Source organism: Bactrocera oleae, chromosome 3 (genome assembly GCF_042242935.1).
Source record: "Bactrocera oleae isolate idBacOlea1 chromosome 3, idBacOlea1, whole genome shotgun sequence".
Classification (NCBI taxonomy): domain Eukaryota; kingdom Metazoa; phylum Arthropoda; class Insecta; order Diptera; family Tephritidae; genus Bactrocera; species Bactrocera oleae.
The window spans coordinates 63449616-63510563 of record NC_091537.1 but is presented as its reverse complement, the minus strand read 5'-3'; the positions used below and the strand labels follow the sequence as shown (position 1 = coordinate 63510563).

The 60948-nt window shown below is 34.8% G+C and overlaps 1 protein-coding gene and 1 long non-coding RNA gene across 3 annotated transcripts; one reads left to right on the top strand and one right to left on the bottom strand.

Annotated features, from left to right (window-relative positions):
• Positions 1–7353: 7353 nt before the first annotated feature.
• LOC106622554 (serine protease easter) lies at positions 7354–58803 on the bottom strand. Of its 2 annotated transcripts, XM_014241771.3 has the most exons (6): positions 58599–58803; positions 21591–21757; positions 21080–21113; positions 18015–18160; positions 16323–16473; positions 7357–8588 (listed from the first exon to the last, which is right to left on the bottom strand). In XM_014241771.3, exons 1-6 carry the CDS (start codon positions 58666–58668, stop codon positions 7861–7863), a joined length of 1296 nt encoding a protein of 431 aa, XP_014097246.1. In that variant the 5' UTR covers positions 58669–58803; the 3' UTR covers positions 7357–7860. The 2 variants fall into 2 exon arrangements, with proteins under 2 accessions (XP_036229846.1, XP_014097246.1); XM_036373953.2 differs by lacking the exons at positions 21080–21113; positions 21591–21757 and having other exon boundaries at positions 7354–8588.
• On the top strand, positions 8544–16289 carry LOC118683035 (uncharacterized). The gene is made up of 2 exons (XR_011395417.1): positions 8544–8626; positions 15751–16289. It is a non-coding gene; the product is annotated as an uncharacterized lncRNA (long non-coding RNA).
• Positions 58804–60948: the final 2145 nt, after the last annotated feature.

Sequence of the window (60948 nt, the reverse complement as noted above, 5' to 3'; positions counted from 1 at the left end):
CTTAGGCGTCAGCAGAAACTCAGAAAAGCAGCGTCAATGGCAGTAGTGGCGATAGTAATAGTAGGTTATAAATAAGAGAAATGTAGTTTTAATAAAAACGTTTAAGAACGGAACTCAACTTGTGTTTATTTAAAATAACATAATTCCGTGGTCGACAACACCGTCGCTATCGCATAATCGGAATATTATTTAAATAGTTAGTGGGTAGTCGACAACACCGTCGCTACCAATCACAACGCACATAAATATTCAAACTATTGTACTTATAGTAAAAGTAGTGATAATAAATTAATAACTATTATTTAAATAGTTCGTGGTAGTCGACAACACCGTCGCTACCGAATAAAGGAACAGTAAAACTGATAATAAAAATATAACTTATATGCGTACGTGGATACTAATTTGGCAAAACCACATGGCTCATGATTTTTGCATCATTATTGGCGAAAGCCATCCTGCGGGGTCGAAAGGTTATATATGTATGTGTTTTTAATATTGGGAATGTCAAAGGAAATTCTGACTTTATTTTATTTTATTTTTCTGCCAATTCGTGGAGAGTTAGAAAATTGTAACTTTAGCGGTAGTCGTACGACGTGCCGACCATTATTTGATCGAGTAGTTGTGGCTTTGTAAAAGTCTTCACAATAATGATCTTCTGGGGTTGTAATTGAAATGGGGGAAGTTCTTCTAACTCCCAAAATATTTTCAATTGTAAATTGAGGTATTCATTTGAGATTTCCTCAACTTGAGTTGTCATAGCGGTAGCTGATTCCGTAACTAGTCCACTTAGGATCCAACCGAAAATGGTATTTTGTGCCAATAGTGTATTTGAAATTTTCTCAATACCTTCGAGTATTATCTGTGGTATGAGATCGCTGCCTATTATAATATCTATTTGAGCGGGGGCGTTGCAGTTGGGATCTGTTAGCTTTAGGTGTGAAACCTTTTGCCAATGCTTGCTATTTATGTGATAGCTTGGAAGCATGTTAGTAAGTTGCGGTAGGACTATAGCTTCTGCTACAATTCGCTTATCCTCTTGGGGGGAAGATTTTGTTTGAGTTTTGGACTACTCCTGCGCCCATTCCCGTAATTTCAAAATTCGATTGTTTTGATGGCAGTTTTAGCCTATTTTGTGCCCTAGACACTATGAAGGATCGTTGTGCTCCTTGGTCTATTAAGGCTCTAAGTTTGTAGAGTTCTCCTCGATGTTCGATGGAGATGACTGCTGTGGGTAGTAATGCCCAATTTGTATTTCGCTGTGTAGCGTTTAAGTGTTTTGTGCCTTTGAGCAACATGGTGCTATTTGGCAATTTTCGGTATTGTGGTTTTTGGGATTTCTAGTTGAAACTAAACCCGTGATTCTTTTTATACTAATATATGCACCCCTTTGGGGTGAGCTGGGAAATGTGCTGTAGTGAAGCATTGTGTGATGTCTTTTTCGACAGTAGATGCAATTGAATTTGCTTTAACAATTTTTATGAGTATGCGTATGTGACAAGCAATTTGTACATAATCTTTTTGATTTTATGACATTTTTCTTTTGTGAATTTTTAATTTTTTAAATATCTCGCAAGATTGTAGTTTATGCCCTCTTGTGCATAGTTCGCATGGCGCAAGGTTATTCTGTTCGGATGTGAACGATTGCGTTTTGTAAAAGCTTCTGTTTAATTTGTTTTTGCTACTAGCTTGGGATCTATTGAAGCTTCTTTTTAGGTCGTGTTGACCAATTTTTGTTTTAATTAGATTTTTATCTACCCTTTCAGCGATTTCGTACTGGGTAGTTAGAAAGTTTTTCATTTGTTGCCACGTGGGGCATTTCTTTCGTGATGAGAGTGATTGCTCCCACAAAAGTAATGATTTTTCTGGTAATGCGGCGGTGCATATGTTTACCAGTATAGGGTCCCAGCTGTTTGTGGGAATATTTTGAGTCGATAAAACCGACAAACAATTAGAAACAGTGGATTGTAGTCTAATAAATTCTTCACTTGTTTCTTATTGAGTTTTAGGCAAGTTTATTAGTGTCGTTACTTGTTTATCGACCAATATTTTTTCATTTTCATATCTTGCTTTTAGAGCTTCCCAAGCCAAATTGAAATTGTCGTCATTTAGTGCGAACTGTTTGACTATGACGCCTGCTTGACCTTTTGTTTTGTATCGAAGGTGATACAATTTTTGTGCTTTGATAATTTTGGATGGTTGATGAATACGGCAGTGAACATGTCCCGGAAGGACGGCCATTCTTCATAACCTCCATAAAATATTATGTATAATATTAAATATTTCTGTGTCACATGCGGGCACCTCGAGATGGATGCCAGAACTTGCCTCTTGACTTTGAATTTGTGGCAGCTCTACTCTCGGATGTGGAGTAGGTGCAATCGCTTCTATTAGCTTTAATTGATCAGAAATTATAGCTTTTGTTTTTTCGTACTGGTCTTAGCAGTTTTTGTATAGTGCGTAAGCCGATGATTTAAAATCGTGTGGTAGATCTGAATTGTCATAATCTACTATGGCGTCATGAGCCGTTTGGAGACCAGTCCAAAAATTGTCAATATTTTGTTTTTTTATTTCTAATAACGATTCAGAGATGTCTTGAATCGGTGTAGTGCAGTATATACGAGTTTTTTTCGGACTAGATAAATATAATATTTACTTGCGAACTAAATTTTTTAATTTGTATTTTATTTTAAATATTTTGTTGTGAGTGTAATTTAAATTTTCTTAATTTAATTAAGAATCGCACTTTTAATTTAACAATACTTTTATGTCCTTATGTTGGGATATTTAGGTACACCCTGATACACGGACTTGTGTGTACATATATATTTATGTGCTCGTGAAATTGAGAGCTCGTTGAAGATATCAATACCAGAGATAAAAAGGATGCCCAACTCGTCTCACACACCACAGAAAGCTTAATGGGGAAAATTCAAGAAATATACCCACTTCACTTTGCAAATATAAAAATTCGATTTACACAATCTCTACTACAGGATATCGTGTCACACACAGAACAGGAAGAAATAATTATTACGGAACATCAAAGAGCACATAGAAATAGTCGTGAAAATAAAACACAAATATTACGGAAATTTTACTTTGTGACAGACATCCTCCAAAACCACAGATACAAAACACTCCCATTCCGAAGTTTCCAGGAGAAATTGTACATATCGACATTTACTCGACAGAAAAAAGGCTAATACTCACGGCCATTGATAAATTTTCCAAATACGCGCAGGTGAAAATTATACAGTCTAAAGCAATAGAACATATTAAAAACCCAATAGGAGAATTAATGATCGCTTTCGGTATACCAAAACAAGTTATAGTAGATAATGAAAAATCTCTTAATTCTGCCACAATATCAACCTTACTCAAAGACCAAATGTCTATAAATGTTTATACCACACCACCCTACAGTAGCACCAGCAACGAACAAGTTGAAAGATTCCATAGCATCCTTTCCGAAATTATGAGATGCTTAAAAGCTAACAATATAGGAATCACATTCGAAGAACTATTATTCAAATCGGTGCAAGAATACAATGCATCAATACACTCAACAACCAAAAATAAACCTTTAGCCACATTCTTTGGAAATAGAATTTTTACAGACCCCCAACACTTAGAAGAGCAAAGGAACGAAATTACTAGATTACTCAGGAAAAAACAGGAACAAGATCTTGCTTATCACAACAGTAAAAGAACAGAACCTAAAGATTACTCTCCAGGTGATATAATATACGCGAAAATAAATAAAAGAATTGGTTCAAAATTAACAAAAAAATTTAGAAAAGAAATAGTATCCGAAAACAATAGAACAACTGTGAAAACAATATCAGGACGTGTAATACATAAATCCCTAATAAAAACTTGAACTATCTTTTTTAGGAGAAATGGATTCATTAAAACTTATAATTATTTCCACTGCAATTACATCTTTACAAGCAGATGTAAAAATTTTGGATTACAGTAAGGCTCAACTTGTTACAATAGACAACGGAAATGCAAAAATACAAGACGGTACCCTAAGACTGATACACCTCATTGACCTAGACCGTTACGAACATTTCTTAAGACAAACTTATGATGAAATAACGACACAAGTCCCTAAAGATCATTTCCTTTATCCTATCCTCCAACACGAAACCACCCAAACATTCGAAATCCTTAACACCCTTAAACCCATAGAAAACAGCAAAAGAAGAAGATCAATTGACATCCTAGGAACGGCATAAAAATATATAGCCGGATCTCCTGATCACAATGATCTTAATATCATAAATAATAATTTGAATAATCTAAACCAAAATAATAATAATCAAATAATTATTAACAATTTATTCGAAAAACGCATAAATAATATAACAAATATTGTCAATAAAATGCTAAATACTATAAAAAAAGACGAAGACATTATAACAGAAATAATGATAAATCCACAGAATAGAATCAGATTGATAAAAGAGGAATTAATTAATATAAAATATGCCATTTAATGGGCAAAGAAGAATATAGTAAACTCAATAATTTTAAGCAATGACGAAATTAAACTTTCCATAAAGAAGTTAAAAGAAGAAAAAATGCCTTTTAAAAATGCCGAAGAAGCATTAAAATTTTCAAAAATAAATGTATTAAGTAAAGAAATGACTATCTTGTACATGATAAAAATTCCATTAACATTATACGAAACATTTAAAAGAATAATTATAAGACCGGTTAAAAAAGAAAATAATGTTATAATTAAAACCGATTATAAAGAAATTCTAAAAGGAAGAAATAAAATATACGGAATTAAAAGTGATTGTGAAAATATTAATGAACTAGCAATTTGTAAAGAAACAAATTTAATAGATTTAAGTAATGATGAATGTTTAAGTAGAATAGTAAATAGTCTAAATTCAACATGTATATTTACAAACGGGAATCACGTGCCAACAGTTGAAGAAATCAAAACAGTAATAATACTACTAAATCAATTCAATGGAAAGATAGAAGCAAATGGGACAACTCAAGAAGTAAATGGAACCCATGTTGTAATATTCTACAACACAACAATCAAAATTAACAATCAAATATTTGGCAATATTGAAGTAAAATCAATTGAAGCAATTACCGCAATTTTGCAACCAGCCCCACGGGAAAAAGAAAGAATCGAATTACTATCATTGGGAGCTCTAAAAGAGTTACACCTAACTAACATCAAACGAATAAATTTCCTCAAGAAAGCTGCGTTATCTATTGGCAGTCTAACATCGGTAGCTTTAATTACAACCATTATACTACTAACCTTGGTACGAAGAAGAAATATTAAAATAAACTATATCGAAAAAGACACAAAAAGGCCAAATATTAGTCAAGGAGTTTTCCCGCCGGTAGCAAATAACAATTTTCCAAATCATATAAAATTTACCGATTTACCTTTCTATTGATGATCGAGGACAATCATATAATATTTAAGAGGGGAGGAGTTAATACAGCAGTTCACACGGTCAGCCAATTCTCACCATCGGCAGAGAATGTAAATGAATAGAGAAGGAGCAAATGTTAAATGAAATCTTTTTGAGTACTAATTTGTAGTTCCAGATGAGGGAACATCGAAAAATATAACTTCGAAAAAGAAAAATACACCACACAATATGCGAATCCTATATGAAAAATCGTTGCGCATACCTATTTAGATTTATGTTTTCAATTTTTATGATATGACAAATTTATAATTATGAAAAGCCTTCTGAATTAAAAATCTGTATTATCGGTAAAAACCCCAGAATTCATAATAAAATAAACATTTAATAGGCTATTTTTCCAACTTATGTATGGGCGTTGCGTGAGTAATTGCTTATTGAACAAAGCATAACAATAAAACGGTGGCTAAGCGGCCGCGTTTCCACTTTTGAGGTGGCTGAGGTCGTAAGCGGGAAGGGGTTAAGCACGATCCGAATACGAACCTATCCGTTCGAGCCCTAAAACTCATGAAACTGAAATTTTATTTAATTTTTTTATTTTATTAATTGGAGTCTAAGCATATCATAATTCAATTTCTTTAATAGCATATTTTACCCCCTGATATAATTGAAATATATCAGGAAATATAGTACTATACTACTATATAAGTACTATATGCAGTGTGCAGAAGTAGTTAAAGATTTCTTATGAATGGCAATTTTATATACATTTTTTACTTTAATGCCATATAAAGTGCATAATATGCAAATATATAAATATTATTTTAACTCGCTAAGAGGTCATGTTGCCAATTCTCCTTTCTGAAGGGAACATCAGACAAATTCTTCAATTTCTGATTTTTAGCAAATGTTGTGAGGAAGCAGCTTGTGGGCAACATACAAATGCGAGGGACATGGTAGGATTTTCAGTGATACAAATTGAAATATGAAAACCAAATGTGGTTTACCAGGCGCACAGAAAAAATAGCGCGGCGCAGAGTTATGAACGAACGCACTTTGCTTTGAAGCAGACGCACGTTCCTTATGAATGAATTGTTGTCGTTGTAATATAAAATACTTAGAAAATAAGCCGCGAGTTTGCTTGAATATTATTGGCCGATGATGGTGCGTCTACGTTTTTTTGTCACTTGCGCGAATGTTTGATTTTTTGCGAAAGACATATTTAAGTACATACATATGTACATATGTGTTCATATATGCAAATATATTTGGACATGCGAATGAAGGAAGGCAATTTCAAGAATATTCACATATAGACATATGAATATTGAAGCAAGTAAACAACAATAGCTGTTTCAGTTTACAGATTAGACAGAATTACTCGAGTATCGTCTGTGGTGCTGCTTGTATAGCACACTTCTTTATGGCAATGTAAAATATTTTGCCTAAGTTCATATCCTATCACATATTTTTATATACTCTTTTTTTATGTTTATAACTCTTTTTTATTAAATGATATTTTAGTTCTATTTTCATATTATTTCCCTCATTACTTATATTTTCTCTTCATAAGTCAATTATTTTCCTTTTTATTATTTTAAGTTTTGTTTATGCGCATATCAAAGAACATCTGTGCATATGTATGTATATACATTTTGCTTATAGAGTGGTGTAGTTCGTTTCGTACCCTGATAGTTGTGGTGAAATTTTATTTTCCAATTTGCGCGTTTTCGATGTTCCTCCATCGTAATTAACATTTTAGTACTGCTAACATTTGCTCCTTCTTTATTCATTTACGTTCTCTGCTGTTAGTACTCAAAAAGATTTCATTTAACATTTGCTCCTTCTCTATTCATTTACATTCTCTGATAGTACTGACTGTTAAACGAGCAATAAAATTACTGTCAATATATATCGATGTAAAAAAAAACACATATTTTTTTGTTTTTCAGACACATATGTATTAAGAAGAGTTAAAAAGGAAGATCATAACAGCTATGTGTAAATGGGGAATAAATCCAGTTTAATAATTATTGTTCAATTTATATTTTTTCCTGACAAAATAATCGTTATATTTTTATATTTTGCTAAATAAGAGTTATTTCATAGCTTTTATTTATTGCTCATAGAATAATGAATGAGTTTTATTTAACTCTTTTGCTATAAGAGTTGAAGAGTAAGTTTGTTTTTGTTTTGCCCTATCAAATAATAACTTAGCTTAGTATTATTTGTTAAGGAAAAACAAAAAACTCACCGCATATCTATTCATCTGTGAGAAATAAATAGAAGTTATGAAATAATTCTTATTTTGTAAGTGAAAAAAAAATCAAAACATAAATTTTTTTATTTTTACGTCATATATATCCGACCTTTCTTTCATAATAATTTTTTTAATAAAAAATAAAGCAATAACTGTTATTTTCTGTCTGGTTAAAAGCAAGGAAACTCTCTACGTTCTAATAGTGTTTTGTATCCAACTAATGAAAGCATCTACACGGGTGTAAACACCGGGGAAGCCCTCTTGTCCACACGGTGAGGGACCAAACGAAACTACACCAACCAAAAAGTATGCTTCTCTTCCATTAACAGATTGAGCAAACATTAGTGGTCCTCCAGAGTCACCGCGACACGTGTCAATACTTTTCTCACCGCCCGCACACATTTGACTGTTGCCTAACTCGATTCTAGTGTAAGTACGGTATTTTGCTTTGCACTTTTCCAGATTTTCACCTCTCACCAACGCTTTTAATTTCTTTTGGCTACTATTGGATGTTTCTGTTGCACCCCAACCAGCAATATCCATAGTAACGCCTTCATAATTACTTGCCGAAGAGTTTGTGGTTATCGGCAAACAAATAGGACTGGTGAAAGCATTGAAATTGACTCTTTCTTGAAGACGCAGTAAGGCTATATCATATGTTTGGGTTCTAACATCGTATAGTGGATGGCATATTTCTTCCTCAATATTTAAATTGATATGTGGACTCGAACAGAGTTTATTGCCCTTGCTATCAAATTTGCAATCGTTTTGTGTCTCTAAGTCCCATTCACCCAAACGAACTCCAGTTAAGCGCCAATGTGCAGGGAGTACACGCTTGCTAACACAATGTCCTGCCGTTAAAACGTAGCGGTCGTTAATGAGACTAGCACCGCAGTGAAGACCTTCGCCACCGCTCCCTGCAAAAAGAAAGCAACGAAAGGATATATGAAAATGGGTATGAATAAAAGTAGGTATAGTGGTTAATAGCTATTTCGTGTGCCCACTCACTGAAAAGAAAATACATATGTTTTAAAAAAAAAAAGTATAAGGTGCAATCAAAGAAAATCCATTTTCAATTCCAGACACAAACAAAAGCACTCGATATTATTTAAGTGTTTTCATAGTTCAATATATGGTACATATTATGTAATGAATAAAATGTAGTAGAGTGGTCGAGAAAAGTCTTGTGACTACAAATAGAATATTACTATTTAGAAGCTGATGAAAGTACGATATTAAGGAAATTTAAAAGTAGTAAGCAAGTTATATTTAATACTTTCATAATTCTCAAAGCCGGGAAATACTTTCAGGTTTTGAAAAAATTTTATATTAAACAAGAGAAAACGTTAACTTCGACTGCACCGAAGCTACAAGTATAATATCCTTCACACAATTTGATTCGGATCGTTCAATTTGTTTGGTAGCTTTATGATTTTGCATTATTGCCTTAGACAATAACCCACGCCAAATATCGTGAAGATATCACGTAAAATAAAAAAGTTTCCCATACAAGTACTTGATTCCGATTGTTCAGTTTGTATGGCAACTATATGCTATAGTGATCCGATCTATACAATTTTTTCGGAAATTCCATTCTTGTCTTAAATAATAATTCATGCCAAATTTCGTGAAGATACCTCGTCAAATGAAAAAGTTTCCCATACAAGCACTTGATTAAGATCGCTCAGTTTGTATGGCAGCTATATGCTATAGTGCTCCGATATTGGCCGTTCCGACAAATCAGCAGCATCTTTGGGAGAAAAGGATGTGTGCAAAACTTCAGATCGATAGCTTAAAAACTGAGGGACTAGTTCGCGTATATACAAACGGACGGACAAACAGACGGACTTGGCTTAATCAACTCAGCTCATCATGCTGATCTTTTATGTATTATATATATTTTTTAGGGTCACGTTTCCTTATGGGTGTTACAAGTTTCGTGGCAAACTTAATATACCCTGTACAGGGTATAAAGATATTTATCTTGATTTTAATAGGTCAGTTTGAATGCCAGCCACATTCTATAAATGTCCGATCTGAACAATTTCTACTTAGCTTTTAGCATTGCCTTCGGTCAATCCCATTTTCGTGAATATATTTTCACACATAAAAAAGTTTTCCATAAAAAAACTTGATTTTCATCCATTAGTTTATATGGCAGCTATAACATATGCTGTATTGTTTCAATATTAGCTCGTCAAGTTGATTAGTTACATATGTATGTACAATATTTATATGGTACTATTAGGGTCTCCGAAGTTTCATTCTGGGTGTTACAAGCATCGTGGCAAACTTTATTTACCCTGTTTAGGGTATAAAAAAGTTGCGTAAGAACTTATCATTCATTATTTCACGAAATCGTGAATGGATTACACTCATGTTTGATTTCTTATTACATTTTGCTTCATGTCCGAAATATTTATATTAAAATAAACTTAATTAACTCATGTGTGACATAAACTTAACCAAAGAGGATAAATTTATTATACAACAAGTAAGGAAGGGCTAAGTTCGGATGTAACCGAACATTTTATACTCTCGCAAAGTCAAATGGTATACTCGTTTGGGATTTCTTTGTGGATTGACTGATATTTTCGGTAGAAGGTCAACTATAGGCACTGGGGTCCACATATACAGTACCTAGCGGCTTGAACAGTTTTGGTTCGATTTAGACAATTTTTGGTCAAAAGGTTACTTTAAACGCATTATTCACGCAAAGTTTTACCCCGATATAATCATTGTTACCTGATTTGCATAGTGGAAAGTGAAAGAATCAGATGGAATTGAAAATGGTGTTACATGGGAAGTAAGCATGGTTGTAGTCCGATTTCGCCCATTTTCGCACTATGACATAGAAACATGAAAAGAACGTTATACACCGAATTTGGTTGAAATCGGTTGAGGAGATCTCAAGATATGGGTTTTCACCTAAAAGTGGGCTGAGCCACGCCCACTGACTAATTTTGAACGCGGTTCCTATAAAGCCAATTTATACCATCTCAGAGATAAAATTTAATGTCTCTGGCGTGTTTAGTGCTTGATTTATCGCGCTTTTAGTAGTTTTTAACAGTACCGTTATATTGGGAGTGGGCGGAGTTGCCACCCGATTTCAACTATTTTCACACCGTCAATAGAAGTGCTAAAAAAATTTGCTTCTAGTGAATTTTGTTATTATAGTATTAGCGGTTTAGGAGATATGCACATTAAACCTATTAGAGGCGGGACCACGCCCACTTTTTAAAAAAAAGTTTTAACTGCAGATGCCCCTCCCTAATGTGATCCTGTGTACCAAATAACAGTCTTGTATCTTATTGCGGAGCTTAGTTATGGTAAGCTATTTGTTTTTGATTAATGGCGTTTTGTGGGCGTGGCAGTGGTCCGATTACGCCCATCTGCAATACCAACCGTCTCACGGTACCAAGAAACATGTCTACCAAGTTTCATAAAGATATCTCAATTTTTACTCAAGTTAGAGCTTGCACGGACGGACGGACGGACAGACAGTCACCCGGATTTCAACTCGTCTCTTCATCCTGATCATTTATATATATATAACCCTATATCTAACTCGATTAGTTTTAGGTGATACAAACAACCGTTAGGTGAACAAAACTATTATACTCTGTAGCAACAGGTTGCGAATAAATTGCCATAACTAAGCTCCAAAACAAGATAAAAGACTGTTATTTGGTACACAGGATCACATTAGGGAGGGGCATCTGCAGTTAAAATTTGTTTTTTAAGTGGGCGTGGTCCCGCCCCTAATAGGTTTAATGTGTATATCTCCTGAACCGAAAATGGGTGAAATCGGGGTACAAATCCGCCCACTCCCCATATAACGGTACTGTTAAAAACTACTAAAAGCGCGATAAATCAAGCACTAAACACGCCAGAGACATTAAATTTTATCTCTGGGATGGTATGAGATGACTTTATAAGAACCGCGTTCAATATTAGTCACTGGGCGTGGAACCGTCCACTTTTAGGTGAAAACCCATATCTTGGGATCTGCTTCGGCACATGACATTATTTTCATATCTCTATTTTATAGTGTGAAAATGAGCGAAATCGGATTACAACCACGCCTACTTCCCATATAACACCATTTTAAATTCCATCTGATTCTTTCACTTTGCACTATGCATATCAAGCAACAATGACTGTATCGGGATGAAACTTTGCGTGAAGAATGCGATTAAAGTATGGCACCTTGTGGCCAAAAATTGTCTAAATCGAACCAAAACTGTTCAAGCCCCTAGGTACTGAATATGGGGACCCCAGTGCCTATAGTTGTCCTTCTACCGAAAATATCAGTCAATCCACAAAGAAATCTCAAACGAGTATACCATTTGACTTTGCGAGAGTATTCATCCCAACTTAAATTTATTTTAAAGTTTTACCTTTTTGATGTTATATAATACATACTCAGAACGCTTGTTGTTAACCGTAACTTAAAATATTCATCTCGGCCAAAAAATGGAATTAAATCGCGATCATTTTCGCTATAATTTGGTTTAGGATCAGGTGGATTAACGCATCAATAGAGCATTGATGAACTTAATTCAATTTTCGCTTTTGAAGCTCCATCAAGGATGGATGATTAATCGATGGTATGGTGAATGCAATGGAGGTCGTAGATCATTCCAAAATGAATTTCGTGAAGGTCGTCCAAAATCAGTTGTTGTTCCGGAAACTATTGATGCTGTGCGCAAACTGAAATTGCGAGATCATCATGGGACCTATCGTGAGATAGAGACAACTATAGGGATTAGTGGGACCAGCATACATTCAATATTGCATGAACATATTATTGAAAAAAAAATTTGTTTATTTTGGCTCCCACACAATTTGTCAATCGCTCAACAAAAGGATCGTGACCATTTGTCGAGAGAAATGTTAAAAAAATACGATAATGGGGCTTCAAAACACGTCTATGACATAGTGACAGGTGATGAATCGTGGATTTGCGCGAGTGAAGCCGAAAGTAAATAGAAGTCGACTTAAGTATAGAAGTCGACTTAAGTACAAGTGTTTCAAGATTAGCCGAATCTAACAAAAGTTGTTCGCCCACGAAGCCCTTCTAAGCAAATGGTTGCCTGTATTTTTGGAAAAACGGGACATATCCACTAGAACAACGAAGAACAGTAAATTCTGAGTGGTACACAACCATTTGCTTGCCTGATGTCTTTCAAGAAATCAGGAAAACCAACCGCCGAAGACGGATCACCACGACAATGCGAGCTCCCACACATCGACTAAAACAACTTCATTTTTGAGCACTCAAAACATTGATTTGATGAATCATTCGCCGCGTAGGTCTAACTTGGGACCGAATGACTTCTTTTTATTCCTGTACGTAAAAAACAAGCCAAGAGGTCAATGTTTTTCGATACCTCAAGAAGCGGTTGATGTGTTTTAAGAACGCATGTTTTGGACCTCAATCAGAGAAGCAAAAGTTCTTCGAAAATTGGTTCAAACGCATGCAAAAGTGTATAGATCTTAATGGAGAATATTTTGAAAAACAAACGGATTTACGATGATTAATTTTTTTTTGTTGTTCTCTAATCCGGAAATATAAAAGGCAACCTACGTAGCTTCTAAAGGGCGCGGTTTTTATACTCTCGCAACATGTTGTACAGAGTATAACAGTTTTGTTCACCTAACGGTTGTTTGTATCACCTAAAACTAATCGAGTTGGATATAGGGTTATATATATATAAATGATCAGGATGAAGGGACGAGTTGAAATCCTGGTGAATGTCTGCCCGTCCGTCCGTCTGTCCGCCCGTCTATACAAGCTGTAACTTGAGTAAAAATTGCGATATCTTTATGAAACTTGATACACATGTTTCTTGGTTCCGTAAGACGGTTGGTATTGCAGATGGGCATTATCGGACCACTGCCACGCCATTAATCAAAAACAAATAAATAGCCGTAACTAAGCTCCACAATAAAATACAAGATTGTTATTTGGTGTACACGATCCCATTAGAAAGGGGCATCTGCAGTTTAAAATTTAAAAAAATTGGGCGTGGTCCGCCCAAATATGTTTAATGTGCATATCTTCAAAACCGCTAAAGCTATAATAACAAAATTCACTGAGAACAAATGCTTTTAGAACCTCTATCGACAGTGTGAAAATGGGTGAAATAGGGTGACGACCCCGCCCACTCCCCATATAACGGTACTGTTAAAAACTACTAAAAGCGCGATAAATCAAGCACTAAACACGCCAGAGGCATTAAATTTTATATCTGAGATGGTATAAGAAGACTTTATAGGAACAGTGTTCAAAAGTATATGATGGGCGATTTAAACCAAATTTGGTACATAACATTATTCTTATATTTATATATTATAGTGTGAAAATGGGCGAAATCGAATCACAAGCACGTCTATTTCCCATATAACACCATTTTAAATTCCATCTGATTCCTTCACTTTCCACTATGCGAATTAAGCATCAGTGATTGTATCGGGGTAAAATTTTGCGTGAATAATGCGTTTAAGGTATGCTACCTTGTGATTAAAAATTGTCTAAATCGAACCATAACAGTTCAAGCCCCTAGGTACTGAATTTGTGGACCCCAGTGCTTATAGATAACTTTTTACCGAAAATATCGGTCAATGTGTAAGATATATAATTTAATTCCATATAATAAAATAAATAAATGAAACTCTCGATAATTGTATGTCTTTCTATCAAAAATGGGTTGAATCGGATCAATACTTCCTTTAATATAACATTTTGCCAACACCTGAAGTAATTTCTCGGGCTTTGATCCTTGCAAGTTGCGAGAGTACGAAATGTTTGGTTACACCCGAACTTCCTTACTTGTTCTAAACTGAAATTTAGTGTCTAAAAAGTGGCACAAACTCTTAACAATAAAACAGTTTTGTCTGATTTTTCCTGATAATTTTCAAAAGTTATAAATTTTGTTAAGGCAAAATAGGAAATAGAAGGGACGGAAAATTTGGCGTTTGCCTAGGGCGGTAAATTGTTTCGGGCCAGCCCTGATTATATGGGTTTCACGGTATTTCTATAACATAATTGCGTCAAGATTTCTCGCGAATTAGTCAACCGATCTTAATGAAATTTGACACAGGTCTTCGAGATATAATTTCCAAGGTCTTGAAGAAGGTTGTAGATGAACGGAATCGGACCATTGCCCGCGCACGAAATTCCGTAATCAAAAACTTATATGGTAAAGTACTAACTAATAAAAAACTATATTTTGGCACAGGGAACCGTAATAGGAAGGGTCATTTGTAGTTTAAATTTTTTTTAAAAACTGACACCACTTTTCTTTAGGTGAAATCGTACATACATATCAGAAACTAAGTCACCAATTTTAAACATATTTGGTGCATTACATTATTACCGTGTTTTTATGTTATATTGTGAAAATGGTCGATATCGGACTATGACCACGCTTCCGAAATTCGTAATCGGACCGTAACTTCTTGAGCCTTCAGATACAGAATATGGACCTCAGTGCCTATATGCCTGTGTCAAAAATCGATCAAATCGAGCCAATATTTCCCTTAGCCGTCATATGCCTAATATAAAGATTTTCAAGCATCCAGCTGACTATAACGTCAAATGTGAGTCATCTTAATCAAATTCATAGAGCTTCTCTTTCTAATAACAGTGTGGCCTTTTAAACACAAGGATCTAATCGGGTGAATGCTTCCCCTAGCTCCCATATGTGTGATATTTTAATGAAATTAAGTGGATAAGTTATCTTAAAAATATTGGAACTAAGTGCTGCAAATAAATGAATTGAACCTTGTGCTAAGATTCATATCCCAAATATAATGATTTCTGATCCTCTGGCTGATGTTGTCTTTATATACCCAATATATATAATTTAGCCTCTTTGAGTTTATATCACAAATAACCTATTTGAGTTGTGAGTTGATTGTGTTTAATTGTAATCTATATACAGTTTCGCCGAACAATGAATTTCGAACTTCATCGCAAGTTTGCCAACACATTTATCATGACTACTTTGTTGAATGTTGGATGCATTTTCTATCCATATGATAACGATAAGTGGATTTTTCTTTTTTTCTCAGACTATATCTCTTTTTTAATCCGCTGGTGAAATCTTGTGAAAAAAGGGCATGCTACATAAAGCCCAGATCTTGAGCGCAATCTTACATTAAGACCAGAAAGTCTCCGGAAATTTTTGGCCCACAATTCCGGCTGTTTACGACGGATGTTTTCGCGCAAACGCCTCAAAACGCTCAAATAATAATCTTTATTGATGATGAACCCAATCGCGAAGATCGAAAATAAACAATTTTCAGAAACTTTCTGTAGAATCTGAGCAATTTATCCAAGCATCAAAAAAAGGTAAAAATACGAATACTTTCTACAAATGATGAAATTGTTCCTTTAGATTAAAAAAAATAGCAAAAATATAACCTGTTCTAAAAGGTACTGATTTCGGTGCTGAAAGTTTGGAATCAGAATAAAAGTGACGACATTTGCTGAACGGAAAGCTGAAATTAAAAACCTTATGAATACAGGATTCCATTCTAATGAAGTTATCTTTATTTATACTTCAAATAAAGTACTATATACAAAACTCAATTTTAAATATCCATGCAAATGTTCGTGTTTGGTTGTTTGCTATTTTTCTTACCTTTAGCGTATATAAGCAAAGCTGTCCATGGGAATTCATCAATATCTGTCGCAGATCCACCAAAAATTCGTTCTTTTAGTGGAATATTTCCACAGCTCGGTGGCAAAGGTAAATCTCCACGAGTATTGGTGGGTGGATCGGGGCAGCACACCTAAACGTAGGATTACATTCATATATACATACATATATTAGCAATATTAAACTATTATAAAAATTAGAGGTGAAAAGTAGACCTTGTGTCCCACACCACGAATCTGATTAATGTAGAAGATTTGATTTACAGTGTAACCTTGATATAGCGAATCTGAAAGGACTAGAAAATATTCATTATATCGAGTTATTCGTTACAGTGAGGTTTGTTATATTGAGGTTAACTAAAGGATTTTTGTCTACAAACTTGATTATTTTTCGATTCCCTGCAACACTTAACGAGCACCTTTTACGTTTTTCAGCCATTGCTGAATTTACTGGATCAAAGGACGAAGTTTACAATTAGTTTTTAAAAAAATTGTTTTACGGAAGATTGTAGGTAGTGATCGTAGTTGCAGCGAAAGAGGAATTAAAAATTTGAGCTTTGCATCCTCAGCTTCTTGGAAAAGTCGCAAGTAGCTGCGAGCCAATCAAATAATCAGCTTTTGCCAGCTAGTGGAGGGAGTGAGCAAACTATAGTCAAAAAGAGATTAACTAAGGGGGGGATGTTTTTGACTACAGTCTGACGAGAAAAATAGTCATTCATTATATGAAGGTTGTGGATCCAAAAATTCGTTAAGTAAAGGTCAAAAATAGTTTCGATCTCTATTTTGCTGAGTCGAAAAATTCGTTATAGTAAGGTTGAAAAACAAAAATATATTCGTAATACAAAGGTATATTTTACATGAGCTCTTATGGGCAGTGCTAGGGGATTTTGAAAAATTCGTTATATTGAGGCTCGTAATATCAAGGTTTCACTGCAGTTAGATTGACTTTTTCAGTGCATAACCTGTAATATATATTAATATGGTGCCAAATATGATTTTAATTGAATGATTAATTGTTACGTAATATGTTTATACCCTGAGCAGGGTATATTAGCACCAAAATGAAATATCGAAGAGCTTATAATGTATATATGTACGTTACTTATCGAAATCGTTGATATCGGACCACAATAGCATATAGATACTATACAAATTGACCGATCGAAATCAATTTCTTGTATGTAAAACTTTTTAATTTTATAACATACTAATTTCCGAAAATATTAAACAGATCGTATCACTATCACTAATAGCTACCATACAAACTGACCGATCAAAGTAAAGTTATTGTATATTGGAATTTTTTATTTGACAATATACAAATATATTGTTCAGATCGGACCACTATAGCATATACTTTTTCGGATTTAGTTAATTATGTAGTTGCTAGCCGACGTTAACAACTTTTCTTGTTTAACATAAAGTTTTTCCACACCTGAAAGTATTTCCCGGGCCCTGATCGTTGCGAAATCCGAGAGTATAAAATGTGCGGTTACATCTGGAATTAGACCCTCCTTACTGAAAGGTTCTACCATAGAAATAAGGTTGAGTTTCTATTTATTTAATTAAAACTAGTTTGTCTGCACTCGAATTTTTGGCATTTTCTAATAATGTTGTTTGATTTTATTGATTGTAACATATAATTTGAAGGTTGCAATAAGGTTAATTCTCTTACCTGTCGATTGCCTTGTCCACACACGCTTTTGGCCAAGAAATTTCTCTCCCTTGCCGATAAATTGTCTTTAACTAATGGTAATAATGAACCACATTCAAATATAGATTTGCAATGTCCGTTTTTGCCATTCGGAGTTTCGCAGTGATCTGTGCAATATATGCAAATTTTAGAGTACAGTTCAATATAAAATCATGTAAATCGATAGAAAAAAACGAATATAAAAATAAGTAAGGAATATATCAGGTATATGGGGATTATGTAAGTAGTGGCAAGTTTTACTCAGTTTTGACTCAATGGCACACTATTATCGGGAAAATATTCTCTTTTGAACTCAATAGTATACCTCAGAGTTTTACCGATATTTTTTTATATTTTACATGTTCGATATCTATGGACCTGAAAAGCTAAGGTCTGAGATACTATTTGCTCAAGGTTTTATTACCACAACTTTATTGGGGCTTGATTTAATATCTGTAAACTGAAAGTAGTAAGCGTGGTTGTTGTCCAATTTTGCTCATTTTTACAAAATAACAAACGAATGTCCCATTGCCAAATTTTCATACCGAATCCTATAAAGCTTTGCCGTACCATCCCGGGTGTAAAATTAATTGTCTCTGACGTATTTAATATTAAGTTTTTTTCAATATAACCGTTATAAGGAGAATAGGGTAATGGTCTGACATTTAACCCATTTTGACAGCACATGAATAAGTGTTAAAGGGACTCCTTTTAAACAATTTTGGTTGAAATAGCTTTAGTTGTTTTGTGAACATTTTGTAAATATGTTCAATAAACCTATTAAAGAGCCGAGCCCTGCCCACTTTTTAAACATTTTCAGCCTGCAGATGACCTTTCCACTCCTTGCAGCAAATAACGGGCTTGTATCTTAATTTGAAACTTAGTTTTAGTTAGCTTTTATACTTGTATATTTTCGCTTAATGGCATTTTGTAGCCGTTGAATGGTCCGATTCCATCTTTAATATCAACCCTCCATGTGTGCCAAGAAACACGTTAAATCAATTTTTACTCAAGTTATCGCTTGCATGGGCGGACAGACAGTCACTCGGTATTCTACTCGTCTCATCATGCTGATTATTTATATATATAATTTTATATCTATCTCGATTAGTTTTCGGTGAACAAACCTGTTATACTCTGTAGCAGCATGTTACGAAAGTGAAATCATTTATGTATCATTTGAGTTTACTAGGTTGATTTAAATATAAATATCTTAGACAACATCTGAAGGTATTTTCCCGGGCTTGATGCGAAATGTGAGTATGAAATGTTTGGTTACTCCCGAAATTACAACTTCCTTACTTGTTTCTTAATGATACATTTGAACAATAGAATAAAATAAAGAAAACAAGTAAGGAAGGGCTAAGTTCAAATGTAACCGAACAGTTTATACTCTTACAACTTGCAAGAATAAAATCCGTCGAAATACTTGTACCATTCTCATAGGCGTTAGCAAATCTTTATATTAAAAAATGTTGCGAAAAAATTCAACATTCATTATTCGAAATCGTGAATGGATAACAATCAAATTTGGTATCTTATTAACTTACGAGTATATTGATGGTCATGAACTCACTTAGTTTTATTAATATATTTTAATCGCGTCAACGGAAATTATTTTAAAAACATAATTAGAAATATGTGATATAAACTCAACCGAAGAGGCTAAGTTTATAATATTGAGTTGATGGGCAGAACGTCAACCAGAGGATCGGTTTTGATTATATTAAGGATATCAGACCAAAGTCTAAATCAATCTCATTCATATCACACATTTTGACTAATCTGTACGGTTTAAAGTCAGGTGGAAAGACGGAAATCGTTATATTGGGGGCAGAGAAAAGGACGGGCTGATTGCATTAATTATTATTATCAATTATTTGGACATTACTCAGGAATGCTTGAAAACATATTTTCAAGAAATTTTATAAATATATAACTCACACACTAAACGACATATTCGTCATAAGGCTTGCTAGAAAAATGAAAAATCATAATATGTAATATATGGGTGTGGGGATAACTCGTATATATGGTATAAGGCCAATCGGAAGTTGAAAATTGTATATTAAGCATAAGGGGTCTAAGGGATTTATTCACCCAATTTATCTATATTTGGCAATACCACAACTATTAACATGAAACATACTATTAATATACTTCCTGATTTTTATTAAGGTACCTCACATACAATTATCAATATATATGGAGTAGTCAGTCTGATGCTCGTAAATCCTGATATTGGTTATTAGGGGGCTAAGTTAAGTTTTCATTCAATTTTATCCATTTTAGAGCACGAAGATACTCTGTTATGATTAAAACACGCCCTCTAATTTTCATTGCGAGAACCACATATTGGCCGATATATGCGGTATAAAGTCACTCGGAAGTTTAAAAATCTTTATGTTAGGTATATGAGGGTTACGGGAGGTATTGGCCCGATTCAACCCATGACTTGACACTGACACACAGGCATACTTCTATCAGGAAAGGATTTGCTCCGAACACAGATTGATCGATATATTCGATAAAATATTCACCTTAGGAACTGGGGTCCACATATTCGGTATCTGGGGGCTTGAACATTGAACAGTTGTTGTTCGAATTTGACAATTTTTGGTCATAAGATGGCCTACTTTAAGCGCACTCTACGGGCAAATTTGATTCCGATACATTCATTGGTATTTGATTTGCCTACTGGAAATTGGCAGAAGCAGATGGAATCTAAATTTGTAGACCGACTTCGCTCTGGTACCATCTCGGGTAAACATTTTATGTCTCTGGCGTATTTAGTTATTGATTTATCGCGCTTTTAGTACTTTTTAGTGGGCGGGGTTATCATGCGATTTCAGGTTAAGGGTGTTTAAGGGACCATCCGGAATGAATTTGGTTATTGTATCTTAAGTGTAGATGAAATCGGTCCTTCCCCTAGCCACAATACACCCAATATAATGACTTTTGTTCCTCTGAATAAGATATTTTAATTATTATATTAGTTTGTATATTGTATCATATTTTATCGCAAAGATTCGGTGCGTGTTTATTACCTAGATTTCCACTTACTGGCTTAAGACAGCAAACCTGAAAGTTAATGAAAGCCGAAATAGTATATTTAATGTATTTTTGTAGAAATCTTAAATAAAGCTAAATATATATGTACTCTTATGTGAAGTTTTAAAACAGTATATTTCATATGACATTTAATTCATAAAGATGCGTGACTATCTCAATGACTCTAAAACGTTGTATGCTTTATTTTCAACTTGATACAATCACGAATCAAACAGTGTTTGTTGATTAAAATTAATAAATATTGAATTTGTTTATAAATATGTTATATTTATATCTTGGGAGGTCTCATTCAAAAAATTAATTTGATATTCTTATATGCCAACGTTTGTTTAACGATGAAAAATTATAACTAATATATTTGGAGTGTGGCTATAGTTGACACAATGTAATTTTAACAAATCGCCCAGATTCGGAACGAAATTAACATTTTTTAATCTGCTCAATAGTTATTTTATGAATATGTTGAATAAATATGTTTGTACTCACCAGAATATTTTTACCAAGTGAACCGCATCTGCTCTGCCTTAAAAATGTTATATCCACTTCTTCTAAATTAGGTTTAACGGCCATGTTATATAGTTCAGTGCATTTTTGTATTAAAATACATTCGCCGATTTTGCCATTTGGCGTTTGGCAAGCTCCATAACCCGTTTCTGTTTAAATGATAAATCAATATGAAATTTTCATATGTCGATGGACCTGCACCTTTGTGATTAATGTGTATGTACAATATATTAATCAAATATTCAATTTATATGAAATTCAAAACGATTATGTCTTAAATGAGGGAATTTTCCTACTATGTGCGAGTTATTTTTATTAAATTTCATTGAGTTAAATTGTTAATAAATATAAATAAAATTAAATCGTATAGTTTGAAAATATTATTGGCGCACTGGTAGGATCTACGAAAAAGATCATTTAAACGAATCTACTATTAAAAATTATTAATAAGTATAATAATTAAAGGAAAGTTAATAAAAAAAAAAACTCACGCTGAATAAAATACAATATAATGTTCAATGTCATTGTAAGGCCGTTTAATGTCATGTAAAGGTCAGCTTATTGTGTTCAATATCATGCCAATGTCAATGTAAGTAAAGAACAGAATAATGTAAAAGGAAGAGACCCACAAAACAAAAAAGAAATTAAATAAAAACGGTTCCAGTGATTTACACGAAGATTAACTAAATAAGAGAACATGCTCAAACATTTCTCTTAGTGTCAATTTTGCCGATATCTATTACTTAACTTTGTTAAGATAATTTGATATAAAAAACAAGAACAACAACTATTTATATTAAGAACTTTTCATTTCGCAAACTTTTTTTAATTATTAAACAATGCAATAAACAAAATCATGAAAATGTGCCAAAAAAGAATTTTTGAAAAACAAGTAAGGAAGGGCTAAATTCGGATGTAACCGAACATTTTATACTCTCGCAAAGTCAAATGGTATACTCGTTTGAGATTTCTTTGTGGATTGGCTGATATTTTCGGTAGAAGGTCAACTATAGGCACTGGGTCCACATATTCAGTACCTAGGGGCTTGGAACACTTTTGGTTCGATTTAGAGAATTTTTGGTCACAAGGTGGCATACTTTAAACGTATTATTCACGCAAAGTTTTACGCCGATATAATCATTGTTGCTTGATTTGCATAGTGGAAAGTGAAAGAATCAAGTGGTATTTAAAATGGTGTCATATGGAAAATAGGCGTGGTTGGAATCGGTTGAGCAGATCTCAAGATATGGGTTTTCACCTAAAAGTGGGCCTATCAAGTCATCTTATACCATTTCAGAGATAAAATTTAATGTCTCTGGCGTGTTTAGTGCTTGATTTATCGCGCTTTTAGTAGTTTTTGACAGTACCGTTATATGAGGAGTGGGCGGAGTTGCCACCCGATTTCAACTGTTTTCACACCGTCAATAGAAGTGCTAAAAACATTTGCTTCTAGTGAATTTTGTTATTATAGCATTAGCGGTTTAGGAGATATGCACATTAAACGTATTAGAGGCGGGACCACGCCCACTTTTTAAAAAAAAGTTTTAACTGCAGATGCCCCTCCCTAATGTGATCCTGTGTACCAAATAACAGTCTTGTATCTTATTGCGGAGTTTAGTTATGGCAAGTTATTTGTTTTTGATTAATGGCGTTTTGTGGGCGTGGCAGTGGTCCGATTACGCCCATCTGCAACACCAACCGTCTCACGGTACCAAGAAACATGTCTACTAAGTTTCATAAAGATATCTCAATTTTTACTCAAGTTAGAGCTTGCACGGACGGACGGACGGACAGACAGTCACCCGGATTTCAACTCGTCTCTTCATCCTGATCATTTATATATATATAACCCTATATCTAACTCGATTAGTTTTAGGTGATACAAACAACCGCAACAACAGGTTGCGAGAGTATAAAAAAAAACGGTTTCAAACAATAATTGAACTTAACCTATACACTGCTCTTATAAATGAGCAGCGTCGAAGAAGAGTTAGCAGTTGTAGACAAAATATGAAGCTCTCTTAGTATAAATAAAGAAACAATAATGATGAAGGAAAAGATAAGCGATCATGCAAACCATTAAGCTGATTCAACCGTTTGACGGCAACATGAAGTACTTAGCGTTGTACATCGACAGCATTGTACCTCGGTACACTACAATCTCTTTAGAAGAGGCTGCATTTTATTTCAACTGCGTTACCTGCACTCTAAGAGATTCTGCTCTGGATATTGTAAGACGGGAGCAACCATGTGATTGGACAACACTATGACAATTGCTCATTGATGAATTTGTATTCATTTTGTAGACCTGTGTCTACTCCTATTTTGGAAATAAGTAATATAAAATTTAAGAATAGCGTAAAATTATTGTGCGAAGAAATTAACATAGAAGTACGTAGAGTAAAAGATTGTACCAAATTAAAAAATGACAATATTTCCACCGAAACATTTTTGTATAAAGAGGTAGATCAAATTAGTTTAAAGACATTAAAAAGGGAATTACCAAATTATTTAACTGCATTAATAAATGCAAATTTAGTAACAGACCTTTTGAAAGAAAATAATGTATTTGAAGATGATAGAAGACTAAACAAAAGCAAACTAAATTATAACCAAAGAAACATCGCATTTCCCAGAGTTTCTAACCTTTCTCACATAAATTCAAATATAGTAAATGGTAACGAGTTTCAACATTTTCCACCACCTAGTGAAAATCGATTTTTTGACTATTCTCATGGCAATAACTATCGAGGATATACCCTATCACCTAATAACTCAAATAATTTTTATCACTCAAATCCAAATGAGTGGAAATATTACCCAGAAATAAATACAGCTTTAAATTCTCATAATAGTTATAATAACAGAAATAATTTTAGTGCGCTTAATACCAATAATGTACCTAAAATAAATTAGCAACAAATAAGAAGGCAAAATGAACTTAATTCGAATCAATCTATAATAAGGCGATACGCCGCTCCTCAACCAATGGAATTTAAGCAGTCAAATTTTCAATTAGAAGCCTCGGAGGAGTGCCCGCGATCGAATTAAAGATCGAAGGTAAATTTTTAAAGTTCTTGATAGATACGGGGTCTTCTGTCAGTCTAATTAAGCCCCAGGTTCTTAGTAGTAGAATCATTGAAATTGAACCAATATTACTAACAACAGCTACATGAAAAGTATTACTTAAACAGATTCAAGAAGTTTTCGACAATTGCCATAACCACAAAATGATATTTTACGTTTATAATTTTTCCGATAATTACGACGGATTAATAGGTTACAATACACTTCGTCAGCTCAACTCTAAGATCAATTTAAAAAATAATACAATTAGTTTACAAGGACATATACACAAATTTTTCGACAATGTTAAAAATTATACACACACTAACTTACTAACCGAGTTGAATATTAATGATGACAAATTTACTGCCAAATTTAGAGTCAACCATTTAAATAATGAAGAATCGCAAAAATTTAATAAATTGCTGGGGAAAAACAAAACTTTATTTTACAAAGAAGGTGAGAAACTTACATTCACTCACAAAATTAAACACAAAATTAAAACTATTCATGAAGATCCAATATATGTTAAATCTTATAGATACCCAAAAGTACATAAAATGGAAGTAAATAAACAGATAAAAGATATGCTGGAACAAAAAATAATTTTCCACAGTACTTCTCCTTATTCTGCACTGATTTGGGTGGTGCCTAAAAAGCTAGATGCTTCAGGTAAAGAAAAATGGAGAATCGTTGTAGATTACCGAAAGTTAAATAATATCACTCTGGGTGACAAGTACCCCATTCCAAATATGGACGAGATACTTGACAAGTTAGGTAAATGTCTATACTTCACGACGGCGCAAGGATTCCATCAAATCGAAATGGATCCTATAGATAGACAAAAATACCTTTTTCTACTCAAAATGGCCGCTTCGAATTTTTGAGAATGCCATTCGGTTTAAAAAATGCACCAGCCACTTTCCAAAGGCTGATGAATACAGTTTTGGAAGGTCTAATTGACAATTGTTTCAAAGATTAGCTGAAGCGAATCTAAAAGTACAGCCGGACAAAAGCGAATTTTTGGCCATGTTATTACCCCTACTGGCATAAAACCAAGTCCAAATAAAGTCGTGGCAATTTTAAATTATCCAATTCCCAAAACGGAAAAGGAAATAAAACAATTTTTTGGTTTAGCGGGATTTTACCGTAAATTTATTTAAAATTTTTCAAAAATAACAAAACCTTTAACGAATCAGTGCCATAGAAACTATTAAGTTATTAATAACAAAAGAGCCGATCCTGGCACACGCAAAATATTTTCTAACAATACCGAACTAACAACTGAATATATAAAGGACTTAATTAAAACTCATTTGTTAAACAAAAATACAACAATACTTATGACCGATGACGACGACTTTGTACAATTTTAAAACATTTATAAAACTCTGATTACTTCAAACATATTTAAAATTTATCGAACCATGAAGGAATTAGAAAATATTGAAGATTATTCTGCCTTCAAGTCAAAAATATTAGAAATTCACCTAGAAGGACTGCATTAAGGAATCGAAAAAGTAGCAAACTGTTTCAAGCAAAAATACTATTACCCTAATAACCTTAAAGAGATAACTAAAATAATTATTGAATGGGAGTTATGCAACTATTTCAAAAACGACCACATTTCTGTGTATGAGACTCGAGAAATGTTTGTAGTAGACTTTTGGAAATGGGATGATGAAAATTATCTAACATGTATTGATTTGTTTTCCAAATTTGCGACAGCTGAAAAGGTTTTAGCTTTAAATTGGTTAGAAACTAAGAAAGCCCTCCTAAAGATTTTTAATTTTATGGGACCTCCGAAGACATTAAAAATAGACCAGGACCAAGGTATCAATAATGTTTATGCTAACAGTGGTGTCAACAATTGAATATAGCAGTCGAAGTCACAACTGGGAAAACTGGTATTGGTGACATTGAGCGGTTTCATAAAACAATGAACGAAAAATTGCGAATTATTTGTAGTTCTGGGGATAAAGAGTTGAAATACCTTCAAATTGAACAGCATTATTTACCTGCAACCATATTATTTCTCATTCCACTACAGGTTGTTTACACATCCTACTTATACACACCACCCCTGAGAACACCAGCACACTCAGCAAGATGTCACCACACGACGACACCCCACTCCGCCAAGCAACAAAAAGGATTACATTTTTTTTTCAAAATTTTATGCGATTCGAAGTGAAGTTTTTAGAGGTCTTAATATCTCGATGGTGTTCCCCAACATATTAGATACAAATTATTCCTGGTTAAAATCTTAACAATTTTTGGACTCGTCTCCAAGCGGCTCATGACGCCATAGTAGAAACTGAGTCATCAGATCTACCACAAAATTTTAAAACCTCGGCTTTCACAAATTATGAAAGCTGCTTAGACCAGTACGAAGCCACAAAAGTTATGATCTCCGATCAGTTAAAGCTAATAAAAGCTATTGCACCTACTCCACATCCGAGAGTAGAGCTGCCACAAGTACAAAATCAAGAGGCAAATTCCGCATGTGACACAGCAACATTTCATGGTGGTTATGAAGAATGGCCGTCCTTCCGGGACATGTTTACAGCCGTTTACATCAACCATCCACAATTATCAAAAGCGCAAAAATTGTATCACCTCCGACACAAGACTAAAGGTCACACGACAATTTTAATTTGGCTTGGGAAGCTCTAAAAGCAAGATATGAAAATGAAAAAATATTGGTCGATGAACAAGAAACGACACTAATAAACTTGTCTAAAATTCAATAAGAAAAAAGTGAAGAATTTATTAGACTACAATCCACTGTCTCTAGTTGTTTGTCGGTTTTATCGACACAAAATATTCCCACAAAGAGCTGGGACCCTATACTGGTAAACATATGCACCGCCGCATTACCAGAAAACTCGTTACTTTTATGGGAGCAATCGCTCTCATCACGAAAGAAATGCCCCACGTGGCAACAAATGAAAGACTTTCTTACTACCCAGTACGAAATCGCTGAAAGGGTAGATAAAAAACTAATTAAAACAAAAATTGTTCAACACGACCTAAAAAGAAGCTTCAATAGACCCCAAGCTAGTAGCAAAAACAAATTAAACAGTAGCTTTTACAAAACGCAATCATTCACATCCGAACAAAATAAACATACGTCATGCGAATTATGCAAGTTAACACGAGCACCTCTACCACCATAAAGTTCGCGCATGGCCTGAGTCAGCAAAGAAGCTTTCTCACGCTGACCGGAAAATTATCAAACGTCAGCGTCTGCAGCTCGTCCGCTGGGAACGTAACTGCAACCTAACACCTTTAAGCAGTCACGTACGCCAACGGTGACCGACTCTTCATTAATGATAAGTTTAGTTTTAAGTTTTTAGTCTCTAATTAGAGCTGGACGGGTGCAGCTAAAGCTCACCAACATATATTAATTTATATTAGTAAAGTGAATTGAATAAAAGATATTATTTAATTTATATTAATAAAGTGAGTTTAATAAAATAATACCCACGAACTCATTACTTGTACTTCCAATATTTCGCACGCTCAAATGATCATGCAGCAGGCTGTTGGTTTGATCAAACAAATAAATAATACCCACGAACTCATTACTTGCACAAGAGGGCATAAATTACAATCTTGCGAGAAGTTTAAAAACTTAAAAGTTAACGAACGAAATAATTTTGTCAGATCAAAAAGACTTTGTACAAATTGCTTGTCACATGCGCATACATATAAAAATTCGAAAAGCAAATTCAATTGCTTATATTGTCACAAAAGACACCACACAATGCTTCTTTACAGCAAATTTCCCATATCACCCAAAAGTAGTGCTTATAAGAAAGAGAACCACGGGTTTAATTGCAAAAGCAAGTCCCGAAAATTGCCAAAGACACTACGTTACTCAAATACACAAAACACTCAAACGCTACACAGCAAAATACAAAATTGGATATTACTACCCACAGCAGTCATCTCCATCGAACATCGAGGAGAACTCTATAAACTTAGAGCCTTAATAGACCAAGGATCACAAAAATCCTTCATAACGTCTAGGGCACAACATAGGCTAAAACTGCCATCAAAACAAACGAATTTTGAAATTATGGGAATAGGCGGAAGAGTAGTCCAAAACTCATACAAAATCTGCCCCATTACCCTAATATTCCCCCAAGCGGATAAGCGAATTGTAGCAGAAGCTATAGTCCTACCGCAACTTACGAAAATGCTTCCAAGCTATCACATAAATAGCAAGCATTGGCAAAAGGTTTCACACCTAAAGCTAGCAGATTCCAACTGCAATACCCCCGCTCAAATAGATATAATAGCAGGCAACGACCTTATACCGCAAATAATACTTGATGGTGTTGAAAAAATTTCAACCACCCTTCTAGCTCAAAACACTATATTTGGTTGGATTCTAAGTGGACTAGCTACGGAACCAGTTACCACAATGACAACTCAAGTTGAGGAAATCTCAAACGAATACCTCAATTCACAATTGAAAAAATTTTGGGAGTTAGAAGAACTCCCCCCCATTTCAATTACAACCCCAGAAAATCAGTATTGTGAAGACTTCTACAAAGCCACAACTACGCGATCAAATATTGGCCGGTACGTCGTACGACTACCACCCAAGTCAAAATTTTCCAACACTCTACAAATTGGCACAAAAAACCAAGTCAGAGCTTCTTCTGACAACCCCAGGGTTAAAAACATAAATATATATAACTCAACCAAATCATCCAAATATATTACTGAATATTCCAAAAGAAACATTGTTGTACACTAATTTCACTAATTAATTTGAAAAGGGCAGAACAACATAAAAATACAGGGATATACAATGGCGTGCGATATCTGACCAGTTTTCATATCCTACTGAGTCAACATCCGCATTATCCGCAATAATAATTTCGACCCCGCAGGATGGCATTCGCCAATTGTGATACAAGCGAAAATCCTGGTCACAATTCTCAAACAATCTAACCGAAATTCGAATCTCCCGATTCTTGGCCATAATCGCCCAAGTCCATACATAATATTGTTTGCAGCATAGTTGTCTTAGAAAGTCAAAAATCGACACCTATCTTACTGTAGTGCCTCATAGTTGCCTAAATTTTCATAATAATATACAATTAAAATTAAAGTTAAGGGATCACCATACTTCCAATGTGATACAGTGACGCACCCATACTTATAAAAAGCAAAGGTCGCACCTATCGCATCTATCTAAGCGCTCATTATATGGGTAGGTTATGGGAAAGACTTGTGAGAGTTGCAAATCTCACTTCAAAAAAATGAGCGAAAATCACAAATCTCACTCTTTTATCTGAGACAGACATGGAGTCGCTAACCGTAATAAACCGATGGTACAGAAGTTTTAAACAAACAATACAAATAATAAAAGTATAAAAGAAACTACCGCAAATACAATAAGTACGAAAAGCAAATACAACCTCAAAACCCGCAAAATAAAGTTACACATCTTTTGCACTACAGCAAAACGCATACCGAATATGTCTTCTTCCCAAATATGGATATAACTCTACCACAATGTATGCCGCGCCCTCGGCTACTCAACCAGCAGCACGCCGAAATACATGCAATATAAGTACATACGTGTAATACTAGGCAAAATATTCGCCTAGGGGGCCAGGATGTTTAAATGAGATAAGCCCCCCCTTAAATATACACACCACTCTACTCGGGTAAAACTGGCACATCCTACTAATACACACCACCCCTGAGAACACCAGCACACTCAGCAAGATGTCACCACACGACGACACCCCACTCCGCCAAACAACAAAAAGGATGGTCCCCACATCAAAGGATCAACATTAATTACGAACGCGATCCAGCACGCTACCCGCATTCAAAAAAAACCCGTCGTCTTGGCCTGAGCGCCAAGTCAACATTCGATACAAAAGCTTTCTGTTATTTCTGTTTTCGTTGATACGAGAGCTCCTGCGCGCAACTTCATTCGATCAACAGCGCTCCGTATTCTTCTGCGATACTTCAACGGTCCTACATGACGCGTATTTTGAACCAGTTGTTTCATTGCATCCCCAATCATTTAATTCGTCATAAAAAAGTGCGGCTTGTTCAAACCGAATCTGATGGGGAATATAATGTAAAGTTTAAAAACAGGAAAGTAAGAAAATACAAAAGCCAATTTTAAAGAAAGAAAAAATATGTATAACTGATTTATGAATACAATTAATAGTTTTAAGTATTTTGCAAACAAAACAAAAAAACAAAAAACAAAAGCATTTAGTAATATTATTGAGAATTATATGAATTTGTTAATTTTTTTTAATTCTACACATTTTGTAAATAATAAAAACAAAAAACTGCAATGAGGACATTGTACAATATTTTTAGATGGGAGGAGTGACATTGCTACACTCACTCAAAGAAGAAATATCTCTAATACGCTCTTATTCGTGTTATGAGTAAAAACAATCAAGCTAACGTTCGGTAGAAGTTGTTATCGAGAGTTTAGTTCAGTTCTTAAGCAAACATTGAAATGATATAATGTAAATTAAGTATTAAATTGTTAATAAATATAAATAAAATTAAATCGTATAGTTTGAAAATATTACTTATATATATACATACATACTATAATAAGTGATTAAATTAAATTAAGACAAACGGCCGCGAAACCAACTAAAATATAAAACAAAAAATAACTAAAAACAAAACGTATATGTACATATGTATGTTAATTTACAGTTTTATCGGTATTTCGGTGGAAATAAATAACCAAACGAAATAACTGAAAAAAATAATAATATACGGTACCTACCTTAGCTAATTTTGTGTCTCCAAACACACCGTAATAATCATCAAAAAAAAAATTTTTTTTACAAAGGCAAGTATTCCTACTTGCAATCTTTCCGGCGATACTCCTTGGGCTAATACAGCAACAAGCAGGATCGCTTACAACACATAAGCAAAGGCTAACAAAAACAAAAACTCATATATATTTACCGCAAGTAACATCCTTTCTCACATACATGCCTATATTATATATTTAATCATATGGTACATACATAAATTAATTGATTCCAAAAATTTACAAAAAACATACTATTGTTCAAATACCTGCCTGCTTAATTCGTGTATCCAAACACACCACAAGACAATATATACAAAAAAATGTATAAGTCAAGTTCTTCGACTTGCAAACTTTCCAGCGATACCCCTTGGACCAATAAAGCAACAAGCAGGATCGCAGGATATATAACATATAAGCAAAAGCAAAAAGAAAAAACAAAGCAATAAAATAATCGACATTTATGTATGTACACATATTTTTTTCAACACGGGCACATTTCCCGCGCTACATATAAACCGCAGCCCAACCTTTTTACTCTCTCATTTCTCTTTTATATAATATTATATTTTCTTAAAAATATACATATAAAATTATATATAGTTACAAATATATATATATATATATATATATATATATAGTTACAAATATATTTATATATATAATAATACCACGCACTCTCAGCGAAACTTTACAAAAACGCGTTACATATATGAATGTACATATAATATATCAATATATCTAAAAATTATACGGTCAAAACAGATAAACATATCCAAACATATGAAAATTAAAATTAACATACATATGTATGCTATTTTTGTTGTTTATAATAATTTTATTTTCGCGTTCCTTTTAAACAAATGTATATATGTAGATACAGGTAATAAAATCGAATATACAAACATACAAAATATACAAATTAATCGCGAGTGAAACGAATACCCAGCAAACCATTTTCGGCAAATTTTATAATAATAATAATACGGATATAAATATTAACAAAATCTAAATTGACTTGAATTTATGAATTTGTTAATACTGCAATAACATGAAAATTTTATTATAACGCAATCAGTAAAATTGATGTTTTTCAGTATAAGTCTAAGTCTATGAAAGTACTATTTTCTCGAAATTCACTGGTTATATGAATTTGATAATAGTGCAATAACATGAAAATTTTACTTTAGCGCAAATCAGTAAAATTAATTTTTTTTCAGTATAAGTCTAAATCTAAGAAATTGCTATTTTTTTGAAATGAAATGGTTACATGAATTTGTTAAAACTGCATCAAAAAAAAATTACAATATACGAATTATACAATCAAAGCTTTTAACAACACAAATACATTTTTTCACTACAGCTTTGGACAGCAAAACTTAAATTTTTTACTACAATCTTATTATAGCAATTTTTATTAGATTTAATACAAAACCATCTTAATAAATCAAAAGAGATTGAAAAATGGCTGATGATGATAAAAAACAAGGCACACCTGCAGAAGCTACAAAACAAAAAAGAACCAAAGACAGTTCAGTGTCAAGATTCACAACTGAAAGTGACAGTTTTATGAGATACTGCACACGATTTTCGGCTTCTCCTTCCTATTAACGACATTATGGAATCAGTACTAAAATGAAAAATTCAAAGCATAGATTATATATGGGCACGCGTTCTGGCATATGATACAATACTAGATATTGACGACGCTGAACTCCCAGAAAACATTTAAGCTTCGGCGTCAGCCAAATATGAAAACTTCCTCGATCAATACGAAACCACGAAGGCAATGATATTAGACCAAATAAATTTATTAAGGCGATGAGAGCCACTACTTCTTCTCCGAGAGTAGTTACAACTCCAAAAGAAAATCTAGATACAGGTATATTTATAAAAGTACCAGCTTGTGATACTGAAGATTTTCATGAAGGTTATGATCAATGGCCGTCTTTCCGGGACATGTTCACTGCCGTGTATATCAACCATCCTGAACTTTCACGAGCACAAAAGCTGTACCATCTCAAGTAAAAAACAAAAGGGGAAGCAGGGAGTATTGTCAAGCGCTTCGCTTTGAATGACGAAATTTTTAATCTGGCTTGGAATGCACTGGCCGAAAGTTACGAAAATGAAAGAGTATTGGTAGATAACCAAATTACTATTTTAATGAATTTACCAAAAATTCAACAAAAAACCAGCCAAGAATTTCAAAAACTATACTCGACAGTGACTAATTGCTTATCTGTGTTAGAAACACAAAATATATCCACAGAATCGTGTGACTCTATCCTGACCCTGATGCTGCTTTGCTACGATGGGAGCAATCCATAGTGACAAGAAGGAAATCGCCAAAATATCATCAAATGAAAGAAATTTCAACGACTCAGTACGACAACGAAATAGCTAAGCAAATAGACAAAAAGGTAGTTAAGCCAAAAAATCATCAAAATGACTCAAATAAAAACTTTTTTAAACCCCAAGTCAGTAATAACACACAATATAATAGACACGTTAATAGAAGCCAAACATTCGTGTCAAATCAAATAAATCATTGGCAATCATTATGTGAAATTTGTAAAGGAGGACATAATATAATATCTTGCGAGAAATTTAAAAAAATGTTTGTTTCAGATAGGAACAATCTTGTCTGACAACATAACCTTTGGATCAACTGTCTCTCCAATTCTCACGGGAGAAAAGACTGTGAAAGCAAATTCAGTTGTGTGTACTGTCAATGACGACATCACTCATTGCTTCACATAACCAATTTTGCCAATATGAATACATACATAAAACCAAATCAGGTAATCCCGAATCCCGAAAATAAAGAGGAATACTCCCATTCAAACCCACGTTTCCAGAAACTATAGCTCTAGGCCACTCTAGCATATCAGCAGGCCAGAAAATCCTAAGCTTGGAAGAAAAGCTTGATAAACAAAAGCGAGCTTAAACCAGCATATGATAACGTGATGTATGAATATCTTGACCTGAACCATATGGAAGAAGCTGTACCATATGAAAAAATATCTAAAGGTAGATATTTAACTTTTTATCTTCCACATCACGGGGTAATAAGAACAAATAAAATCACCACAAAAGTAAGTAGTTAAGTACTGCCTTAATGTGTATGAGCTCAGGCAAATCACTCAATGATGTACTATACACATGTAAGATACACATAATCACGATGTAGAAAAAATGTATAGGAAAATTTTAGTACATAGAGATGACCAAGATTTCCAAGAATAGTCTTCTGCAAATATAGTAAGTAATAGTCCAAACAGCGACTACAAACTTAAAACAGTTACCTTTGGCATCAATTGCGTACCCTATTTAGCAATTAGGACATTACATGAAGTGGTGGCTAAAACCTGTCGACGATATTCTATCAGGTAGCCACAGTCTCTCATTAGTGTGCGAATCACTATCTCAAGTGATCAAAGCACTAAATTTAGCCGGGTTACCCCTAAATAAAATTACACCAAATCATCCCGAGATAATAAAAACAATAAAAAGGGAAGACTTATAAGATACAAACTACTTAAATTTGAAAAAGCCTGTACTACAAGAACCCTCGGGATTCAATGGAATGCGATAACAGATCAATTCTCATATACAATTAGTAAATATCTGTAATATCCACCATAACCAAACGTCAAATACTTTCCTCGGTGGCAAAACTTTCCGACCCCGCAGGATGGTTTTCGTCAATAATGATTTAAGCAAAAATCATCATTCAAGAACTGTGGCAAGATGGCAGTGAATGGGATAAGCAAGTAAAACCTATATGTTTAACAAAGTGGGTTCAATTTGCTAACAATCTACATACCATCTCGGAAATTCGAATTCCTCGATGGGTAAATTTCGCACCTAACTATAATGTAGAATAACATGACTTCTGTAATGCCTTTGAAAAGGCCTATTGTAAAACAGTTTACGTACGCACTGAATATAAAAACAAAATATCTTCACGTCTTTTGTTAGGCAAAGTTGCTCCCCTGAAGATATTAAGCCTGCCACGGCTAGAACTGAATGGTGTTCTTCTGTTAGCAAAACTAGTTTTAAACTAACCAATCACAAAATGTACCTTTGGTCAGATTCAGAAATACTTTTAGCATGGTTAGAAAAACCACTATATCCCTGGAAGACTTATGTATGTCTAACCGCATATCTCAAATATTAGATTTAGTTGGGCCAACACAATGCCAACATGTTGCAAGTGCAGATAATCCAACGGATCCCACCAGCACTACACTCTGGTGGAACGGTCCTACGTGGTTAACAGAATCACAAGAAGTCTAGTCAAAGTCTCCCGCTCGCAATAAATAGTTACTGAAATTCGGAGAATTGAAAATTTTCATATCTTTCCTAATGAAGATGATATATTACATTGCTTTTCATCATTCCCAAAAGCACTAAGAGTAGTCGCTTACATGTTTAAATTTATCCAAAGCCTTAAACAAAAGGTTAAATTAATAACAAATGCTCCCTCCGTGTAACTAACGCATTTCGACCTACAACATGGCAAGGTCAGCCTTATCACATATACACAAACTCGCTATTTCATTCGGGAGAAATCAAGCTCACTTCTCGTTTTAAATCCTTTTTGGACACTGAGGTTTTAATCCGGGCCCATGGAAGACTAGTAAATTCCAGCCTTAGTTACGCAGATCATGGCAGCTTTGCCATCTGAACGCTGCAATTTTGCTCTTCCCTTTACCATACTGGGGTTGATTTTGCTGGACCTTTCCAGATAAAGGCCTATATGTTAAGGTCTTACTCATTCAGAAAAGGCTATGAGGCTTGTGTATATGCTTCACGAAAAAGGCAGTACACCGCGAGCTTTTCTCGCAGCATTTGCACTCTTTGTCGGACGACATGGATTTCCATCAAAAATTATGAGCGACAATGGGAAAAACTTTATCGGAGCTCAAACAGCCACAGAGAAAGAGTTTGTAAAATTTAATAAAGAAGTCTCCCAAGAAATTGTTTAAAAAATATGCACCACAAGGAACCGATTGACAGTTTATACTTCCATGTTCTCCCCACAAACTGGCATACTAACTCGACCATTAGTTAAATTGTGCTTCCAAAGAACCGATTGCACAAAACCCGCGAAAACGCATATTTATATATATATATATGTATATCTATTTTTCAAACCAAACAACAAATACCATAATTTGAATTATGACCCAAACCATATTTTCATATAGTATATTGCTATTCCAATAGAAATGGACGTAGAAGATATTCACAGCATTCCCAAGACTGTGAGGACCGTAATTGCAGCGACTAGAAAATCCGCTTCACCTATCGCAGCACCAAGGATGCAAAGTGCCATGAGTCCGTCCAGCCAATCATCTGCAGCAGCAGTCAGAGATGCAAACGAGGATCAGTTTAAAGAGCATCTGTCCCCACGGTGCAGTCTATGCCATCGACCACACATCTTGAAGAGGTGCACTATCCTCAAGAGCATGAAGCCCCCTGAACGCCAATAGATCGCCAGAGCCTACGGCCATTGTATGACTTGCTTGGCAGATACTCCTTCCACCTTTGACTGTGTAACCGTCACCGACCAACATGACATACAATATGGGGAAAATGCAAACAGCCTCAGAGAAATGTTTAAAACAAAAAAACCTCCAAAAGAAGCTTCTAAAGACAGCAATTGCCCGCAGCAAAAGGAACTGTTTTGAAAAGCTCTGTGAGGAAGCAAACGTAAACCCTTTGAAAGTTCAAAAAAAAGACACAACAACCCAAAAGCGCATCTTTTATGAAGAATATCGTAGAAACATTATTGCGAAAACACCATCTGATTTCCTTTGCTAAACCACGAGCAGAAGTGATAGAGCCACCTCTATTAGTTAGTGAAGTGGGCTTTGGCCTCCTTCGAAAAATATAAGTCCCCGGGTGCGGATGGCATCCTTCCAGCATATCTGCAACAGGGGGAGTAGGTCCTACTGCCCCACCTTGTTCGGCTGATGAGGGATAGGCTGGCCTTTCAGACCAATCAGTCTTACTTCCTTCCTGCTTAAGAGTATGGAATGGATGGGCTCTGTATCAGTATCTTATCAGCGCTGTTGAGCTGCTAACTAGCAATGGAATCCGCTGTCAGGGATATGCGGATGACATTGTTATCTTTGCTAGGGGTAAGTTCATAGACACACTCTGCGATATCGTACAGAGAGGACTGGGGCTGGCAAAGGGATGGTGTAGTGGGGTTGGAACGGTGTCTTAAGCTTCTAAAGCATCGCAGACTTCGGTAGGACTGCAACTGTCGAATCTGCAACGACTTGCCTGCATATGCGCATCGGGCGCAATGCGTACATGGCCGACTGCAGCACTGGAAGTAATGCTAGAACTCACACCGCAACATATGGTAATCAAACAGACAGCCAAACAGACTCTACTCCAAATGACAGCAGAAGGAGTTGGCAGAGGGAAGGTAAACTCGTCCCAGCAGATTAAGGCGCTAAGTGAAGAAATGCCACTAGCCCTTCTCCAAAGGGACAGCTTTACCAAAGTAGTAAGCTTCACTAAGAAGTTCAAAGTTACCCTTGGTAGCAAGGCGAAATGGAATGATTCAACGCTGGACCTGCTGCTCAGGGAAATCACTATCAATTGTTACACCGACGGCTCGAAAATGTCGGAGGGGATTGGTGCAGGGATTGCCCAGCCAAGCACCAAACTCTCCATTCCCATGGGAAGTTTTCCGGGCATTTTTCAGGCCGAAGTCTATGCTATAAGTCGGTGTGTAGAGATAAACCTCCAACGCAACTATCGCAATAAAAGTATTGCCATACTCAGCGATAGTCAGGCGGCACTAAAAGCGATCTCTGCCTATGAGAACGACTGAACAGCCTATCAGACCACAACCGAGTGCACCTTATTTGGGTGCCTGGACACAGGGGTATGGCCGGGAATGAACTGGCTGACGAGTTGGCCCGCTCCGCAACCTCTACAGAAATGGTAGGACCAGTATCATCCGTAGCGGTCGGCCCATATACCATTAAAGAGCTGCTCCGTAAAGCGGAAAGAGCAGGCAGGGAGACATTGGCAACAAATTCAAGGCATGTACCATGCCAGGTTGCTAATGGGGGTTCCGACCTCAGACGGTTTAAAGCCGTAATCAATTTCCCGAGGAACAAATTCCGGCTGCTTGTCGAGTTCTACACCGGCCATTGCAGGCTCAGTGAGCATCTATGCAACATGGGTGTTGCACCGATTGAGAACCAATGCATTATACGGTCATATGTTCTATATTTTTGCTAGTTCTTGTTCTCTACATATTTGCCCAATATTCAAGGGCAAGCATTAGAAGTCATTCACCTCAATGCAGTTAATAATTGTATTTGCATTGTGTACATACTTACATATTTATTGCTTGTGTTGTATTTGTTTGTGCACATTAGCTAGTCCCATTTAACATGTACTAAGCTTAATATGTAAGCAGCCTCTTGCAATGCTGCGTTCCCATTTTTTATATTTCTTTTTTGTTAATAACTACATTATATACGAAGGAGCAATAGAGTAAAGTATGTACTTGGGTTATTCTCCTTTTATGAATTTTATATAACTTACATACTTATGTATATATGTACTAATAGAAAACGAAATTATGTACTTAGCGGAAATTATGTATTGAACGGTATTGCAATATTGCTTAGAATATTATTTAACGAGAAGAATTTTGCAAATAAAGTTAGTCTAATAGCTGAAGACACATAGCATCATTACTCGGCCCTTTGTATTTTATCGCTGTTACAACTTCGCTTAAATATTTTGCTTTTTCGATATTTGCGCGGCTACAAAAAAAACTTTGTAGCCCTACATTTTTTGGCGCCCAACGTGGGGCACGAGTGAGTTTTTTGTTCTTTCGCAAATCATTTCGGAGTGTATGAGTCAGTATTAGACTGCATCGTTGGACATTATCGTCATTGGATATGACATTATCGTCATTGGACATTATCGTCATGGGAAATTACCGACATTGGACTTTGTCATCATTAAACTTAGTCACCGTTAGAAATCTTTACCATTGGAGTCACCAGCATTGCTCGCACAAAGCACAGCACACCAGTTTGCCACCGCTAAGTCTCGTCGTTACCATTGCCTGTAGCTCATATTCGCATGTTCGTTGCATACAACAACAAGAAAAATATTACGCGCATTAAAAATATCGTCGACAGCTGCGGAATACAAATGCCGTTTGGGCATCCTGGAGTCCTATTTTAAGCAGATCTCAATTCAAACTGACATCGAAAGATTGGATGCTGATGATGGTGGACGTGCTGACCTGAAAGAACTTCACATCACAACTAAATTGGTTATCCAATCGCAACTGGCAGAAGATAACAACGTTTCACTTTCGGACACAACTTGCGTGGTACAATCAAGTTCAAAACTTCCACCACTTAAGCTGTACTCAAATTATCAAAATTTTATCACCTCGTACAAACAAATAATTGATCGTGAATTCAATTTAACTAAAATTCAACCATTTGCGAAATTGTCTCCAAGGTCAAGCTTTAGAAACTGTAAATGCGTTTCAAGTGACAAATGAAAACTATCCGAAGGCGTTAGAACGGTTGAAGGTACGGTATGATAACAAAACACTATTTTTTTCAGAAGGACTAAATTTGTTATTTGATTTACCAGCAGTTATGAAACCAAATGGCATTCAGCTAAGAAGTTTAATTGATAAAGCTTCAGCTATTTATGGTTCCTTGACATCGCTAGGTACCGACAGCCAAATATCGCAAGCTATGCTTATTCATTTAATTTTGCAGAAGGCTGATGAACAGACCAACAAAAAGTGGAAGGAGTCGCTAGATTTCAGAACGTTGCCGTCATGGGAGAATTGCATCGCAGTTTTGGAAAGACACTGCCAATACCTGGATTCACTGGACAACACGCATGTTAGTACGTCGTCAACTCAAGCGCTAACAAATACCCCTCTTCGAAATCAAGGAATCAACCACGAGGTTATACATTTTCCTGCTCCAACATATCGTGTAATTTCTGTTCCAATAACAACCATAATGTTTTTATTTGCGAACGCTTTAAGTCACTAAACATTACTCAACGTTTCGAACATGCAAAGAAAATTGGACTTTTCATCAAATGCTTATCAAAGGGACATCGAGTAGCCAATTGTCCATCATCACACAGGTGCAAGGTTTGTGCACGACAACAAAACAGTTAACTCCACCAAACACCTACTCAGGTATTTACAATACAAAAGGCAGTCGTGCATGCACACAGGAATAATTCATCGTTGGATAACGTCATCCTTGCAAAAACAGCAAAAATTTTCGTTCGTGATGCATCGGGGAGCTACAGATTTTGTACAGCACTGCTAGATTCCTGTTCACAGGTAAATTTTATTACAGATGATTTTTCGCAAAAGTTGCTTTTGCCAAGAAGTAAGCAAAACATACAGATTCAAAGCATCGGTTCATCGTCAACAAATATTAAATTCAAAACCTCAACTAATATCAAGTCGCAAGTCACTGGTTTCGAACTTCCATTGGCTTTTTGTATTACATCGCACATTGCTATCAACCAGATCCTGAAATCAATATTCAACATGGAATATTCCACACAATATGGCGCTCGCCGATTATGAATTTTATATACCAAAGAAAATGGACATGTTGCTGGGTACAGAAACGTTCTTCAGTCTTCTATCTGTAGGACAAATCAATCTTGGATCTAATTTACCAATCTTGCAAAAAACACTCTTAGGCTGGATTGTTTCGGGACGCTATAAGACGGGCAGTAACAACATATCCAAACCATCTTGTTTATTTTTAGCCAATGAATCTTTAGATGCCAAATTGGAAAAGGAAGAAATCACTACCATACCAGCGGCTTGGACTCGTGAACAACAGAGTTGCGATCACATATACAATTCAACTGTGTCAAGAAGACCTTGCGGCAGAATAGTTGTCAAATTTCCTTTCAAGGATGTTCCGACATGTTTGGGCGAGTCATATACTACGGCACTGAGACGATTTAATGCACAAGAACATAGATTAGCCAAATCACCACAATTGAAAGCACACTACGTTGAATTTATGAGCGACTACGAGAGTTTGGGTCATATGAGCGTTGTAAAAAGTCCAAATCTCAGCGAACCGCATTATTATATACCACATCATTGTGTGCTAAAACCAACAAGTACAACAACAAAGCTTTCAGTTGTATTTGACGCTTCCTGTCGAACCACATCCCAAAAATCATTAAACGATATTTAGATAGTTGGCCCTACAATTCAATGCGAACTTTTTCTTCTTCTTATTCGTTTTCGATTCCACAGGTTTGCACTCACTGCCGACATATTCAAGATGTATCGCCAAGTATTAATGCACGAAGATGATCGAAAGTTCCAGTATATTCTGTGGAGGAGTTCACCAACTGAAGATATTCGCACGTATTAACTCAATACTGTAACGTATGGAACTGCTGCACCATATCTTGCTATACGGAGTTTGTTATATCGAGCTGAACAGCATTCAGAACAATTTACAATTGGCGCAAAAATCGTGAAGTCATTATTCTACGTAGACGACCTACTCTGTGGTGCTGATGCTCTAACCAAAGTTGCACAGATAAAGCAAGAGGTAATACAACTGTTAGAATTAGGACAGTTTAAATTAACAAAGTGGCATTGCAATTATCATCAATTCAGAGAAGACGACTCTACAAAGGATCTAAACGTAGATACATCCATCACTAGTACACTTGGACTAAAATGGAACCAAAATCTTGATTGTTTTATTTTTTCATTTGAAGCCAAACTAGCACTGACTGGTCGACTTACAAAACGTTCCATCCTTTCTGTTGCATCATCACTTTACGATCCACTTGGACTTATAGTTCCTGTTATTATATCATCAAAAATTTTGTTGCAAGAAATATGGTTACTAAAGTTGGATTGGGATGAATCTGTGAACATCGAATTTGCTTGGAAAAAATTTCTTAACTGGTTATCGGATCTTTCATAAATTAAAGTGCCGAGGCACTGTTTTTCGACAGATGTGGAATCTCTTCAGATACATGGATTTTGTGACGCATCGATTCGTGCATATGGCTGCGCAATATATACTCGCGTTCTCAACAAATGTGGCACTACTACTACCATTCGCCTACTCACTGCGAAGTCCAGAGTGGCACCCACCAAAAAACAATCGTTACAAATTAGAACTTTGCGGCGCTCTTCTTCTTGCTCGTCTTTTAGCAAAAATTAAACCAACAATTTCTAACAAATCTTTTAACATTTTTCTTTGGACAGACTGACAAATAGTATTACATTGGCTTAAGATGCATTCTGCAACACTTTCGACTTTTGTTGGTAATCGAATTTCGGAAATTCAAGATTTAACCAAAGGCGCCCATTGGAGACGTACCAACGCATTGTAACTCGGCGGATGTTGCCTTTAGAGGATGTACTGTAAAGGAACTTGTTAATTCAATACGGTACACCGGACCAAAGTTTCTATACGAAAACTCAGATAAATGGCCAAAGAACAGCTGCGATGATATCGACATGGAAGTTGTCGATAGGGAGAAACGAAAATCAGCATTCAATACAATTGTTAGCGCCAATTACATTTTGGAAATTGTGAATCAGTATAAATTTCGACATGGAGCTAATCTTAATGACTCATTAACACTTTCACCACAAGAGTTACAACACGCCTTTCTTTGCATAATTTGGAATATTCAACACACACATTTAGCTAATAAAATTCATCTTTTACAGAAAGAGCTTACGATAAATGACCCGTTACGTTATTTAAATCCTTTTCTCGAGTATATCGAAGGATTTCAAATACTCAAAGTTGGAGGTCGATTGGAATCAGCAGATATTCCAGAAGAAAGGAAACACCCAATGCTGTTGCCAAACAAATGCGAATTTGTTGGGCATTACGTTCGTCATCTACATCGGAAACACTACCATGCAGGACCAGAGGCACTCGTAGCACTGATAAGACTTCAGATTTGGATAGTCAATGCGCGCGATTTAGCAAGACGTATCGTCAGATCGGGCACACATTGTATACGCTACAAGCCAAAGCTGATGAACCAAGTAATGGGACAGTTACCTGTCGAGCGTTTAACTCCATCTCGTCCTTTTGCGCGGTGCGGTATTGACTTCTGCGGACCAGGTCTACCCTCTGACATTTTTTGCGATAACGCAACAAATTTTGTGGGTGCTTGCAACAAACTAGCTGAATTAAAGTCATTTTTATTTAAAACCGAAAACAAAGATGCAATTGTAAAATATTGTGCTAATGAATTTATAAATTTCAATTTTATTCCTCCAAGAGCACCTCATTTCGGCGGTATTTGGGTGGCAGCAGTCAAATCGGCTAAGGGTCACCTCAACCGCACCATCAAAAATGCAAGACTCACAGCTGAGGAACTAACAACAGTCCTAGGATAGAAGCTGTATTAAATCCTCGTCCAATAACACCAATGTCATCGGATCCAAATGATTATGAAGTATTAACTCCGGGGCACTTTATTATTGGTAGTTCACTTAGGGCACTCCCAGAGCGGAGATTGTCAGCCAACATCAGCAACGTACAACGATGGAATCAGGTCACAAGCATTAAACAGATGTTTTGGAACAGGTGGTCAAATGAATACATAAACGAACTTCAAGTACGATCAAAGTGGTCAACAACAACTCAATGGTTATCATCCATGAAGACAACTTACCACCATAAAAATGGCATATTAGAAGAGTTATAAACTGTATTCCAGGAAAGGACTCTAAAGTGCGTGTGGTGGACGTTCGAACAACGAAGGGAATCATTCGGCGACCAATTCACAAGCTAGCCCTTCTACCTGTTTGAAATGCCTTTCAACGGGGCCGGGATGTTGGGTCACCGATTGAGAACCAATGCATTATACCGTCATATGTTCTATATATTTTTGCTATTTCTTACATACTTACATATTTATTGCTTGCTTGCGCTTGCTTTGTACACTTATTCTACCGCTATGTTTTCGTCCACGCAATTATATGAATATTTGTTTGTGCACATTAGCAGAGAACGTAAATGAATAGAGAAGGAGCAAATGTTAAATGAAAACTTTTTGAGTACTAATTTGTAATTCCACATGAAGGAACATCGAAAAATATAACTTCGAAAAAGAAAAATACACCACACAATATGCGAAATGCTATAAATAGACACAACGAATATTCCTATATGAAAAAACGTTGCGCATACCTATTTAGATTTATGTTTTCAATTTCTATGATATGACAAATTTATAATTATGAAAAGCCTTCTGAATTAAAAATCTGTATTACCGGTAAAAACCCCAGATTTCATAATAAAATAAACATTTAGTAGGCTATTTTTCCAACTTATGTATGTGCGTTATGTGAGCAATTGCTTATTAAACAAAGAATAACAATAAAACGGTGGCTAAGCGGCCACATTTCCACTTTTGTGGTGGCTGAGGTCGTAAGCGGGAAGGGGTTAAGCACAATCCGAATACGAACCTATACGTTCGAATCCTAAAAATCATGAAACTGAAATTTTATTTAATTTTTATTTTATTAATTGGAATCTAAGCATATCATAATTCAATTACTTTAATAGCATATTTAACTTCCTGAGATAATTAAAATATTTCAGGAAAATATGTTCATATGTTTGGGTTTATTGCATATTCCTTTATTTATGCGCATTTACACAAATGTGATAATCACATATGCATTCATGAATACACGTACGCTGATGCTTGCTTCTTCTTGCCCCGCACAAGCAATGACTTTTGTCCACACTTTTTGCTTTTTGCGAGTTGAACGATCGCAGGCAAGGAGGGATTGGGGCGCACTGCCACATAATTATTTCAGATATATTTTTATTAATCGAATTTATTTTAAAAACGATTATAAGTATGAATATATGTGTATTTATATTTTTACGTATATTAATATTATAATTCGAAAATAAGTAATTTATGCATCAGTATTTTTCAATTCAAATTAAGCAGCATATTAATATACTATGAGCCCTCAGTTGAAACGCCTTTGTGTATGGTGGCAAGCCAACGAAATAACGGCGAGTTCGCGCGGACATTGTGTTGTTGAAAAAAACCAAATGACGATTTTGTCGACAAACATACATATATACATATGAGCTCGCATACATATTGACGCCGAATTTTGCGCATCGTGGCGGAGTTGACAAAATTTGTTTCAATCGACAATTTTACGACAATGTCGATCGGCTATGTTGTCTCGTTTGTCCTTTTTGCAGGGCTTTGCTGTTGAAAATTGACTAATGCTCTTTTGAAATATTGTGATTACCGATTGGGCTGCATTTTCATAGCGTCGTATTTAGATAAAATGAGCTAAATCGACAAACTATGAAATAATGATAATAAGTAAACATATAAAAGTACTATATGGACTGTGCTTAGAATATATAGAAGTAGTTAATGATTTCATATGAATGGCAATTTAATATAAATTTTGTAATTTAATGCCATAAATAGTGCATAATATGCAAAAATATAAATATTATTTAAACTCGCTAAGAGGTCATGTTGCTAATTCTCCTTTTTGAAGTGAACATCAGACAAATTCTTCAATTTCTGATTTTTAGCAAATGTTGTGAGGAAGCAGCTTGTGGGCAACATACAAACGCGAGGGGGATGGTAGGATTTTCAGTGATACAAATTGTAAAATTGAAATTTTGCTGATTCTTCAATTTTACTGAAGACATTCAAATTCAATTTCATTCATATCGCGCATTTGCGATAGGAATTCTATATGAAAACCAAATGTGGTTTACCAGGCGCACAGAAAATATAGCGCGGCGCAGAGTTATGAATATCATATACGTTCTCTGACATTAGCTAGTCCCATTTAACATGTACTAAGCTTAATATGTAAGCAGCCTCTTGCAATGCTGCGTTCCCATTTTTTATACTCTCGCAACCTGTTGCTACAGAGTATAATAGTTTTGTTCACCTAACGGTTGTTTGTATCACCTAAAACTAATCGAGTTAGATACAGGGCTATATATATATAAATGATCAGGATGAAGAGACGAGTTGAAATCCGGGTGACTGTCTGTCCGTCCGTCCGTCCGTCCGTGCAAGCTCTAACTTGAGTAAAAATTGAGATATATTTATGAAACTTGGTAGACATGTTTCTTGGTACCGTGAGAAAACGCCATTAATCAAAAACAAATAAATTGCCATAACTAAGCTCCGCAATAAGATACAAAACTGTTATTTGGTACACAGGATCACATTAGGGAGGGGCATCTGCAGTTCAATTTTTAAGTGGGCGTGGTCCCGCCTCTAATAGGTTTAATGTGCATATCTCCTAAACCGCTAATTCTATAATAACAAAATTCACTGGAAGCAAATGTTTTTAGCATTTCTATTGACGGTCTGCAAATGGGTGAAATCGGGGTACAAATCCGCCCACTCCCCATATAACGGTACTGTTAAAAACTACTAAAAGCGCGATAAATCAAGCACTAAACACGCCAGAGTCATAAAATTTTATCTCTGGGATGGTATGAGATGACTTTATAGGAACCGCGTTCAAAATTAGACAGTGGGCGTGGCACCGCCCACTTTTAGGTGAAAACCCATATCTTGAGATCTGCTTAACCGATTTCATTCGGTGCATAACGTTCTTTTCATGTTTCTATGTCATAGTGCGAAAATGGGCGAAATCGGACTACAACCACGCCTGCTTCCCATATAACACCATTTTAAATTCCATCTGATTCTTTCACTTTCCACTATGCAAATCAGGCAACAATGACTGTATCGGGATAAAACTTTTCGTGAATAATGCGATTAAAGTATGCCACCTTGTGGCCAAAAATTGTCTAAATCGAACCAAAACTGTTTAAGCCCCTAAGTACTAAATATGTGGACCCCAGTGCCTATAGTTGACCTTCTACCGAAAATATCAGTCAATCCACAAAGAACTCTCAAACGAGTATACTTTTTGACTTTGCGAGAGTATAAAATGTTCGGTTACATCCGAACTTAGCCCTTCCTTACTTGTTTATATTTCTCTTTTGTTAATAACTACATTATATACGAAGGAGCAATAGAGTAAAGTATGTACTTGGGTTATTCTCTTTTTATGAATTGTTTTTATATAACTTACATACTTATGTATATATGCACTAATAGAAAACGAAATTATGTACTTAGCTGAAATTATGTATTGAACGGTATTGCAATATTGCTTAGAATATTATTTAAGGAGAAGAATTTTGCAAATAAAGTTAGTCTAATAGCTGACCACACATAGCATCATTACTCGGCACTTTGTATTTTATCGCTGTTACAACTTCGCTTAAATATTTCACTTTTTCGATATTTGCGCGGCTACAAAAAAAAAAGCTTTGTAGCCCTACAATGGGCTTAGTATCTTCTGCAAACTGCCGGTTTTGTAACATGGAGCCGGAAACCTCAGAACACCTGCTATTGGACTGCACAGCAGTCTGCAGACGCAGAATTAGGGCGCTGGGATCCATGTTGCCAAACAGGGAGAAATAATAGACTCAAAGCTTAAGTTTAGGGAGCACCTAGAATACACCTCGAGTAAAACAAATAAAAGCCCCAAATGCTTTATCAAGAATAATGACAAATTAGGGCTGTGTGCGTTCCAGCCGGCGAATTTTACTCGCAAAGATAATAAGTTCGGTTGTACTATATACGGCCCCAATATGGATCCAGGCGTGTAACACTAAAGCATATGCCAAACAAATAAACACAGTGCACCGGCTGTCGGCATTAAGAGTAATCAATGCTTTCCGAACGATATGATGCCCATTGACATCCAAGGTGACGAATTCGAGCGAGTATACAAGTTATCAGCTGAAACATCTAAAGAATCCAAGAAATAATAGGGAAATAAAGGCATGATAATGTGGCAGCAATGGTGGCAAACCTCACCCAAAGGACGGTGGACCCACAGACTCATACAAGACATCCGTTCGTGGATAGACAGACGACATGGAGACCTGGATTTCCACCTTACCCAAATATTAAGTGGACATGGGTGCTTTAGAAGCTCCTGTACAGAGTCCCAACTGTCCGAGGTATACAGAGTGCTAAGAAGACTCTGAACATGTATTATTTTACTGTCCTCGCTTTGTAATTATAAGAGAAAAACTAAAAATACACTCGGGGGTAGTTTTACGGTGGAAAATTTGACGACACTCATGTGTCAGTCCACTGAGAACTGGAAAGCTGTCAGCGAAGCGGCAGCCTCAATTATGACAAAACTGAGACATATTGAACAGATTAGGCGTCCGTCAGTCCCTACATAGAGGAGACTTAAATGTCTTATCACTCCCACGAAGTAATACTTAACCAGGTTGTTCCGTGGGAGGGATATGCGATGGGAGTAGGTTAGGTTTAGCGGATTAAAGTTCCGCAATTCGGCTTTTCGATGCTTCCCCCTACTTAAAAAACAAAAACAAAAAGACCAACACAACCACACTATACATCCACACTTCAACCCAAATGAATAAAAAGGATTGGTCAGACCGGAATGTGTCCCTTTTTTCGACACCCGTTCGTAAAGCGAAAACGTAACAGCGCAGTTTGTCCGTGAAGTGTTCCCTCAAGTGAAAACGGAAAATTGTATAACTTCAAACCAGTGAATTTAAAATTAAACTTAATTTAAAACATTGAAGTGAAATTGAATTATACCTCTTAACCGAATTTGGAGAGAATAAAAAATACAAAAATAAAAGCTAAGTGAGTAAACACCGTTTATATCGGTTAATGCGTAAGATATCTTAGTAAAATTAACTGAACGTATAATATTGGATATACTATAGGTTAATGCCGAAAATATGTGAACTTATATTATACTACATATATATAATGATTTTCCTTATTCTAACAAACCTAATGCCGAATGTGTGAGTCAGGGTGTGAGTTACATATTTATTTATAAAATTGCTTGAAAATACATACACGAGTTTGTACGAGTATACCTCAGCAATGTGAAAGGTTAATGCTTTAAGGCCAGACCTTTCTCTGTCCCCAATATACCTTGTATAGTGATTCGCGACTTTCCAACTGACTTTAAACCGTTTAGGTTTGTCAAAATATGTAATATTTTAATAAAATTAAGTAAACAAGTTTTCTTTCAAATTAATTAATGAATTCCCATCCTCTGGTTGACGTTTTCCACATCAACTCAATTCATTTAATGTAGCCTCTTCGGTTGAGTTTACATCACATAGGTATATCTCATTTCAGTTGATTTTAATCTAATTTTAGCTGACACGAAGTAAAATATTGCAATAAAATTAAATGAGTCTATAAATAATAATATAACTTAATAAAATACCAAAATTGATTGAAATTCATTCACGATTTTGTCGAACAATGAATATACCTATAATTCTTTCGCAACATTTTTAAAATAAAGTTTTGCCAACACCTGAAGGTATTTCCCCAGCTTTGATCCTGGCAAGTTGTAAGAGTATAAAATGATTGCTTACACCCGAACTTAGCCCTTCCTTACTTATTTAATATATATATATAAGAGTAAAAGTATTTAAAGAGGAAGGTTTTCTAGTGTTCTATTCAATTTTCCTATTATTTTCAAACGACATTAGACACTAGTGTATAAGGAAACAAAGATAATACGGCGATCAAAACTGTCAAACAGAGCGGAAGGTAAAATAGAAATCAGTATTTCCTATACCAAAATGATAATAACCAAATTTATCGCAATAAGAATTCTCCGGAGACAAAAGTAAATCGCTTTTTTTAATAGCCTCTCTAAAAGAAGTTAGGAAGAGTTAGATCTGGCGATCTGGATGGCTATTCAATTTCATTAGTTTTGTAACATCAGTTATGAAGGTTTGGTAATTGATAGATAAAAATTGATTATTGATATTTAAGTCTCTGATAGTTAATAATACAAAACAATAAAGGAAGGACTAAGTTTGGATGTACAGCTGAACGTTTTAACTTTATAATAAAAAGTGTAACGAAAGAATTCAATATTAATTATTCGACAAAATTTTGAATGAGTTACAATTACATATGATGTGTATTTGATATTTTATTAATTATACTGTAGGTCATATAATATAGTATCTTATTTTCATAAACGAGAAATTTATATTCAAGTCAATCTAACTAACACAAATCTCTATATTCATTAGTCTATAACCGATAACAAAAATTTTTATTAAAAAATTACATAATACTAATTAAAATTTGTATCGCTTAATCAAATAAGATATGTGCTATAGAGATATAAATTCGACCAGAGGTACGAAATTTAACAGATTGGGTGTAAGAGGGAAAAGTAACAGCAGGCGCGGATTATATTAGGGTATGGTGTTTAGAACGATTTCATTCATATTTAGCACTATATCGTACCACATTATGTTTGAGAAAAGATGTTCACTCATATTGACCTAATTAAACTGTTTAAAGTCAACCGGGAGTCCGGTATATGTGGGCTGCCGTAAGCATTATCTAGAATTTATCCATTTTTGGCATCAAGACACAATATTACCCGAAAAACATACGCTCTGAGTTTCAATAAAATTTTATCATAGATTTTTTTTTGGGGAGGTAGAGAAAAATGTTCTGTAGAAAACCGTCGGTCACTCTGGGATCACTTTCGCATTACTTCAGGGTGGCGTTCCATATTTCTCGTCTAAAGACTTATATGTCATTCTCTGCGCCCAGGTCCCGTTTTTTATCCGTAGTACGTTTTCTATGTTATTTTTCACGTTCTTCCAGTTTCCCTCGTTTTGAAGCATGACAGCAGAGAACGTAAATGAATAGAGAAGGAGCAAATGTTAGCAGTACTAAAATGTTAATTACGATGGAGGAACATCGAAAACGCGCAAATTGGAAAATAAAATTTCACCACAACTATCAGGGTACGAAACCAGAGAATGTTGATGAGTAGAGAAGGAGCAAATGTTAAATGAAAACTTTTTGAGTACTAATTTGTAATTCCACAAGAGGGAACATCGAAAAGCATAACTTCGAAAAAGAAAAATACACCACACAATGTGCGAAATGCTATAAATAGACACAACGAATATTCCTATATGAAAAATCGTTGCGCATACCTATTTAGATTTATGTTTTCAATTTCTATGATATGACAAATTTATAATTATGAAAAACCTTTTGAATTAAAAATCTGTATTACCGGTAAAAACCCCAGAATTCATAATAAAATAAACAATTAATAAGTTAGTTTTCTAACTTATGTATGTGCGTTGCGTAAGCAATATACTTATTAAGCAAATAATAATAATAAAACGGTGGCTAAGCGGCCACGTTTCCACTTTTGTGGTGGCTTAGGTCGTAAGCGCGAAGGAGTTAAGCTCATTCCGAATACGAGCATATACGTTCGAATCGTAAAATACATAAAATTAAAATTGTATTTAATTTTTTTATTTTATTAATTGGAATCTAAGCATATCATAATTCAATTACTTTAATAGCATATTTTACTTCCTGATATAATTAAAATATATCAGGAGAATATGTTCATATGTTTGGGTTTATTGCATATTCCTTTATTTATGCGTATTTACACAAATGTGATAATCACACATACATTCATGAGTACACGTACGCTGATGCTTGCTTCTTCTTGCCCCGCACAAGCAATGACTTTTGTCCACACTTTTTGCTTTTTGCGAGTTGAACGATCGCAGGCAAGGAGGGATTGGGGCGCACTGCCACATAATTATTTCAGATATATATTTTATTTATCGAATTTAGTTTAAAAACGATTATAGGTATGAATATATGTGTATTTATATATATATATATAATATATATTATATTACGAAAATAATTCATAAATGCATCAGTATTTTTCAATACAAAATAAGCAACATAATAATATACTAAGAGTCTTCAGTTAGAACGCCTCTGTGTATAGTGGCAAGCCAACGAAATAACGGCGAGTTCGCGCAGACATTGTGTTGTTGAAAGTAACCAAATGACGATTTTGTCGACAAACATACATATATACATATGAGCTCGCATACATATTGACGCCGAATTTTGCGCATCGTGGCGGAGTTGACAAAATTTGTTTCAATCAACAATTTTACGACAATGTCGATCGGCTATGTTGTCTCGTTTGTCCTTTTTGCAGGGCTTTGCTGTTGAAAATTGACTTATGCTCTTTTGAAATATTGCGATTACCGATTGGGCTGCATTTTCATAGCGTCGTATTTGGATAAAATGGGCTAAATCGACAAACTATGAAATAATGATAATAAGTAAACATATAAAAGTACTATATGGACTGTGCTTAGAATATATAGAAGTAGTTAATGATTTCATATGAATGGCAATTTAATATAAATTTTGTAATTTAATGCCATAAATAGTGCATAATATGCAAAACTATAAATATTATTTAAACTCGCTAAGAGGTCATGTTGCCAATTCTCCTTTTTGAAGTGAACATCAGACAAATTCTTCAATTTCTGATTTTTAGCAAATGTTGTGTGGAAGCAGCTTGTTGACATACAAATGCGAGGGGGATGGTAGGATTTTCAGTGGTGGCTGTCAAATTGTAAAATTGAATTTTTCTCGTTTTACTGAAACCATTCATATTCATTCATTCATTCATTAATTTTATAAACTTAATTTCGCATATGCGTAGGAATTCTATATGAAAACCAAATGTGGTTTACCAGGCGCACAGAAAAAATAGCGCGGCGCAGAGTTATGAACGAACGCACTTTGCTTTGAAGCAGACGCACGTTCCATATGAATGAATTTGTTGTCGTTGTAATATGAAATACTTAGAAAATAAGCCGCGAGTTCGCTTGAATATTATTGGTCCATGATGGTGCGTCTACGTTTTTTTGTCACTTGCGCGAATGTTTGATTTTTTGCGAAAGACATATTGAGGGACATACATATGTACATATGTGTACATATATGCAAATATATTTGGACATGCGAATGAAGGAAGGCAATTTCAAGATATATATATGGACATATGAACATTTGAAGCAAGTAAACAATAATAGCTGTTTGAGTTCACAGATTAGACTTAAGAGCTTGAATATCGTTTGTGGTGCTGCTTGTATAGCACACTTCTTTATGGCAATGTAAAATATTTTGCCTAAGTTCATATCCTATCACATATTTTTATATACTTTTTTTTTATTTTTATAACTCTTTTTTATTAAATGATATTTTAGTTCTATTTTCATATTATTTCCCTCATTACTTATATTTTCTTTTCATAAGTCAATTATTTTCCTTTTTATTATTTTAAGTTTTGTTTATGCGCATATCAAAGAACATCTGTGCATATGTATGTGTATACATTTTGCTTATAGAGTGGTGTAGTTCGTTTCGTACCCTGATAGTTGTGGTGAAATTTTATTTTCCAATTTGCGCGTTTTCGATGTTCCTTCTTAGCAATTAACATTTTAGTACTGCTAACATTTGCTCCTTCTCTATTCATTTACGTTCTCTGACGAAACGAACTACATCACTCTATAAGCAAAATGTATATACATACATATGCACAGATGTTCTTTGATATGCGCATAAACAAAACTTAAAATAATAAAAAGGAAAATAATTGACTTATGAAGAGAAAATATAAGTAATGAGGGAAATAATATGAAAATAGAACTAAAATATCATTTAATAAAAAAGAGTTATAAACATAAAAAAAGAGTATATAAAAATATGTGATAGGATATGAACTTAGGCAAAATATTTTACATTGCCATAAAGAAGTGTGCTATACAAGCAGCACCACAAACGATATTCAAGCTCTTAAGTCTAATCTGTGAACTCAAACAGCTATTATTGTTTACTTGCTTCAAATGTTCATATGTCCATATATATATCTTGAAATTGCCTTCCTTCATTCGCATGTCCAAATATATTTGCATATATGAACACATATGTACATATGTATGTCCCTCAATATGTCTTTCCCAAAAAATCAAACACTCGCGCAAGTGACAAAAAAAACGTAGACGCACCATCATCGACCAATAATATTCAAGCGAACTCGCGGCTTATTTTCTAAGTATTTCATATTACAACGACAACAAATTCATTCATATGGAACGTGCGCTGCTTCAAAGCAAAGTGCGTTCGTTCATAACTCTGCGCCGCGCTATTTTTTCTGTGCGCCTGGTAAACCACATTTGGTTTTCATATAAAATTCCTACCGCAAATGCGCGAAAATAAAAATGAATGAAATTGAATTTGAATGTCTTCAGTAAAATTGAAGAATCAGCAAAATTTCAATTTTACAATTTGTATCACTGAAAATCCTACCATCCCCCTCGCATTTGTATGTTGCCCACAAGCTGCTTCCTTACAACATTTGCTAAAAATCAGAAATTGAAGAATTTGTCTGATGTTCACTTCAGAAAGGAGAATTGGCAACATGACCTATTCGAGTTTAAATAATATTTATATTTTTTCATATTATGCACTATTTATGGCATTAAATTACAAAATTTATATTAAATTGACATTCATATGAAATCATTAACTACTTCTATATATTCTAAGCGCAGTCCATATAGTACTTTTATATGTTTACTTATTATCATTGTTTCATAGTTTTTCGATTTAGCCCATTTTATCTAAATACGACGCTATGAAAATGCAGCCCAATTGGTAATCGCAATATTTCAAAATAGCATAAGTCAACTTTCAATAGCAAACCACTGCAAAAAGGACAAACGAGACAACATAGCCGATCGACATTGTCGATTGAAACAAATTTTGTCAACTCCGCGACGATGCGCAAAATTTGGCGTCAATATGTATGCGAGCTCGTTTGTATGTATGCATATAAATATGTATGTTTGTCGGCAAAGTCGTCATTTGGTTTTTTTCAACAACACAATGTCCGCGCGAACTCGCCGTTATTTCGTTGGCTTGCCACCATGCACATAGGCGTGTCAAGTGAGGGCTCATAATATATTGATATGTTGCTTAATTTGTATTGAAAAATACTGATGCATTTATGAATTATTTTCGTAATATAATATATATATATATATACCAATAAATTCATACCTATAATCGTTTTCAAACTGAATTCGATAAATAAAATATATATCTGAAATAATTATGTGGCGGTGCGCCCCAATCCCTCCTTGCCTGCGATTGTTCAACTCGCAAAAAGCAAAAAGCGTAGACAAAAGTCATTGCTTGTGCGGGGCAAGAAGAAGCAAGCATCAGCGTACGTGTATTTAAGAATGTATGTGTGATTATCACATTTGTGTAAATACGCATAATAAGGAAATATTCAATAAACCTAAACATATGAACATATTATATTTTCCTGATATATTTTAATTATCTCAGGAAGTAAAATATGCTATTAAAGAAATTGAATTATGATATGCTTAGACTCCAATTAATAAAATAAAAAAATTAAATAAAATTCGTTTTAGGATTCGAACGTATAGGCTCGTATTCGGAATGTGCTTAACCCCTTCCCGCTTACGACCTAAGCCACCACAAAGTGGAAATGTGGCCGCTTAGCCACCGTTTTATTATTATCATTTGTTTAATAAGTATATTGCTTACGCAACGCACATACATAAGTTAGAAAACTAGCTTATTAAATGTTTATTTTATTATGAATTCTGGGGTTTTTACCGGTAATACAGATTTTTAATTCAAAAGGTTTTTCATAATTATAAATTTGTCATATCATAGAAATTGAAAACATAAATCTAAATAGGTATGCGCAACGATTTTTCATGTAGGAATATTCGTTGTGTCTATTTATAGCATTTCGCATATTGTGTGGTGTATTTTTCTTTTTCGAAGTTATACTTTTCGATGTTCCCTCTTGTGGAATTACAAATTAGTACTCAAAAAGTTTTCATTTAACATTTGCTCCTTCTCTACTCATCAACATTCTCTGATGACAGTTATGATGTTGCCCGCGTTCAAGGAGCCGACCAAAGGGTGGAGCCTATTTCGTTGTTGCCAACGTATGCATTTAAAAAATGTGTGCTTAGCGACATCCTCTATGTTGTTGTTTCATTATTGTATTCTATATGCAAGACGGCTCTTCGACTTATATTAGATATATGGGGGCTGGTGGAAGATTTTACCCATTTTTGATACTTTGTTATCAGGAAAAGATTGCAAATCTTGACTTTCATTAATATGTTTCAAGGAGTAACCGATATTTTCGAGATAAGGTCAGCCATAAGCACTGATGTCCAATTATTCGGTATCAGCTGGCTTTAAAATTTTTGGTCCGCTTTCGACTATATTGAGATGTGAGTAGGCATATCCTGAAGACACTATTTGTGCAAAGTTTTGTTCCGAAATCTTGGTTGGTTTTTGATTTATGTATTATGTATGTCCTGTGTTATGTGTTGTATGTACATACATATGTATTTATATACTGTAAAGTAGATGGAATTTGTAATTGTCAACATCTGTTTCGGTGTTACAAACAACCGCTAGGTGAACAAATCTAGGATATTATACTCTTTTACGGCATGTTTCGAGATGTGTACATACATCTGTATTCATGTATATAGATATATTTATACTCGGATAAAATCATATAATGCATAATTATGAAATACTAATGCAGTTTCGTCGAAATTAGAAATAAAAACTGAGATTATTGCTTCGAGAATTCTTAGAAAGTTTAAATACATTATATGGAAGTGCAAATCCAAGAAATGCCAAGTAGCGATAAGTTTCAAATAGTATAAAGGAAACTAATACCTAAATATGTACTACTTGTTTGGCCTATCTACACACATACTATGTATATAAATATACTACCCACTCGAAAATTGTAGCTTCAACAAATAAGGAAGGGCTAAGTTCGGGTGTAACCGAACATTTTATACTCTCGTAATTAACAAAGATCAAAGAACATGCTGTCATAACAAAAATATTCTCCCTGAATTTCCATACTAGACCTCAAAGATTGACCAATTTTTTTTTGGTAAGAAATAAGCCAAATGCATTGGGGTCTCGGTCCTTGAAAAGTTATAGTCCGATTTCTACAATATTTGGTCAAAAGTTGAGATACCTTGAGGCAACTATTTGTGCAAAGTTTTAATCTGATAATTTCATTGATGTTTGATTTGTATAAATTTTGTCTACCGCGATCCCTTGTACCTTGTATACAGTTTTGTATCTTAATTGAATGCTTTGTTATGACAATTTTTATGTTTACGTTTAATGAGGTTTTGTGGGCGTGGCATATGAATTATAAATATTGGTATGTATTTATTATTCTGAAATTTCAAAAAAAAAAATAAAGTCGAATAAGCTTTTGCAGATTTTGATAATTTAGTATAACAGTCATTCAAATACTTCTTTATTACGTTTAGTTACGGTCACTTTTAACAAGATTTTTTATAATCTTTGATGTTATGTTATTGTTGTAATTTTCATTTTAAATATAGGTATTTTCACATTTCCAATCAAATATCAATATACACTAGAAATAATTGAAGAAAACAGAGACCGTAATCATTTATTTTAAAAATTACGTAATAATGATTACATATTGAGTTTTTTGATTTTCTTCAGCAATAATTATTAGTTTTGATTAATAACACAAACTTTCATAAGAAACCTCTGATCTAAACATGAGTTATATTTTGAACAAACAAAAAATAATGATTATACTCATTTTTTTTTTGAATAAAAAAATTATTATTTATGATTTATTATGAAATTTAACAATCATCACTGAAATGATGAGATCGTCAACAAGGATTAATGTGACATTATCTGTTTTTTTGTATGTCGATTGTAATTAATTGATTTTTTCATTTAAAAATCGCAACAATACTCATTATTTACGGTCCCTAGAAAAAAACATTATTTAATAAACGTATGCCGACTGGGGTATATACACATACAAATACACATGTATAAATATAGATATGTAAACTCACATATTATATTGTCTTTCACATACCGATGTCTGTGAACGCCTGCTGTTTGTTATAGGTCAAATACATACAAATTGGTGATAAGGCATTGATGGCTGTGAGAGCTCAGAGCTTAATGGTTCTACAATTCACAAGTCTTACCTCCAGAAACTGCACCGTAAGTAATAAAATTTAAAGCAAATGGAACTGCGATATTCCTTAAGGAGTTCATTTTCTTAACAACCTAATATTTAGTACATATGCGTATGTAGGTATATGGCTTTCTTTTGAAAGGAACATATAAATATTGAGTGCACTGTATTTCAAAACCGACGTCTATCAGCGGCATGTAATTTTAAACTGATTGATTTCACTTCATATAAATAAGAATTAAATCAACATCTTAATAATTTGAATCTTTCGATTTGTATGTGGATGTAAAGAATATACATACATACTAGAGCGGGTCGATTTTAATACTCTTGCAACATACATATTGCTACAGAGTATAATAATTTTTTTCAAAAGCTAATCGAGGTACATATAAGGTAATACATATACATACATATATGTATATATAAATGATCAGGATGATAAGACGAGTTGAAATCCGCTTAACTGTCTGTCCATCCGCCTGTGCAAGCTGTAGCTTGAGTAAAATTTGAGAAATCTTGACGAAACAATAGGTACGAGAGGTCTTTATAGGAGCCGGTATCAAAATTTTGTCATATCTGCAAACCTTCTCTACCTATTTCAACCAAATTTGGAACATTATCTTGAAATTCTTATACAAGTATTACTGTGCGAAAATGGGCGAAATCGATCTACAACCACACTTTGCGCAAATAGTGCCTTTAATCGCCCAGATACTGAATATCTGGACCCCAATTCCACATTCCACGATTTTATTATCGAAAATATTTGTCAATCTGAAATTCGAATGCCTGTATGTCAAAAATGGGTTGAAACGGATGAATACTTCCTTTAGCTCCATATACCTAATATAATGATTTTTGAACTTCCGGCCGACTTTATACCGCATATATCGGTCAATGTGTTAGTTATCTTAATGAAATTGAGAGAGAGCGTATTTTTCTAATAACAGCGTATCTTTGTGTTTAAAATGTGTAAAATCAAGTTAAAAATTTCTCTAGCTTCCATATAACAAATATCAGGATTTTCAAACATCCGGTTGATCTTAACATATTAGATCAACTAACTACCGTTAAGCGAAAACGTATAAAATATCATAACTATCCACTAAATTAAGATACAAAACTGTAATTTGGTACAGGAGATTGTAGTAGCTATGGAAATCTGTGGGCAAACATTTTTGATTAAAGTGGGCGGCATTTCGCCCCCAAAATGGTTTAATGTCCATATCTTCCAATCCACTGAAGCTAAATCAACCAAACTTGCTGAGCAGTTTCTTTTCAGAAGTCGGAGCATGCATAATGGATAAAAAAAACCTTAACGTTTTTATGTTATCAACCATGACTCAACAGCAGTAAGCTGGGAAACGCGCGCAAGTAGTTACCGTATGGTGTCTTGATATGCCATACGTCCACTAGCATGTGCCACCTCTGATGGTAAAAGAGGTGGTACGGGATAGCGAGGCATTCAAGTGCTTGACTATACTTGGGTGCGACTCAAACGCGCCTCAGAGGTGAGAGTCTCTTTAATTACCTACTAGGCCCTAAGTTACTGATGTGTAATAAGGGAAGCACGCCAACGTTTGTTACAAGAAACCGACAAGAAGTGCTGGATATCACACTTGTGTCGGAAGAACTATTTGACAGGGTAACACAATGGAGGGTTCTCGAAGAACATTCCTTTTCGGATCACCAATATATTGAATGTATTACTGAGGAAAGGACAGATAGAGGCAATAACTTCAGGAATCATAGGAAAACGAACTGACTGGTGTACATGCAAGAGTTGAAAAAACATATACCTATGATTCCGCCGTTTTAGCCCAAAAGCAAAAAGGACCCCGACATCCTCGTTAACGATTCACCGAATTTTGCCGGCAAGCATTAGAGGTGGCTTTTCCAATAACACGACGTAGGGGTAGAATTGGGCTCCTATGGTGGTCTCTAGAACTTAAGAAGTTACAGAAAGACTGTAGAAAGCAGTTCAAATTAGCTAAGCTATCCCAAGGCGAAGAAGCCAGACATAGCTAGACGGTATCCAGTGAAGAGTCACTAGGCCTACTAATGGATACCCATTCCCAGGTAGCTCTGAAAGCCATACTGAAGAGTATACACAAGATAGCGAAGCAGAAATAGACTCCACTCCTATAGATATAGTCTCAGAAAGAAACGTACGCTGGGCGATAAATAGCTTCAAGCCCTTCAAGTCGCCGGGACCAGATGGGCTTTTCCCGGCTCAATTACAACAGTCGCAGAATTACATAATAGATTGGCTAGTAACCATTATTAAGGAGGCGATTTTATAACTATATCCCTTCACTAAGCCTCTCCTCAATTCTCCTAAAAAGGTTGAAAAGGCT

Coding starts and splice junctions, on each gene's coding strand:
- LOC106622554 (XM_014241771.3), bottom strand. CDS start 58,668: ATGAACTCCTTAAGGAATATCGCAGTTCCATTTGCTTTAAATTTTATT. Junction 21,114..21,590: donor CACTTGGTAAAAATATTCTG/GTGAGTACAAAC, acceptor ATTAACTTTCAG/GTTTGCTGTCTTAAGCCAGT. Junction 8,589..16,322: donor TTTGCTTATATACGCTAAAG/GTAAGAAAAATA, acceptor TTCTTTTTGCAG/GGAGCGGTGGCGAAGGTCTT.